The sequence below is a fragment of the Aquarana catesbeiana genome, linkage group LG13, assembly GCF_042186555.1.
Source record: "Aquarana catesbeiana isolate 2022-GZ linkage group LG13, ASM4218655v1, whole genome shotgun sequence".
Lineage (NCBI taxonomy): Eukaryota > Metazoa > Chordata > Amphibia > Anura > Ranidae > Aquarana > Aquarana catesbeiana.
The window spans coordinates 172324294-172396382 of record NC_133336.1 but is presented as its reverse complement, the minus strand read 5'-3'; the positions used below and the strand labels follow the sequence as shown (position 1 = coordinate 172396382).

The 72089-nt window shown below is 43.0% G+C and overlaps 2 protein-coding genes across 4 annotated transcripts in view; one reads left to right on the top strand and one right to left on the bottom strand.

The window, feature by feature from the left end:
• Positions 1-252, bottom strand: part of LOC141117505 (mucosal pentraxin-like) — a 16086-nt gene extending 15834 nt beyond the window's left edge. For 2 of the 3 annotated variants that reach the window (XR_012237166.1, XM_073610404.1), the window contains exon 1: positions 160-252. Coding sequence is in view for 1 of the 3 variants with exons in the window: in XM_073610402.1 (XP_073466503.1) it covers positions 160-210 (51 nt within the window). In the remaining 2 variants the exon portion in view is untranslated. The remainder of the gene's footprint in view (positions 1-159) is intronic. The other variant, XM_073610402.1, reaches the window with a different exon arrangement.
• Positions 253-30212: 29960 nt separating this feature from the next.
• On the top strand, positions 30213-61301 carry LOC141117720 (C-reactive protein-like). Its single transcript, XM_073610726.1, has 3 exons — positions 30213-30333; positions 45392-45452; positions 59335-61301. Exons 2-3 carry the CDS (start codon positions 45395-45397, stop codon positions 59955-59957), a joined length of 681 nt encoding a protein of 226 aa, XP_073466827.1. The 5' UTR covers positions 30213-30333; positions 45392-45394; the 3' UTR covers positions 59958-61301.
• The last annotated feature ends 10788 nt before the right edge of the window (positions 61302-72089 follow it).

The following is a 72089-nucleotide window of genomic DNA, read 5'->3' as shown; positions in this document are numbered from 1 at the left end:
ACAAGTCCCATGAGGCATAGCAAGACTCTGACAGCCACAAGCAGGACACCCAGAGGCAGAGGCATGGTGGAAATTGTAGTTTTGCAACAGCTGGAGGACCGGTAATTGAATATCCCTGCCCTAAACCCTATAACAACTCAACCTCCAACAGCTCCTTACCTCCGTATTCTGTTTCTGCAGTACAGAATGATTTGGATTGCATAACAGCATGTACTTATAGGCGTTGGATACTCCTTATTGGTCAGTCAGTTTGGTTAATTTTCTTTTATTAAATAGGATGCGGTTACTATTTTATCTGATTTCATTCTTCTATAGAAGTTCGCTCACCTTTGTAAGATTGCATTAGATAAACGTCTAACTGTAATTAGTTTCTCAGGAACTGTAATCACAGTTCCTGAGAAAATGCCTTTGTGTTGCTTTGCTCATTACAGTATTTCTGACAATGGACCATTTGTGCATTTCGAGTGCAATTACAAACCCTCAAAATGTACCCTTTTAACTGGTTTTATGAGTTGTACTGATCAAAAAGTAGAACTTGCTGTCAGACGAACAGCTTAGCCCATACAAATGACATTATGAAAGCGTGTCTTCTGGTTGGAACTGGGCTGTTAGTTTTACAGCTGGGCTTAGGGTTGCCACCTGTCTAGGATTCACCCAGACAGTCCAGGTTTTGAATCATGTGTCTAAGTTGGGCTGTGGCTTCCCAAGTAACCAATAAAGTCACACACAAATCTGTTGCCATCCAGGAGCTGCGGGCGGCTTTCTAGCGGAAGGTGTGGCATCACTGGGGGGGGCAGGGCGATGATGTCAGCAAGAGAAATTTGGCCACACTCAGTGTTTGCTGCGGCATGCTTTGCGCACCACAGTACACAAAGGTGTCCCAGGCCCCTTAAGTGTTGAGGTTTGGCTTGAAGAAAAGGTGGCAACCCTAGCTGGGCTCTACTTTGTATATGAGGCACTCAGACAGCCCAGTTGAAGTCCTTTGGGACGAAACACGTCGAACTTGGCTTTCTGCTTCTTAAATTGCCCCTCATCTTTTACTCTGTGATCACAGTTTTTATTTTTATTTATGTATGCCGGTTTTTAGAAATAAAAAACCCACTTTTTTGACCTACACTATATGGAGGCATTTTTTCTTTGCATAAACTTCCAGACGAGAGATCCTCTGTGGTCCAGTCAGACCCTCTACGCCTAAGTTCCAGCCCCAGTGTTCCCATCTTCTGAGGTCTGGTTTGGTGGCTGTCTACAACACCCTTTGGAGTCGTGTTTGGAGGCATCCTTGCCTTTATGACTCATTGTCGCTGACATTCGAGTCCACCTGTTCCGGTATGAGTAGATATACTTTCCCTGTTTTTTGGTTGAAGATGCACCGTTGATGCCCTCACTGCCGGATGGTGCCAGTGTATTTCATCTTTGATTAGCCACCATTTGGTGGTGGACTCATATCTGTCCTTTTTAGGACCTCCACATACATTGGACTTTCTCACACTTCCATTATTTTTGTGTGTTTGTTTCTGTATTATTCACTTATTTACTGATATGTTTATTCGTCAGTGCTACACTTTTCACCATTCACTTAGCAGCAAATAAATCACAGGATGGGGTCCAGCTGTCAAACTCAGCCCCAGTATACAGAAGTGCTATCAGCTCTTCTTGAAAACAGAGCTGTATCAATTGTCAACACCGCAACAACAGATCAAAATAATATTGATTTGATCTTAAAAGAAAATTACAAAGAAGTTTTCTCAAATTGTTTACAAAAGATAGAAAAAATGAATCAGCTCAAATAAATGAAAACTTTATATAGCACCACCCCTCAAGGAGCCGCTTAAGATTTTTAGGTTCTATGTTCTGCTTCTCAACCCCAAGAACAGTCTCAGCCCCTCTGGTACACAAATATCACTACAGACACAATGGTAAGGGACACCACACTGCAGCAGGTCAAAAATACTTTACTGAAAGACTTTGCAATAAACAAGACCAGTGGCTGCTGGTGCTCAATATTTTGGGGGCGGAGGGGCAAACAAACCTGCCCCTCTCACTCGCACCACCACCACCCGACACTGCCAGCCTACCCCCCGTCCCCTCCCTACTCGCACCGCCGCCGACGGACCTACTCGGACAGGCGTTGCTTCTCCCCCCCGTCTGCTTCCTGATTGGCCGGGAGGAGAAGCAGGAAGACATTAGCGAATATTAATATGCTAGTGTCACACAACTGGGTGGGTTTGGGGCGCAGTGCTCTGCGCCCAGAGTCCACCCTTTATTTAAGCCAATTAGAGCCTCAGGCTCTAATCATGTGCTTCAAAAAAAGGCTGCCATATGGCTAGCTGCCATAACCCCAATATTTTCTTATACTGCGGGCAATTCTGCGTCTAATAAAAGTGGTCCCAAAGGCAGATTTGCCACGGGATCACTTTTATAGGAAGCAGAAGGGTGCCCCCCCTCCCTCCCGCTGCTTGCCGGTCATCTCTGGGTTTACCGGACCTGTCGGTTAGCCTGGAGCCAATCTGATCTCTTCTGTGGCTGGGCAGGAAGCCGACTGAGAGCAACATAGCCCCCACTCAGCTATATGCCCAGAGCGACGTCCAACCTCACTTACGCCTTCTAGCCTTAAAGGGATGATTTTTTTCATCTTTTAAGAAGAGAAGTATGTGTTTTTTTTCGTTTTTTTTAATACTTACCTAGGTGGATGCTGCATCTGTCCCCCGGTGCCTTTGCGCTGAGAACCGAACGATCGAACAAGCTGTGGAGGGGGCTCGCTGAGAGGCTGAGCTGGGTGTCGGTCCAGGGACCTAGGCGGATCCCGACGTCCATTGTCGTGATGACGCGGAGCCTGGACTGACTCTGTGACATCAGCAGAGAGCAGACTTCAGCCCGCTCTCTGCTGAAAACGGGTCACAGGAGTGCAAAACGAACTGCACTCCTGTGATCCACAGGAGAAGTACAGCTGAACAAGCTTTGGCTGTACTTCTCCTTTTAAAGGCAAAAAAAACTTTTGTTTGCTTTTAAGTGTAAATGTGAGATCTGAGGTCTTTTTGACCGCAGATATCGCAATAAAGAGGCCTTGTCATCACTGCTGGGACAAGGTCATCTAGAGCCCATGGCGAAGATGCCAAGTTGCACCCCCCCACAAGCCATATGAGCATTATGTGTCAGCAAAAATCCCCCCCCCAAAAAAAAAATTATCGAGCACTAATCTGCATGCTTACCCCTAAGCATAAATTTCTCCTCCTCCCAGTACAAATCTACCCCCCTGCTGAAAGCCCACTCCCAGCACAAATTCCCCCCCCCCAGCTCAAATCCTCTCTTTCTACATATGCTCCCAGCACAATTAGCCCCCCCTTCCAAAAAAAACCTTCCCCTTCCTAGCACAAATTCTGTACTCCTCAAATCCCCCCTCCCAGCACAAATTCCCCTCCCCCAATCCTCCATCCTAGCAACCCCCCCCCTAAAGTTCTCCTCCTAGCACAAATGCCCCCCAAACATCCCTACTAGCACAAACCTCCATCCCAAAAAACATTTCCTCTCCTAGCACAGACCACACGTTCCCTACCATATTAACTTTTTAAGCACAAACCCCCAAATCCCCCCTCCTAGCACAAATCATCTTCCCCCATCCCTCCTCTCAACACAAATCCTCCCCCACCCCCAAATCACCACTACTAGCACCCCCACCACAAATTTCCCTTCCTAGAACAATTCTTACCTCCTGCCGCCCCCCAAATTCCTCCTCTCAACACAAATCCCCTCCCCCCAAATCACCACTCCTCGTACCCCCCCTCCACAAATTTCCCTTCCTAGAACAATTTTTACCTCCTGCTGCCCCCCCAAATTCCTCCTCTCAACACAAATCCCCTCCCCCAATCTTCTTGTGGGGCCCCTGCACCTCAAATGATACCACAGTGCCCAGGACAGCCGTCCCTCCTGCCCACACCTTGTCCCAGCCCTGTCTGTTATGCTTACTTCTATTACAAGGGCTGTTTACATTCCTTGTAATAGGAATAAAGATGATCAAAAAATAAAAAATAAATGAAAGGGACAGTGTAAAAATAAAAAATATAAGGTAAAATATATAAGGAAAAAAAATGTAAAGCACCCCGTCCCTCTGAGCTTGCGCGCAGAAGCAAACGTACACACAAGTCACGCCCACATCTGTGTACAGTGTTCAAACCACACATGTGAGGTATTGCCGCGATCATTAGAGGGAGAGCAATCATTCTAGCACCAGACCTCCTCTGTAACTCTAAACAGGTAACCTGTAAACATTTTTAAAGTGTCACCTATGAAGATTTTTAAGTACCGTCGTTTGTCGCCATTCCACAAGTGTGTGCAATTTTAAAGCATAACATGTTAGGTATATATTTACTCGGCGTAACATAATCTTTCACATTATACAAAAAAAATGGGCTAATTTTACTGTTTTGTTTCAAAAAAGCGTATTTCTTTAAATGCGTTTGTAAGACAGCTGCACAAATACGGTGTGACATAAAATATTGCAATGATCGCCATTTTATTCTCTAGGGTCTCTGCTAAACTATATATATATATATATATATATATATATATATATATATATATATATAGTGGGGCAAAAAAGTATTTAGTCAGCCACCAATTGTGCAAGTTCTCCCACTTAAAAAGATGAGAGAGGCCTGTAATTGTCATCATATGTATACCTCAACTATGAGAGACAAAATGTGGAAACAAATCCAGACAATCACATGTCTGATTTTTCAAAGAATTTATATGCAAATTATGGTGGAAAATAAGTATTTGGTCACCTACAAACAAGCAAGATTTCTGGCTCTCACGGACCTGTATCTTCTTCTTTAAGAGGCTCCTCTGTCCTCCACTCATTACCTGTATTAATAGCACCTGTTTGAACTTGTTATCAGTATAAAAGACACCTGTCCACAACCTCAAACAGTCACACTCCAAACTCCACTATGGTGAAGACCAAAGAGCTGTTGAAGGACACCAGAAACAAAATTGTAGACCTGCCCCAGGCTGGGTGGACTGAATCTGCAATAGGCAAGCAGCTTGGTGTGAAGAAATCAATTGTGGGAGCAATAATTAGAAAATGGAAGACATACAAGACCACTGATGATCTCCCTCGATCTGGGGCTCCATGCAAGATCTCACCCCGTGGGGTCAAAATGATCACAAGAACAGAGAGCAAAAATGCCAGAACCACACGGGGGGCCTAGTGAATGACCTGCAGAGAGCTGTGACCAACGTAACAAAGTCTACCATCAGTAACACACTACGCCGCCAGAGATTCAGATCCTGCAGTGCCAGACGTGTCCCCCTGCTTAAGCCAGTACATGTCTGGGCCCGTCTGAGGTTTGCTAGAGAGCATTTGGATGATCCAGAAGAGGATTGGGAGAATGTCATATGGTCAGATGAAACCAAAGTAGAACTGTTTGGTAGAAATACAACTCGTCATGTTTGGAGGAGAGAGAATGCTGAGTTGCAACCAAAGAACACCATACCTACTGTGAAGCATGGGGGTGGCAACATCATGCTTTGGGGCTGTTTCTCTGCAAAGGCAACAGGACGACTGATCCGTGTACATGAAAGAATGAATGGGGCCATGTATCGTGAGATTTTGAGTCCAAACCTCCTCCCATCAGCAAGGGCATTGAAGATGAAACGTGGCTGGGTCTTTCAGCATGACAATGATCCCAAACACACTGCCCGGGCAAAGAAGGAGTGGCTTCGTAAGAAGCATTTCAAGGTCCTGGAGTGGCCTAGCCAGTCTCCAGATATCAACCCTATAGAAAACCTTTGGAGGGTGTTGAAAGTCCGTGTTGTCCAGCGACACCCCCAAAACATCACTGCTCTAGAGGAGATCTGCATGGAGGAATGGGCCAACATACCAGGAACAGTGTGTGACAACCTTGTGAAGACATACAGAAAACGTTTGACCTCTGTCATTGCCAACAAAGGATATATAACAAAGTATTGAGATGAACTTTTGATATTGACCAAATACTTATTTTCCACCATCATTTGCAAATAAATTCTTTCAAAAATCAGACAATGTGATTGTCTGGATTTGTTTCCACATTTTGTCTCTCATAGTTAAGGGTATACCTATGATAACAATTACAGGCCTCTCTCATCTTTTTAAGTGGGAGAACTTGAACAATTGGTGGCTAACTAAATATTTTTTTGCCCCACTGTATATATATATAAATAATGTTTGGGGGTTCTAAGTAATTTTCTAGCAAAAAATACAACTAAATTTGTAAACAAAAAGTTGCAAAAAGGGCCTAGTCTTAAAATGTTAAACTTTACATTCTGAAAGAAGAGTTCCTCCTTAATGTGTACCAGTATTTTACACTGAGTCCTTAGCGATGTAGCAGAAGAAATGTGGGAGTCTTTATACAGTAGTACAGAATGTATATGATATTTAGTAGTGGATGGTAAAGATAGATTCATGGAAAAGCATATGATTAACTGTACCATTTAATATCACTATACCATTGTGGGAGAGTTTATTTCATGTGTATTTTGACTGTGAGGGTCATGTTTCTTTACTTCTCCAGTGCTTTTGATACTATCGCTTAAAACATAACCTGACACATGGGTCAGATAAAGGGTTATGAACCCAAATAATCACAACACGTGAATGAAAGCAAACAGAAAATCATATGCAAGTGTGATAAACACAAAAACCTATAGTAAATGTCCAAATGAAAACCAAAATGACGGTTTTCAGCATATAGTTCAAAAATTTCTTGTGAATAATTCAAAAATGTCTTGTGAATATCCCAACAGTGAACCAGGATGTATAACTAAAGTGAAAGGTACCATCGCCGAAGATTTGGGAGGCTTACCAGAATGGTTGAGCGCACAAGAACATATGTTCTATGAGTCAAACGGGCTTGTGTTGTATGTACAACCAATGGGAATGGACACTGGAACCTTCAGATGGCTGGAATGGAAACTCCCGGCTATCCTCAAGATGAGAGATGTCTTTATAGGTTTGTCTCATAATAGATGGCCACATAGCGTAATTCCATTGAGTACAAAATAAATTTTAATGAAAGTTAGAAAACTCACATTTAGCAGGTAAAATCAGCGCTTTAAAATCAAATGGCGGCAGTGGAGTCCTTCCCAACGCGTTTCGTCCCCAAGGACATCATCTGGGGTTCACTATTTCACTATTTATCTAATTTGCTGTGTTAGCTGCTATCTTTAAGGGCAGCACTGAATTATTTGTTACACCCTTTTGATACTATCAGGACAGATTGTTTGGGCAAGAAGCTAGCAGCAATATAGGCTGATGTTTCCCTCGTGTCTTGGATTGTAGACTACCTGACAGGAAGACCACAGCATGTGCGTTTGCAAGACTGTGTGTCAGATAGGGTGATCAGTAATATTGGGGTTCCACGGGGGGCAGTTCTCTCTCCCTTTCTTTTTACTGTCTGCACCACTGATTTCAGCTACCAGACAGAGTCTTGCCATCTTCAGAAGTTTTCTGATGACTCTGTGGTAGACGTAGTGGGATGTATCAGGGATGGGGAAGAGACTGAGTATAGGACTGTGGTAGAAAACTTTGTCACATGGTGTGAGGTTAATCATCTGTATCTAAATGAGACAAAGACAAAAGGAGCTGGTTATGGATTTCAGAAAGAGGAAGCCACCAGTGCCCCCAATCTCTATCTGAGGACTGGATGTGGAGGTAGTAGAGAGTTACAAGTATCTGGGGGGTGCATATAGATAGTAAGCTGGACTGGAACAAGAACACTGAGGTGCTCTACAGGAGAGGCAGGAGCCGCCTCTACTTTTTGAGGAGACTGAGGTCCTTTAACATCTGCCAGACAATGCTGAAGATGTTTTATGAGTCTGTGGTGGCCAGTGCTCTCCTGTATGCAGTGGCACGCTGGGGAAACAGGCTTATGGTGTCCAACACCAACAGACTCAACAAACTGATTTGCAAGGCCAGTGATGTTGTTGGGTTGGAATTGGAGTTTTTTACAACAGTGTTGGAGAGGAGAATGTTGTTCAAGTTACGTTCAGTCTTGGACAACTCCTCCCACCCACTCCACAATACGCTGGTCTGTCTGCAGAGTACCATCAGTGACAGAATGTTACACCCAGGATGCACCACAGAGCGACACAGTAAATCATTTTTTTACCTGTGATGATCAAGATATATACAGCAATTCTTTTCTGTGAGGGCTGAAGGTGAAGATTTAATTCTGGTTGTTTATGATCAGGATTTTTGTGTTGTTTTTATAGTATGTTGGTATTGTGTTGGTTATTATCTGGGGTGGAGTTAGAGAAAGTGGTGTATTTGTATTTGGTAGTTTGCCTTTTTTTAATCTGTGTTATTTCTTCTATGTTGTGTTTTAATTGTATGGATGTTTTATTTGTAGTGTAATTTTAATTTTGTTATTTGGTGTTAATGGCTGTTAGTGCTTTTTTTTAATTTTGTTGTGTTTTTGCATCTTGTTCAGTCTATTGTTGTGATCTAGTGTAGTCTTTGTTAAGTGTGTCTGTGTCGTAACAATTTCCCTTTGGGATTAATAAAGTATTCCGTATTCTGTAAAATGAGGTCAAGAATAAAAAAATGTTTTAAATATTTTTGATGTTATGTTTTTGTGAGTACAATCAGCACCATAAAAGTTACTTGGCATTCTAATCTGTTTTCCTGAATTTATTTCTATTTGGGATGTGGGGTCACAATACATTTACCAGTGCAGGGATAAGGTTTATCATCCTAGTGGTTCTAAGTGTTTCTAAAGGCTCATGTTTTTTATACCTTAAAAACCTTAACCTTCTGCAGGAGCCCCCCAGCCCCCCTTATTCTTACTTGAGCCCGATCAGATCCAGTGACGTGCATGAGAACATGAGAAATGGCTTTCCACGGGGGCACTCACCGAAGAGGAAGGACCTGAAACGCTGGCAGGGGACCCCAGAGAAGGAGGATCAGTGCTGCTCTGTGCAAAACTAGACATGTGCAATTTGTTTCGTTCCAAATTAGTTTAACAAATTTTGCCAAATTCATTCATTCGAAAAATTCAGAAATTCAAAAACCTGAAAACCCCAAAATCTGAAGTAATAACTTACTAATAATAACTTAACTATCACTAACTATTAAATTATAGGCATTGGAATTTCCTTTCAAATTTGGCTGTTAGTGAACGTAACTAATACAAATTTATCTGAAGTTACGAATAATCCGAAATAACGAAAGCCGCATCTAAACGAATGGAACCTAACAAATTAATAATAATATATAACAATACTAATAATAAAAACTTTTTATTATTAATTTGTTACCTTCCATTTGTTTAGATGCGGCATTAGTTATTTCGGATAATCCGTAACTTCAGATAAATCCCTATTCGTTACGTTCACTAACAGCCAAATTTGAAAGAAAATTCCGATACCTGTAATTTTATAGTTAATTATTATTAGTTAGTTATTCTTTCTTATTTTCGGATCTTTTAATTTACGAATTTTCGAATTTACGAGTTTATGAATTGCGATCATTGCAGTCGGGCTGGCCAGAAAATGGAAATGCACCTGCACCCTTCCGCTGCCATAGCAGTCCCTGTCTCCACCACCAGGGGTACTTGGACTGGAGTTGTGCAAGAGGCCTCCCTTGTCATCTCAAGTTGCACTTACAGGTATGTGACAGTCTTCCATAGGAGTACCTAGCTTACCATGCCTTTTTTTGCCAAAGACCTGCAAACCGGCCTTATAAAAAAAAGACAAAAGATTTACAAGACTCAGCTTCTATAGACTTCAATGAGCTTCGGGTGCTATGTTCAAAGTTTGCGTATTTGAGCCATGCCTTTGCACTTCCTATTTGCCATATTTGCTGTCTATATTGTCGCTACCACTTGTTACCGACCTTTGGCTTGTTCCTTGACTACGCTTCCGCTTGATCCCAACCTGCAACCACTTTGTACCGACCTTTGGATTGTTCCTCAACTACACTTTTGCTTGATTCCAACCTGCAACCACTTGTTAATGACCTTTGGCTTGTATACCGACTATGCTTCTGTTGAACCCTACCTGCTATATCTGCTACTTGACCCCAGCTTGCTCACCTCCTGGTGGGGCAATCATAAGGACCTCAGCCGGATACTAACACGCAGAAAAAACCATCTCCACCATCAGGCACTCTGGTGAATACTGGTAAGTACTTAGACCCTGCACCTTGGGTGAGCCCGCATCATCCTCCAGGGTGACCTGCTTGTATACCTAGCCAGCTGGTTGGTGGCAGCCTCTCTACTGCTATAGATACTGGTCTCCGAACCTGACCCGTGACCGTGAGACTGAAATCAAGTCAACAAAAATAAATCTGCCTACAACCACTTTTGCAGTGAGCCACAAGGATCAACATATGTTAGCATTTTGATCGGTGTTAGTAATGCTTCTCAGTGCTTGCAACAAAAGGGAAGGAAGATTAAAGCATTCCACTTGCAGTGGGTAAAACAAGCCTGGTGCATATAATTTAAAAAAAGCACTTAAAGTGGATATAAACTCCAGCATGATGCCATTTAATTTGTTAAATCACTTTGTATCAAACACATTTTTTCAAATATAATACAGTAAAACCGTGGATTGCAAACATAATTAGTTCCAGAAACATGCTTGTAATCCAAAGCACTCTTATATCAAAGCGAATTTCCCCATAAGCAATAATGGAAACTCAAATGATTCGTTCCACAACCATTTCTTCATAAATCCTTCAGTTTATAGTCCATAAAAAAAATACCGTATTTATCGGCGTATAACACGCGCCAGCATATAACATGCACCCCAAGTTTAGGAGGGAATTTTAAGGAAAAAAACTTTTAGGAGTAAAGTTTAAGGAAGAAAAACTTACATTAAAATGCCCATCAATGCAGCGTTATCGGTGTCCATCTGCAGCCTTGTCAGTGTCAGTGCAGCCTTGCCCCAGTGTCCTTTGCAGCCTTGTCAGTGCAGCTTTGCCCCAGTGCAGCCATGTCAGTGCAGCTTTGTCAGTGCAGCCTTGTCAGTGCAGCTTTGTCAGTGCAGCTTTGCCCCAGTGCAGCCTTGCCCCAGTGCAGCTTTGCCCCAGTGCAGCCTTGTGTGATCGCCGCGATCCCTGCCGACATACACAGCCGTGTGTAAATTCAAATATGGCGCCGAGACTGCAGGGACTCGTCGGAGCCGAGATACACATACCCGAGTGTCCTCGGCTTGTCGCTCACAGTCCCGCCCAGTCCCGCCCTATGATGGACATTACACAGGTCCAATGGCGGGACTGGGCGGGACTGTGAGCGGCGCCGAGAAAAGCCGAGGACACTCGGGTATGTGTATCTCGGCTCCGCCGAGTCCCTGCAGTCTCGGCGCCATATTTGAATCTACACACGGCTGTGTATGTCGGCGGCGATCGCGGCAATCGCCGCGATCGCTCCGATCACACAAATTTGGCGGGGATCGGCCTATAACACGCACCCACGATTTTCCCCTGATTTTCAGGGGAAAAAAGTGCATGTTATATGCCGATAAATACGGTATTATAGCAATGTGATAGATTGTGTAACCATAAAATGTCCATCCATAAATAGAAGCCTTCACAAGTGGGTTAGAAGCAAAATCCAGCAGGAGCTAAAAGACAAGAGAGGCGCCTCTAAGTGTAGCAACTCATATGGTTGATGATTAAAAGAGGCACATCTAATTATGCAGGCAACCGTGGTAAAGCTGTCCACATAGTCCGTCCTCAGCACTGCCGACTCTCACCGCTGTCAGTCTGCAATCATGACCGGGAAGACTACCCTGCAGTAGAGCAATCTGAAAGCGAGGCTTGAAACGCTCATAGAGCGCAGCATGGAAGGGACGATGTCGATGGCGGTGCGGAGGATGGTCTATGTCAGGGATATGCAATTAGCGGACCTCCAGCTGTTGCAGAACTACAAGTCCCATGAGGCATAGCAAGACTGACAGCCGCAAGCATGGCACCCAGAGGCAGAGGCATGATGGGATTTTGTTTTGCAACAGCTGGAGGTCCACTAATTGCATATCCCTGGTCAATGTGGACAGCTTTACCCCGGATGCCTGCATACTTAGATGTGCCTGTTTTAATCAACCATGTGAGTTGCTAAATGTACCTTGATTAAATGTAACCATATTGCTACACCTAGAGGCGCCTCTCTTCTCTTTTATACTCAGTTGTGACATGACGCTACTTCTATATCAAGACATCGCTTGTATACCAAGTCAAAATTTATTTAAAAATTTTGCTTGTCTTGCAAAACACTCTGAAACCAAGTTACTCTCAAACCAAGGTTTTACTGTACTTGTCTTCACCTTTTTTTTATCCTTTCTTGCATCTCAGTGCTACTGATCTCCTGCTGTCTCTTTGCAGCCATTGCATGTAATTCAGGGATGACTGTATGGCATATCTCAGAGCAGGTTGCCTGATGGTGACATTACTGGACCATGCAGTGGTTGCCTGATGGTGACATTACTGTACCATGCAGTGGTTGCCTTATGGTGACATTACTGGACCATGCAATAGTTGCTTGATGGTGACATTACTGGACCATGCAGTGGTTGCCTGATGGTGACATTACTGGACCATGCAGTGGTTGCCTGATGGTGACATTACTGGACCATGCAGTGGTTGCCTGATGGTGACATTACTGGACCATGCAGTGGTTGCCTGATGGTGACATTACTGGACCATGCAGTGGTTGCCTGATGGTGACTTTACTGGACCATGCAGTGGTTGCCTGATGGTGACATTACTGGATCATGCAGTGGTTGCCTGATGGTGACATTACTGGACCATGCAGTGGTTGCCTGATGGTGACATTACTGGACCATGCAGTGGTTGCCTGATGGTGACATTACTGGACCATGCAGTGGTTGCCTGATGGTGACATTACTGGACCATGCAATGGTTGCCTGATGGTGACATTACTGGACCATGGAGTGTAATTTGTGTGAAAACAGACATTTGTAATGTCCCTTGCAAGCCTATGTGACAGGGTGACAATGCAGAACCACAATTGAAAGGCAAGCAGAGCACTGTTACCCTGAACCTTGGCAGGATCACCAAGAAAAGCTGTGGATTTAAAACTACTTTTTTTTCCCATTGGCATATTAAAGTTTATGCAACATTTTGGCAATTTGGTATACAGTATATTGTAGCTACTTTCATACCCATAGTCTGTGTTTGATGACTAACGTCATGTTCAGTAATAAAGGGTTACAGTTCCAAATCAATCATACAATATTTGCTTTTCGAGTGAACTGTTATATAAGAGTCAACAAACACTTTGTTACATGTTCAGGTTGAAACTGTTTATAGACGCCAATATAATCTTTTGGATAGCTCAGCAGAAAGTAATTAACACAAAATCGGTGTGAGTATAAGGTTCCATGCACACTGGGCTTAAAAAATATCTGTTCTCTTGGGAGTAAAAAACGCTCATATAGAGCATTTTTTGTACAAAGTCTAGATGAGTTCAGGAGAGTTTTACGGGGTTTTTTTTCTGCCAGAAAGCTCCAATACAGCTCCTAGACACATAGGATAACATTGAGCTACTTCTACGGACAGGACACAAAACTCCTCTAGAAGCAATGTTTTTTAAGCCAGTGTGCATGGAGCCTAAAGCCTCGTATACACAACTGGATTTTCCGCCGGGAAATGTGTGATGACAGGCTGTTGGCGGAAAATCCAACCGTTTGTACGCTCCATCGGACAATTGTTGTCGGATTTTCCACGGACAAATGTTGGATGGCAGACTTTAAAATTTTTTGCAGACAAATGTGTGTTGTCGGATTTTGTGTATGTGTACACAAGTCCGTCAGACAAAAGTCCAAAGTACAAACATGCATGCTCAGAAGCAAGGACGAGCCAGAAGCGGTCAATCTTGTAAACTAGTGTTCGTAATGGAGAATTCAAATTCGTGATGCGGCAAATTATGAAATCTTGAAATGCAGCGCACAATTCTCTTCTTTAATGGGATAATAATGACGCTGCTTTGCTAGTGATACTGATGGAGTTATTGCAAACACATTTTCAAAGTGATATCAAGAATAATATTGTTATGCTTTTTTTTTCTTTTTGGGCAAGTTACCACAACACCATTATCCCGTAGTTTTGAAAAAAAAAAATTGACAATTTTTATTGATTTTACAAGGAAATAAGGAATTGACAACATAAGATACAAGGAAATACAGTTTTGTAACAGCAATAGTACTTCTGGCATAAAATCAGCAAACAGATGATTGATGGTGCAGATAAGTACAGACTGGCTAGTTTAACAACCGTGAAGTGGCAACATCGTCGAATTATTATTCAGATAGTACAGCATTTATACCTTGTGGTAACGAAACAAAAATAAATGGATAAAAGGGAAGAGTAAGATAGAGAAAGTGAGAAGGGGAGAAGAGTAGTAGAAAGTGAAGAAGAGGGAAGGGTAGCCATCTGCCTCCAGAGCCCGGAATCTCTTGAAAGAGAAAAGGGAACCAGTCAAATGCAATCAAAGGGTAAGGAGCATTAAGTGTTGGGGTTTTCGAAGAGGACCCAGAGTTCCCATATGCGATTATGCTTCTCAAGAGTATCAGTCAGAGAGGCTGTCAGATATTCTATTCTCTTGACATCTCTGATCCTGGAGTGCAACTCAGATAATGAATCCCGTAGTTTTTAAGATCAAAGATACAACTATGTTGGTGTCCCTTGTCAATTTTACATTGTATTTTTTAAAATGTAACTGCCTACTCCCAAACTGTCATTTGAAGTAAAACACATAGCCAAGTATTATTCTACACATTTTTTTTATTGTGCATTAAAAAAAGAAAACAAATAAAATTAGACATGCTATCTGCCAATAGAACTTAATCAAAAAGTGCATTCTATGCATCCAAAAATATAGAAAATATAACAAATCAAATCATTATTATTCAACCAAAAATAATATAAAAGCCTCATGCATGTGTTCTGCTTCTTAATATAGGGGGTCAGCAATGCCAAGAGTTGGTGAAAGCAGGGGTCCGTCATCCGGTGATAATTCCGAAAATCATCTGGATTATTCTCCTGGAGCTCCCGCAGCAAAGGCATATAACATAATTGGTCACGATTAATAAAGCAACCAATTTTTGAAGAGAAGAAATCCTCCTCCTCCTGTTCCTGGACTGGACTTGGGTCAAAGCAATAACTCCAAGGCCAATAATAAATAACACCTTATCTCCTCTGATTCCGCAACATGTCTGATTGACGAACGGCAGTGCAGAAACGAACTGAAAAGCACAAAATGGAAAGCGCAAACTGAAAAGCACAAAATGAAAAGCACGAACTGAAAAGCACAAAATGAAAAGCGCAAATCAACACTCACCAAACTTCTACTAACACGAAATTAGCAAAAGGAGCCCAAAGGGTGGCGCTAAAGAGCTGAAAAACCATGTAGTACGTCACAACCTTTGTGATTGTTGGCCGACAATTCCTTGCTGTTTGTATGCAAGACAAAATCCAGGCACACGCCTTCGGACAAAAGTCTGAGGTTTTGTCTGCAGAAAATCTGATCGTGTGTACTTTTTTGACACTTTTTTGGTGAATGGGTAGGGGTACAATGTACCTGATACCCAATAATATAGGAGGGGGGCCGGGATCTGGGGGCCCCTTTGTTAAAGGGGGCTTCCCAATTCCGATAAGCCCCCCGCCCGCAGACCTCCACAACCACCTGGAAATGGTTGTGGGGATGAGGCACTTGTTCCCATCAACATGGGGACAAGGTGCTTTGGGGGGGACCCCAAAGCACCCTCCCCATGTTGAGGGCACGTGGCCTGGTATGTTTCAGGAGGGGGGGCGTCCTCTCCCCCCCCTTTCCTGCGGCCTGCCAGGTTGCGTGTTTAGATAAGGAGAAAAAAGGGGGGTTGAATCGCGCTAAAACAGATTGGTGATCATACACATCATCACCAAACCAAATATTTAGAACTAAGTGAAGAGTTCCCCTTTAGTGTATACATAATATACAAAACACATGTCAAATGAATAATCAATTCAAAAATAAAATGTTCAAAGTGATAATAAAAAGTCCATGAATAAAAAATAAATAAATCACCCAAGTGATATAAAAGTATCTTAAAAAAGTTCCAAAAAACATAAATTCTTGCTGTGAGAAGAAAAAAGCGAGCTTGCTCCACCACCGTGAAATCAGACTGGCCGCTTACCAGAAACTCATGATCCCCCGTTACAGAGGATCCGAGAAAGCTGTTTGTTAATACTGCTTCGAACCACGACCAATGGATCAGAGACCTTATACCTAGATGGGACATCAAAGACTGCAGGGTCAGGCTAAAGATGTTCACACTGACAGGCATTCAGACATAAGCCCACAGCATTGCAGATATGGCCATAGAAGGAAAAAAGCTCCATATAGTGTAAAATCATTGACTTTATTGGATAAGTAAAAGGTTAAACTCACATGTTAGTAGACAATAGTAGACATGTAGTGTAGACTGGAGCGCCGGCCGGAAGCTCATAGACAGCCCGTCCTATTGGAAACAACAGCAGCAATGGGAGGTGACGAGAACATGTCGCTCTGCTCTACGTGGCGTTTCGTGATATAAATTACATTGCCTGCATTGACTGAATATAGAGCCTACACTGAATATCTAGTCTATGCTAAATGCAGAGTATATATATATATATATATATATATATATATATATATATATATATATATATATATATTTGGCCAATTATGGCTCTCTCAGCAGAGCACGCTGTGATTGGCCAAAGCATGCAGGTCAGGTGCATGCTTTGGCCAATCATCGTACAGCAATGCACTGCGATCTCGTAGTGCATTATGGGGCGTTTTGCAGCGCTCAAATTTACCGTGAACGCCCCATATGTTCGGTTCGTTTTAGAATAAACTTACGTTCGACTCAAGCTCATCCCTACAGGCCACCAACAGTGGATTTGGAGCACATGTGCCTTCTTCCCACACCAAAATGGCAGGATCTACTGCACCAGGGCTAAATGCCCAATGTGCATAAGTCCTTAATGTATCTAGACAGTGGTAGCTGGTGTATTTTTTTTTGGAGGGGCGGCAAACAACCACTCCCCCTGGTTGACCGGCAGCCCCTCCCCCCGCTGTCGGTCAGGTCACCCCCATCCCCCCCGGGGGGGTCTTGCGGTTGGTCGGTCATCCAGCCCCACACTTACCCCATCTAGGTTGCGGGCGGGCAGCATGGCAACGGGCAGCAGGTTCAATCGCATCTCCTCCTCCTCTGCATCACGGCAGCTTCTGCCGTGCGTCTCCTCCCTCCTCCTTCTAGGCGTCCAATAGGATTGCCTGTTCTTTCAGCCAATCGGGTGACGGGTCTCAGGACCCGCTTCCTGATTGGCCGGGAAGAGGATCAGTGTGACAATAGCGAATATTTGTTCGCTATTGTCACACAACTGGGTGGGCTGGGGGAGCAGTGCTCTTCACCCCCTGCCCACCCTTTTTTGAAGCCTATTAGAGCCTCTGGCTCTAATCACGTGCTTCATAAAAAAAAAACCCTATTGGAATCCATGCGTCCAGCGCCCTGCATGTAGATTAGGAGGCCAGACGCATGGATAGGGGGGTGGAGCCCGTGCGCCCCTAATTGACAAATGTTTTTTGACAATTTGGGGTTTTTAGTGAAACAAGGATTGGTGATAAAGCATCAGTGGAAAAGAGACATGTTTTTCCCATATTAACTCTTACAGGAGAGAATTTCCCTTCCTAGGGGTAGATTTCATCTCACTTCCTGTTGTCTCCTTCCTTTTGCAAGTAGGAGTCGTTTGTAAGTTGGATATTTGAAAGTAGGGGCCTGCCCTATATACTCTGCAGAAATTGGGGCCTTAGGTGTTGGTGTTGCCACAACACTGTAAGCCCTCACAGTTACTTTTGGTGGGCGCAGGAACAGGCTCTGCTGTGAAATATTAGATCAAGAATTGTAATTACATGCCCCTGTTGAACAGGGTCAGAAAAATTGGGCCTTTAGTGGTTGTGATGCTGGTGCCACAACACTGTAAGTCCTCACAGTTACTCTTGGTGGGCGCAGAAACGGGCCCTGCTGTGAAATATTAGATCAAGAATTGTAATTACATGTCCCTGTTGAACAGGGGCAGAAAAATTGGGCCTTAGGCACTGGTGCCACAACACTGCAACCCCTCACAGATACTCTAGTTGGAGCGCAGGAACAAGCCCTGCTGCAAAGTATTGCATCAAAAATTGTAATTACATGCCCCTGTTAAACAGGGGCTGAAAAATTGGGCCTTAGGCACTGGTGCTGGTGCCACAACACTGCAACCCCTCACAAATACTCTAGTTGAGTTCAGCAACGAACCCTCCTTGCAAAATATTGCATCAAAAATTGCAATTACACGCCCCTGTTAAACAGGGGGTGAAAAATTGGGCCTTAGTCACTGGTGGTGGCGCCCAGAACCAAAAATATTCTTACAAGCTATCAGCATGGTCATTGAGGAGGAAGAGGATAGTCACTCAGCATAACAGGATAGTCACTCAGCATCAGCATAGGCATTCTTCAAGGGATCTGACATTTCAAAAAAAATTATTCGGTTACATCAGCATCAGGTGCTTGGTAGCTGGTGGTGATCCAAGACTGATTCATTTTTATGAAGGTCAGTCGATCAACCGAGTCGGTGGACGGCGCACCCTGTGATTGGTTACAAAACCTCCAGCAGCACTGAATGTGCGTTCCGAAAGAACGCTGGATGCAGGACAGGCCAGTAGCTCAATTGCATACTGTGCAAGCTCTGGCCAGTGATCCATCCTCAAGACCCAGTAACCCAGAGGATTTTCGGTAGGAAAGGTGTCCAAGTCAGATCTTGCCCCTAGGTATTCCTGCACCATGTAAAACAGATGCTGGCGATGGTTGCTGGAACCCATCATACCTTGGGGCTGCGGACTAAAAAATTGTCTGAACACATCGGTCAGCAGGCCACCTTCTTCACCGCTCCTTCTTTGACTGACCGATGCCTCAGCAACACGTTGTCCAGGAACAGGAGTTTGTAACCTCCCAGTCTCTGCACAGACCTTTCTGCAAGGCCTCCCGAAGATGTTTCATCCTCTGATAAGGTCCGCAATCTTACCCTTGTAACGTGGATCAAGGAGGGTTGCCAGCCAGTATTGATTCCTCTCCTTGATACCACGAATACGAGGATCCTTCCGCAGGCTTTGCAGGATCAGGGAGGCCATGCAGCATAGGTTTGCTGAGACATTCGGTTCGGAGTCCTCTGGGTCACTAAGGATGACATGATCCGCAGCCACCTCCTCCCAGCCACGTACAAGTCCATGGGTTTCTTGGGACTGTAAATGATCCCTTAAAGACTGCTGCTGATGCTGAGTGCCAGGCTCCAGCTCCATGCTGACACAATCCTCCTCTTTCTCCTCCTCGTCCTCTTCCTGTATGATCGGCGGGCACGCAGGAACACTGTCTGGATAAAGGGGACCTTGAGAGCTAAGGAAGTCGTCCTCTTCCTGCCTCTGTTCTGCCTCAAGTACCCTGTCCATTATTCCACGCAGCGTGTGCTCCAACAGGTGGACAAGGGGGACAGTGTCACTGATGCATGCACTGTCACTGCTCACCATCCTCGTGGCCTCCTCAAATGGTGACAGGACAGTGCATGCATCCCTGATCATGGTCCACTGGCGTGGGGAAGAAAAAACAAGCTCTCCTGACCCTGACCTGGTGCAATAGTCTCACAGGTACTCATTGATGGCCCTCTGCTGTGTGTGCAGCCGCTGCAGCATGGCCAATGTTGAGTTCCACCTGGTGGGCATGTCACAGATTAGGCGGTTCTTGGGCAGGATAAATTCCTTTTGGAGGTCAGCCAGCTGAGCACTGGCATTATATGACCGGTGGAAATGCACACAGACTTTCCTGGCCTGCCTCAGGACATCCTGTAAGCCCGGGTACCTGCCTAAGAACCGCTGCACCACCAAGTTAAGGACGTGAGCCAAACAGGGCACATGAGTCATTTGTCCCTGTCGGAGTGCGGAGAGGAGGTTGGTGCCATTGTCGCAAACCATCATTCCTGCCTTAACCACTTCAGCCCTGGACCATTTGGCTGCCTAAGGACCAGAGGACTTTTTCCAATTTGGCACTGCATCGCTTTAACTGCTAATTGCGCAGTCATGCAATGCTGTATCCAAACGAAATTTGCGTCCTTTTCTTCCCACAAATAGAGCTTTCTTTTGATGGTATTTGATCACCTGTGCCGTTTTTATTTTTTGCGCTATAAACGGAAAAAGACCGAAAATTTTGAAAAAAAATGATATTTTCTACAAACTAGGGTACATTTTCTGGAATTTACACAGCTTTTAGTTTATGACTGCCTATGTCATTTCTTGAGGTGCTAAAATGGCAGGGCAGTACAAAACCCCCCCAAATGATCCCATTTTGGAAAGTAGACACCCCAAGGATATTGCTGAGAGGCATGTTGAACCCATTGAATATTTATTTTTTTTGTCCCAAGTGATTGAATAATGGCAAAAAAAAATAAAAAATATTTACAAAAAGTTGTCACTAAATGATATATTGCTCACACAGGCCATGGGCCTATGTGGAATTGCACCCCAAAATACATTCAGCTGCTTCTCCTGAGTACGGGGATACCACATGTGTGGGACTTTTTGGGAGCCTAGTCGCGTACGGGGCCCCGAAAACCAATCACTGCCTTCAGGATTTCTAAGGGCATAAATTTTTGATTTCACTCCTCACTACCTATCACAGTTTTGAAGGCCATAAAATGCCCAGATGGTACAAACCCCCCCCCCCCCAAATGACCCCATTTTGGAAAGTAGACACCCCAAGCTATTTGCTGAGAGGCATGTTGAGTCCATGGAATATTTTATTTTTTGACACAAGTTGCGGGAAAGTGACACATTTTTTTTTTTTTTGCACAAAGTTGTCACTAAATGATATATTGCTCACACAGGCCATGGGCATATGTGGAACTGCACCCCAAAATACATTTAGCTGCTTCTACTGAGTATGGGGATACCACATGTGTGGGACTTTTTGGGAGCCTAGCCGCGTACAGGGCCCCGAAAACCAAGCCCCGCCTTCATGATTTCTAAGGGCGTAAATTTTTGATTTCACTCCTCACTACCTATCACAGTTTTGAAGGCCATTAAATGCCCAGATGGCACAAAACCCCCCCAAATGATACCATTTTGGAAAGTAGACACCCCAAGCTATTTGCTGAGAGGCATGTTGAGTCCATAGAATATTTTATATTTTGACACAAGTTGCGGGAAAGTGACAATTTTTTTTTTTTTGCACAAAGTTGTCACTAAATGATATATTGCTCAAACATGCCATGGGCATTTGTGGAATTACACCCCAAAATATATTCTGCTGCTTCTCCTGAGTACGGGGATACCACATGTGTGGGACTTTTTGGGAGCCTAGCTTCATACAGGGCCCCGAAATCCAATCACCGCCTTCAGGATTTCCAAGGGCGTAAATTTTTGATTTCACTCCTCACTACCTATCACAGGTTCGAAGGCCATAAAATGCCAAGATAGCACAAAACCCCCCAAAATGACCCCATTTTGGAAAGTAGACACCCCAAGCTATTTGCTGAGAGGCATGGTGAGTATTTTGCAGCTCTCATTTGTTTTTGAAAATGAAGAAAGACAAGAAAAAATTTTTTTTTTCTTTTTTCAATTTTCAAAAGTTTGTGACAAAAAGTGAGGTCTGCAAAATACTCACTATACCTCTCAGCAAATAGCTTGGGGTGTCTAATTTCCAAAATAGGGTCATTTGGGGGGGGGGGGGGGTTGTGCCACCTGGGCATTCCATGGCCTCCGAAACTGTGATAGGCAGTGAAGAGTGAAATCAAAAATTTACACCCTTAGAAAGCCTGAAGGCGGTGCTTGGTTTTTGGGGTCCCGTACGCAGCTAGGCTCCCAAAAAGTCTCACACATGTGGTATCCCCGTACTCAGGAGAAGCAACAGAATTTATTTTGGGGTGTAATTTCACATATTCCCATGGCATGTTTGAGCAATATATCATTTAGTGACAACTTTGTGCATAAAAAAAAAAAAATTGTCTTTTTCGCAACTTGTGTCACAATATAAAATATTCCATGGACTCGACATGCCTCTCAGCAAATAGCTTGGGGTGTCCACTTTCCAAAATGGGGTCATTTGGGGGGGGTTTTGAACTGTCCTGGCATTTTATGCACAACATTTAGAAGCTTATGTCACACATCACCCACTCTTCTAACCACTTGAAGACAAAGCCCTTTCTGACACTTTTTGTTTACATGAAAAAATTATTTTTTTTTGCAAGAAAATTACTTTGAACCCCCAAACATTATATATTTTTTTAAAGCAAATGCCCTACAGATTAAAATGGTGGGTGTGTCATTTTTTTTTCACACAGTAATTACGCAGCGATTTTTCAAACGCATTTTTTGGGGAAAAAACACACTTTTTAAAATTTTAATACACTAAAACATACTATATTGCCCAAATGTTTGATGAAATAAAAAAGATGATCTTAGATCGAGTACATGGATACCAAACATGACATGCTTTAAAATTGCGCACAAACGTGCAGTGGCGACAAGCTAAATACATTTTTTAAAGCTTTTAAAAGCCTTTACAGGTTACCACTTTAGATTTACAGAGGAGGTCTACTGTTAAAATGACTGCCCTCGATCTGACCTTCGCGGTGATACCTCACATGCATGGTGCAATTGCTGTTTACATTTGACGCCAGACCAACACTTGCGTTCGCCTTTGCGCGAGAGCAGGGGGGGACAGGGGTGCTTTTTTTTTTTTTTTCTTTATTATTTTTTTTATTTTTTTATCTTATTTTTAAACTGTTCCTTTCATTTTTATTATTTTTAATCATTTTTATTGTTATCTCAGGGAATGTAAATATCCCCTATGATAGCAATAGGTAGTGACAGTACTCTTTTTTTAAAAAATTGGGGTCTATTAGACCCTAGATCTCTCCTCTGCCCTCAAAGCATCTGACCACACCAAGATCGGTGTGATAAAATGCTTTCCCAATTTCCCAATGGCGCTGTTTCCATCCGGCGAAATCTAAGTCATGAAATGCTCATAGCTTCCGGTTTCTTAGGCCATAGAGATGTTTGAAGCCATTCTGGTCTCTGATCAGCTCTATGGTCAGCTGGCTGAATCACTGGCTGCATTTTCAGGTTCCCTGTTGGGACAGGGGAGCCAGAGAAAAACATGGAAGACAGTGGTGGTGGGGGGGGCATTCCCTCCCACTGCTTGTAAAAGCAGTCTAGAGGCTAACTAGCCGCTAGGATTGCTTTTACATGAAAGTCGACCGCTGGCTGAAAAGAATGCTACCAAGATGATACCTAAACCTGCAGGCATCATTCTGGTATAACCACTCAAAGTCCAGCAACATACCAGTACGTTGCTGGTCCTTGTTGGGCATATATTGTAAACTTTTTTTTCATGCAGCCTGTGGGCTGAACGAAAAAAAGATATTGATCGGTGGGTATGCCCACCATTAGAATACCTCCCTTCATCTACCCACTTCTAATGATGGGCATACATGCACCATTTATATATGCCGAAGCATGGGGGCATCCTCCCGCAAAAGGCAGGAGCAAATTGCTCCTCCACCCACTGCTGCCCCCACGCTTCTCCATATATGCTGAAGTATGTAACTGTGGTGGTGAAATCACCTCCGACAGCACTGGAGTCACGGCTTTATATATCGTGGGAGCAAACGCTGTTGCTGTCAAGATAAATAAATCCGCTCTGCAGCTGAATGGCGTACCTGAAAACAATAAAATGGTTACCAAAAAAACACAGTAAACAGTAAAGTATAAAAAAATTGCATATCTGAAAAGCAAACATGGTAAAACATAATAACAATAAAACATTGCAGAATAGAATACAGTAAAAAAGAGCAGAATAGAGAGAGAATAGAGAGAGAGAGAACAATAAAACGACAACTATTTTTGTTTTTTTATTTTATATTTTTTTTGTGTTTTTATTTTTTTTATTTTTTTATTTTTTTTACACTTTTTTTAGTAACTTTAACTTTTGTAACTGGTACCAGGTTTGGGTCTCTCAAAATGCGATGGCATCTTGGGAGACCCTGTGAAAGTGTGTCCTAGTCTGTGCAGTGCTGTACCCTACGCTAATACTCAACTAGTGTATGGTAGCGTTTAAAACATTCACCCATGCAAAGACCAGGATTGCCAGGACAGGAGGGACAATAACACCGGGTGTCACGCCTAAATCCGCGCTTGCTCCAAACACGACATCTTTTTTGGGGGGCTCGTTGGGTAGGGGTACTCGGGAGGGCATAAGGAAAATGCCTCTCATGCAGCCGGCCTACTGCATTTGGATGGGGATGGTGAGGTGGAGCACCGTCTGGATACAGAAGGGCTCTGACGATCTCTTCCTGGAATTTAAGGAAGGATCCAGTCCGTCCTGAAGCTCTGTATAGCACATGAGCGTTCAGCAAAGCCAATTGAAATAAATACACAGACACTTTTTTGTACCAGCGTCTGGCCTTACGGGCAACTAGGTACGGTGCCAACGTTGAGGTCCACCCCTCTCATATTTTGGTTATATTCGTGGACACAGAGGGGTTTCTCCACAACACCAGTCGCCGTAGTAATTTGGGTCGTCGTGTCTGCATGAAGGGAGGTAAGAACGAAAACATTCTTCTTATCCCTCCACTTCATAGCAAGCAAATTATTACACTTCAACCAGGCTCTCTCCCCCAGCCTAAGACGGGAATCTACAAGCCGCTGGCTGGGGAAAGCCCCGGCGATTAGGTCGCACGGTGCCACATGCTCCAATCTGCTGATCAAACAAGTGACTAAAAAGTGGCATGCTCGTGTAATAATTGTCCACGTACAAGTGGTACCCCTTTCCGAATAAGGGTGACACCAAGTCCCACACAATCTTGCCAGCGCTTCCTATGTAGTCAGGGCAGTTTGTCGGCTCTACGTGACTATCTTTGCCCTCGTAAACCATAAAACTACATGTATAGCCTGTGGCCCTGTCACAGAGCTTATACATCTTGACCCCGTATCTGGCACGCTTGCTGGGAAGGTACTGTTTGAATGACAAGCGGCCAGAAAATGTAATCAGGGACTCATCAACGCAGACAACTTGATGGGGAGTAAACAAGTCTGCAAAACGTTGGTTGAAGTGGTTTACGAGGGGCTGAATTTTGTAGAGCCGATCGTATCCAGGGTCTCCACGAGGACGACAGAGTTCATTGTCATTGAAGTGCATGAACCGCAAAATCTGCTCGTATCCTGCCCTGGCCATGGAAGCAGAGAACACGGGCATATGGTAAATTGGGTCAGTGGACCAATATGACCGCAACTTACCCTTTTTATTTATGCCCATGTTGAGGGAAAGGCCCAGAAAGAGCTTAAATTCGGAGACCATAATTGGTCTCCAATCTCTGGCAAGGGAGGACTGGGGATTAGCGGCGATGTGTTGACCAGCATATAAATTGCTTTGGTCCACAATAGATCTATAGAGATCTTCAGTGAAAAATAGCGAATAAAAATCCAGTGGCGTAAAAACAACTGTTTCCACCTGAATTCCGGGTTGGCCAGTGAATGGGGGAAGTACGGGTGCTGCAGAAGTGGTGGGTTCCCAATTCGGATTGGCGAATGCAGCAGGAAGGGCACTATGGACACGACGGGCCTGTCTTTGTCTTCTTGGTGGCAGCGGGACACTACTTGTGCTTGCCACCTCGCCAGCTTGAACTGCACTTATGGGACTCGCCACGTCACCACGTGATACTGCAGTGCTGAATGTACGACCAGGGTGTACTAGGCCGCTGGTGCTTGCCAGTTCACCAGAAGGAATAGTGGCGCTAGTACTTCTCTGCTCCATACCAGAGCCCTGCGGTTCTTACACTTCAAGGACAGAAGAAGAAGATTGGGGTCTGGTACGTCTGACCTTGGCAGGGACCACAACTCCGTCGTCAGAGCTATCTGTCATGGAGCCGCTGTCCTCTACAGGATTGTATTCTGAGCCTGAATCTGACAGATGAGTGACTTCCTCTTCACTATCTATCATGCTCAGAAACGTGTAGGCCTCTTCACTAGTGTACCTTCAATTTGCCATTTTGGGCTCTAAATTTAGGGGTACACTAGTGAGACTCACAGGCAAAAACGCTCCTGACTGTCAGCGACTGTATCAAAACGCTACCAAAAAACTGTTAGCGATCGCAGGGATCAGGCCTGACTCTGCGAACGCTGCAGTTATGTGTGCTTAGTGTTTTGTAAGTGTCAGTGATCGATCGATACTGCACTTGGGTGGGCTGGGCAGGGCTGGGCCGAGGGACAAAATGCAGGTGCTAGCAGGTATCTGGGCTGATCCCGCTAACACTGTGTTAATGGGAACCCTAAACTGCTGGGGACACTAGTATAGATCTGATCGGATCAGATATCGATCCGCTCAGATACTATAGCATTAAGGGAGGTGTATGCTGCGTGCGTGGGTGTTAGCGGTACTGGCGCTAACCTGGCGCTGCCTGGGGCGACGCAAACCTTATCTGACCCTAAAAACTTAACTTATATCACCGCCGGGCAATTAGGGGGTTAAACCTTTATAAGGTAATAAACGGCGGGTGCCCTAAAATTATAATAAACTATAAAAAAAACTAACTAAACAGCGTCACCCGTAACACTTATACGGTGATCGCTGGTGAAAGGGTTAACTAGGGGGCAATCAGGGGGTTAAAACCTTTAGTAGGTAGTATATGGGGGTCCCTGTCGCTATAAAACACTGACAGCGAACCTATATACTTACCTCCCTAACTAGCGTCACCTGTGTCACTAATACAGCGATCAGAAAAACGATCGCTTAGTGACACTGGTGACGGGGGGTGATCAAGGGGTTAACCTTTATTGGGGGGGTTAGGGGGGTACCCTGGACCTAAAGGGGGCTAATACTAACTGCCCTACTGGTGCCAGTGTGACGGGGGTACAGGGGGGTGATCGGGGGGTGATGGGGGGTGAAAAGTGTGCCTGGCGTGTTCTACTGGAAGTGTACTGTTGGTGCACTTACTTGGATGTCTTCTCTCCTCGGCGCCGGATCGAAAAGACCGGCTCGAGGAGGGATGACATCACTTCCTCTCCCTCTGTTTACATTACAGAGGGAGAGGAAGCGTTTTCATTCGCCGGGAGCGATCGGGAGGGGGTGGCCACGAATGGATGGCCTGCCCCTCACCTCTGATCGCCTGGGAACAATGGCAACTGCCTCGGGCACCGGGGGGGTCCGATCGGACCCCCCGCCCGCGGAAGGCAGATCACGTGTATGTACTTGATTCTGCCTGTCCGTGCCACCTTGCCGACGTACATCAGCGTGAGGCGGTCGTCAAGTGGTTAAGTTGGCGTGGCGTCAACCACCTCTGAACCTGCCCCTGCAGAGCTGACAGAACCTCTGCCCCAGTGTGGCTCCTGTCCCCCAAGCACACCAGCTGAAGCACCGCATGGCATCTTTTGGCCTGCATAGTTGCGTAGCCCCTTGAACACCTACGGAGCACTGCTGGTTCTGAGGACAAAGCACAGGAAGAAGCAGAGGAGGGGGTGGAGGAGAGAGGTGTGTCAGAATCACCAGTAGTAGCATTTTGGAGGTGTGGTGGCGAAACAACCTCCAACACTACTGCAGCTTGTCCTGCATCCTTCCCAGCTGCCAGCAGAGTCACCCAATGCGCCGTGAAACTTAGGTAACATCCCTGTCCATGCCTGCTGGACCATGAGTCAGGTAATATGCACCTTACCGCTGACCGCCTTGTCCAGCGAGGCATGGACATTGCCTTCCACATGCTGGTAGAGAGCCGGAATCGCCTTCCGTGAGAAAAAGTGGCGTTTGGGTACCTGCCACTGAGGAACCGAACATTCCACAAACTCACAGAAGGGGGCAGAGTCTACCAACTGAAAAGGTAGCAGTTGAAGTGCTAGCAATTTTGCCTGGTACAATCTGATGTACCAATAGCAGATTGCCCACAAGTACTTGGCTGTGACACACCTAATTCTGCACATGCTGAGCTTTGTGGTGTGATGCAGTCAGTGTGCTGCCCTTAAGCTGGCCCCTGGAGGGCATCCTGCCTCGTTGGTGATGTGCCTCCTCCTCCTCTCTCCTATCAGGCACCCACGTGGAGTCAGTGACCTCATCATCCCCTCCCTCCTCATCACTGGAGCAAACCTGGCAGTATGCTGCAGCAGGGGCAACATGACTGCCAGATTGCTGTCCTATTGGGGCACCCTTTCTGTCTGGGCTCACGTTACTGCCTTCCTCTAGCTGAGTACCATCATCGGAGCCTTCAAATTGCTGGGCATCCTCCTGGAGCATGTACCCAACACTGTGGTCAAACAGTTCGGGGGACTCCTCAGGAGGACATGGTGGGGCTAGGGAAGGAGTGACTCATTCCATTGAGCCAAGGGAAGAGGCCGGGTTGGCAGCTGCTTTGCCAGACAAATTATCCTGAGCATGGGTGAGAGAGGATGAGGAGGATGAGGACAGCTTGGTCATCCACTCGACCAAGTCTTCCACATGTTGCGGCTCAACACGGCCAGCTGCTGAAAAAAAGGCCGAGCGTGTCCCACGGCCACGTGCTGATGAAGATGCACCGTGTCCACGACCAGCACTGTTTCCTTCCACTTCACAATTATGTGCCTCTTTGTGTTGGTCTATAACATAAAATCCCAATAAAATCCATTTATGTTTTTGGTTGTAACATGACAAAATATCAAAAATGTCAAGTGAATGCCTTTTCAAGACACTGTATGAGCATGAAGTGCTTTCAGAGCCAATACCTGAGAAGTGTGGCAAGAAGAGTGTTATCTTTGCAGACCTGGCTGCAGAGTCCTGGAAACAGGTGCTGGGCTTAGTATGTGATCATCCCTGGAAGTAAGGGAATTAGGCCAGCTCAGTCAGATGGATGGAAGGGTTCAGTCCCAAGCAGGTACAGATGGGCTGGAGCATCAAATGGGCCCTGGAACCTAGGAAGTCTGGGGGTAGACCCACTACTCACAGTGGCCATGTGTGAGGCATGGGGGTTGACCCACTACTCACAGTGGCCACGTGTGAGGCAGCAGGGCTTCCACCTATCCACCAGGATGCATGTGCCTCCACTGTGGGGTCACTAATTGGTTAGTGATAGGGACTACAGATATCAGGGTGCCTTGGCGAGGCTCTGTAGCTTACGCATGCATTTGCAAATGCGTGCAGACTAAACCCCTGTTTTTAACGCATACTGTTAGACAGGTTGATTTGGTTGTCTGTGGGCTGGTCAGTAAGTAAGCTTGGTTTTTTCCTTGGATTTATCCTTGGCCTTGTTTGTATCTTATGTGCCCTCCAATGCTGCTTACTGTAATGGCCAGCTATAGGTGGGGGCAGTGGTCCATTTTTTTATCTTCCACCAACAAAGCCTTTTTCTCCCAATAAAAGGGCTAATGGTATCCCTTCCTCCCATGTCCACCAGGGAGCAGTCCCAACACTCCCCAGAATTTAGAGTGCACAGCCCGGTACCCATGGTATTCACAAATTGGCTTTCTATATGTACTTTGCGTAAGTGGAGCTCCTCCTCATTTTCTTTTCTACACCGAACAGCCAGACTCCACCAATCGGGAAGGCTGACAGGAAACACTGTTCAGCAGCCATCTGGGCAGGAGCCCAGTTAAAGGGCCCTACAAATGCAAATTACTATTGTGGCAATGGGGGTTATTTACTAAAACTGGAGTGCAATGCATGGTGAAGCTCTGCATAGAAACCAATCACCTTCCAGGTTTTATTGCCAAAGCTTAACTGAACAAGGTGAAGTTAAAAGCTGATTAGCTACCATGCAAAAGATTCTGAGTGCTCCAGTTTTATTAAATCTCTCCCAATGTGTAGTTCAATTAAAAAAAAAAAAACTCAACTCTCCTTTCTGAACAGTTTCAACAACCCTGGCAGTCACTTAATGTTAAATTAAGGGATCTCTCCTAAAGTAAAAAATTACCGTAAACTGACGATATTTACTAAGTGACGCTATCGTTGGGCCACTTTATTCTAATGTCTATAGGTCCCTTTATTATTATATGTTTTTTTTTTAAAAGCAAACATTTCTGTCTGTTTGCTGTAGACCAAAGGAGGACAGGAGGAGATCCCTAGTTTCTTTACAGAGGGAGTGAACTTCCATTCTACAATACATGGGGAAGCTAAGCTAAATAATCACCAAATCTTTGTCTACACACTATTTAAATAAAAAATAAAAAAAACATGTTCTAAGAGGTTTTACTGCACTTATTATCTTTCACATCTGCACTTTTCTGAGTGATTCGAGTAAGCATCTGCTTGAAAGCTCTCCTACAAGAAAAGGTAAGTTCTGGCTATCTATCCACTGGGATGTCTCAGTGGATTTATAATCTAAAATTATTTGTAGCCTATTCCAGATATTTAATAATTACCTTTCCTGAAGGGACTATACTTTTGACTCAATCCAGTGCTTGTCCTGTGTCTTCCCTGATTGGCTTATAGTTGGGGAGCACTAGTCACATGATCTCAGCCAGAGTAGATAAGAACCATTCAGGTACAGTCACTAACTTGTTGGCTTTTCTGAAATATCAGAGATCAGTGGTGGTCAACTTACTTGATATACTTCAAGTGGGGCCATTGACATTACCAAAGAGTCATATGTAGTAAATGTATTGCTACTGAAAGTTGTCAGAGTGCAAACACGTAACAGGGACAGGGTTTCCAACCACCAGTAAATTTACTGACAGTTTGTAAAAATTTTTTTTTTACAACTGCCAGTAAAAATCAGGGGCTGATAATTTCATGTTGTGTTGACTTCTTTTTAAGTGTAAATCTCAAGTAAATTACTTTGTTATATGTATTGTCAGTGTTTCCATATCATGTTTATACTGTTTAAATATTCACTGTGTTAGTTTTCAATAGGAGTTCTGTAATTTCTCAGGTTGCCAGTAACAAATGTGCTCTGCCAGTAAATTTTCCATGTTTTGTCAGTAAAAAATGTTCAGGAGGTTGGCAACCCTGAACAGGGAATGATCAAAGATTATGGATATGCTACAGGAGAGGGGTAGAGATTCCAAACATGCTACAGGAGTTTTTTGAGACTGGGGATCAACTTTAGAAAACATGCATTGACTGCAGTTACATTACATGAGACTACTAGAGATCACTGGTATTTCAGCCTCTTTACAAAAGCATTCACATTTGTTCTCCAAACAGCCCCTTAAAATATAAAAGATCAGAGATCTAAAAATAGGGACAGCATTAAAAAAAGTAAGATACTGTGAAAGGGAATGAGAAGCCAGTCCAAAGAATATCTTTTTCTTTCACAAGCTACAAGTAAGCACAAAAGCATAGACTATTGGTGCCCCAAGAGCTGCACAATAAGTGCCCAAGGATCCTTGGGGTGCAGGTTGGGCACCTGGGACATACACTCACCCGATCATTTTATTAAGTGCACCTGTTCAATTGCCTTGTAACACAAATTGCTAATCAGCCAATCACATGGCAGCAGCTCAACGTATTTAGGCATCTAGATGTGGTGAAGATGATTTGCTGAAGTTCAAACCAAGCATCAGAATGGGGAAGAAAGGGGATTTAAATGACTTTGAACGTGAAATGGTTGTTGGTGCCTGACCAAATGGTCTGAGTATTTCAAAAATTGCTGATCTACTGGGATTTTCACAAAAAAACATCTCCAGGGTTTACAGAGAAATGGTTAGAAAAAGAGAAAATATCCAGTGAGCGGAAGTTGTGTGGATGAAAATGCCTGGTTGATGTCAGAAGTCAGAGGTGAATGGGCAGACTGGTTTGAGATGACAGAAAGGCAACAGTAACTCAAATAATCACTCATTACAACCAAGGTATGCAGAATACCATCTCCGAACGCACAACACATTGAACTTTGACGCAGATGGGCTACAGCAGCAGACAACCACACCAGGTGCCACTACTGTCAGCTAAGAACTGAATACTGAGGCTACAATTTGTACATGATCACCAAAATTGGACAATAGAAGATTGGATAACTTTGCCTGGTCTCATAAGTCTCAATTTCATGTGCAACATTCAGATTGTAGGGTCAGAATTTGGCGTGAACAACATGAAAGCATGGATCCATCCTGCCTTGTATCAATGGTTCAGGCTGGTTGTGTAATGGTGTGGGGAATATTTTCTTGGCACACTTTGGGCCCCCTTAGTACCAATTGAGCATCATTTAAACGCCACGGCCTACCTGAGTATTGTTGCTGACCATGTCCATCCCTTTATGACTTCAGTGTACCCATCTTCTGATGGCTCCTTCCAGCAAGATAATACACCATGTCACAAAGCTCCAATCATCTCACCACTGGTTTCTTAAACATGACAATGAGGTCACTGTACTCCAATGGCCTCCACAGTCACCAGATCTCATTCCAATAGAGCACCTTTGGGATGTAGTGAAACAGGAGATTGACATCATGCTGACAAATCTGCAGCAACTGCGTGATACTATCATGTCACTATGGACCAAAATCTTCAAGGAATGTTTCCAACACCTTGTTGAATCTATGCCATGAAGAATTAAATCAGTTCTGAAGGCAAAAGGGGTGCAACCTTAGACAAGTACGGTGTACCTAATAAAGTGGCCAGTGAGTGTAGATACTTGCTGTTATAAAAGGTACATAATACATTTTAGTTGATACACACTATTTTTAGATACATCATACTGCTGCCAGATTACCGAATAAGCAGAGTAAGCACCGACCTATGAACCCCACGCTGTTTAAGGGCCCAGTGACAACAGATCAAAATAATATTGATTTGAGCTTGAAAGAAAATTGCAATGAAGTTTTCCTAAACTGTTTGCAAAAGATAGTAAAAATGAATCAACTCAAAGAAACGAAAACCTTACATGAAAGACTTTTTAGAGAAAAAACCTAATCGATACAACGTACGCAATAAAAACTTAAGTACATAAACCATAGACATCAAGTTCACATTACAGTTTGTCTCTTAAAAGCTCATCTTCTTTAAGCTGTCAGTTAGTAAAAAACTTGGGGGCAACCTACGTACAGTACGTGTAATGTACAGTAGTGATGGTCATCTCCATCTGGTGGCCGACACGCATACTACATAGTTCTGGAGGTTCCTTGTGCGTACGCACAACAAACCTCCAGAAACCTGCCAGGGAGGCCCCAAGGTTTTGACTGCCTAGGAGCCTCCACTGAGTTTAATCTGATACTACATCACACATAGATACTTAGATACATGATACTTTTATTGATACAATTTAACCACTTCCGGACCGCTCCACGCCGATATACATCCTAACTTTGAAGAGGAATATCATTGTTATGGCAGCAGCTAGCTGCCATAAGCCCGGTATCCTCTTCTTCGTCCGGTGGTCTGCTTTCAGATGAAATTGGTCTCTGTGGTGGATTCACCGCAAGATCACTTTTATGGGCGGTGGGAGAGGGCCCCCCCCTCCTGCTGTGCTCCGGTGCCCTCCGTCACTTATCGGAGCCGTCGGCAGCGGCGGAGGCGATCGGATGTTGCTCCTTCCTTGGCATGGAGACGAGTGAGGGGAAGATGGCCCCCACCCGCCTCCATACCATTGCAGGGTTGATTGCATTTTAATGTAAATATGAGATCGGAGGTCTTTTTGACCCCAGATCTCATATTTAAGAGGTCCTGTCATGCTTTTGTTCTATTACAAGGGATGTTTACATCCCTTGTAATAGGAATAAAAAAGTTACAGAATTTTTTTTACACACCTAGTGTAAAAATAAAAAATAAAAAGGTAAAATAAACAAAAAAAAAAATCATTTTTAAACGTGCCCCGTCCCGCCGAGCTCGCGTGCAGAAGCGAACGCATACGTGAGTAGCACCCGCATATGAAAACAGTGTTCAAACCACACATGTGAGGTATAGCCGCGATCAGTATAGCGAGAGCAATAATTCTAGCCCTAGACCGCCTCTGTAACTCAAAACATGCAACCTGTAGAATTTTTTAAATGTCGCCTATGGAGATTTTTAAGGGTAAACATTTGTCGCCATTCCACGAGCGGGCGCAATTTTGAAGTATGACATGTTGGGTATCAATTTACTCGGAGTAACATTATCTTTCACAATCTAAAAAAAATTGGGCTAACTTTACTGTTGTCTTATTTTTTTATTCAAAAAAGTGTATTTTTTCAAAAAAAAGTTTGCTTGTAAGACCGCTGTGCAAATATGGTGAGACGGAAAGTATTGCAACAACCACCATTTTATTCTCTAGGTATTAGAAAAAAAATGTATAATGTTTGGGGGTTCTAAGTAATTATCTAGTAAACAAAACTCAAAAAGAGGCTCGGTCCTTAAGTGGTTAAGGAAAGGAAACAAGCAACCGTATGGATCATTTGCACCAGCCCCATTTGGCTGCATCAAGCAGCATTGGCCAACGCAGTTTCGAAACAGACAAGGCAATTTGCATTATGCTCTATTGCTCCAGTTCACACCAACACAGCATGTTTGCTTTGCGCTGAAAAAAATAGGACATGTTGCATTTTTGCACAGCACATTCTGACGCACTATAATGCATTTGAACCTGCTGCCACACATATAGTTAAATGAAATGTAAGTTAAGTTAGAAAAGCGAGCACTGCGATGTGTTTTTAACGAGTCACAGCACCTGTGCACACCAGCTTGTGTGAACTATTTCTAAAACTGGCATAAGAGAAATGGCAAGCTGTGAACCTTTCCTGATTTATTAGAAAATGTCTATCTCCCTCAGTCAGGGCCGGGACAAGGGTTGGGCGGGAGGGGAGCTGCCCTGGGTGCATTGGTTTACTGGGGGTGCCTTCTGTTGAAAGGCTGACAGGAGTAGTGACAGCAGCAGTAATTTTAACAAGTGAGTGACTGTGCATCATGAACGGGGGGGGGGGGTGAAATTTGGCATCTTTGCCTGGGTGCTGACCTTGTCCAGGCACTGCCCTCAATGCATGTACTATTATGATGAAAGCATGGGGGGGGGGGGCGGTGTTGTGCTGTCAATCCTCAACCCCAATATTAAATCTGAAGCACTACTAAAGGATTAATTTGAAAATACTACAACATGTTACTAGTTGAGTTCTTAAAGGATCACCCCGTCCAGGTGGCGAGACGATGGGGATCTGTTCTAGGTCCTTTTTTAGGAAGACTAGTGGGAGGAAACCCTCCAAGTGTTACAACTATGCTCTCTTATCATAACCCAAAAGCCCATGCAGCTATTTATACTCCTATGGGTTCACTGTACCCCACTGAAACTTTTTAGGATGGGCATTTTTGAGGACCCCATATGTAGTAAATGTAGCCGGGACCATGGGGACTTGATTCATTTATCATGGAGGTGTCCCAAACTGCATACATACTGGGAAGGAATTGTACGTCCATTGAATGCAAATGAGTATTTCAGGCCCCAACCGGACCCTGAGCACTGTACACTGAGAATACTTGTCACTCTTCAACTACACACAAGTGGGAGGGAACCAATAGCGAGGGTATTGTTCCAGGCATGCAGGGTTATCCTATGGCATTGGAACATCATCAGATTCCTCTACCCATACGGAACGGCTGCAATGCATTGGTGACACTCTTAGACTGGAGAAATATATCTAGCAACACAGGAGTTTGCCCAATAAATTTGAAAAGCTCTGGAGTCTATGCTTGATCGATCTAATGATGGATAGGATCTTCTGTCACTACGTAGCACTACCCCCGTAGTGGCTGCAAGTGACAGGGTTCTGCAATGCTGCACAGCCAGGCACATAACAATTTCAGCATTCATCCACACGCAGGGATCAGTCCTTGAGCTTTGTTTTTGTTGTTTTATTGAGGGATAATAACATGGATGGGGATAGGAATTATGGGACGACGAACTTGAAAGTGACAAGACCAGGGAAAACTTCCTCCCCATGTACAGCTCTGATTGATGCTTCTGCACAACTTCAATTGATTCCTCTCTTTAGCTCCAATTGATTCCTCTGCCCAGGCTAACAGTCTCTGTTAGATTAGCAACAGCCCCTTACAGGCTAGAAACTCTCAGTCCCCTTATGCCCTGTACACACGATCGGAAATTCCCCCAGCAAAAGTCTGATGTGAGCTTTTGGTCGGAAATTCCGACTGTGTGTATGCTCCATTGGACTTTTGCTGGCGGAATTCCTGCCAGCAAAAGACTGAGAGCAGGTTCTCTATTTTTCAGTCGGAAAAAGTTCAGATCGGAAATTCCGATCATCTGTACAAATTCCGATGTGCAAAAATCCTACGCATTCTTGGAAACAATTCGACGCATGCTCGGAAGCATTGAAATTCATTTTCTCGGCTCGTCGTAGTGTTGTGCGTCACCACGTTCTTGATGGTCGAAAGTTCAGAGAACTTGTGTGACCGTGTGTATGCAAGGCAAGCTTGAGCGGAATTCCGTCTGAAAAACCATCCAAGTTTTTTCCGACTGAAAATCCGCTCGTGTGTACGGGGCATTAGTAAGTAGTGCAATGTGGTGTGAACTGCATTCTGGAGCACCTCAACTCCCTTGTAGACACTGGTCCCAGCTCTACCTCTGCATGAAATGCTAGCCCACCTGGCTGCTTCTTCACCAGTCTACCCGACTGACTCTCCAGAGATTTCCCACAGTAAGGAAGAGAAATGTAAGCGCACCGCAATCTTCCAGGGAGACCTGCTACACATGGCAGTCTCCCCTTTGTAAGTCCCTGCACCGTGCTGCTGTACTCACACTGTCCTCCTTGCTCCCACTGCCTCTTAGGAAAGCCTCTTTCCAACTTCTCCTGTGGTAGGATCCTTCCAGGCCAGTCACCTGAGCCCCGGCCTGAGGTAGAGCCCCTAACAGGTAGGGGTTCCTCGAGAGCCACTGACAGTCTCCCTTAGCAGGGGTTCCCCGAGGGCCACTGACAGACTCCCTGCCTCTTAGGAAATTCTCTTAAAACTTCTCCTGTGGTAGGATCCTTCCAGGCCAGTCACCTGAGCCCCGGCCTGAGGTAGAGCCCCTAACAGGTAGGGGTTCCTCGAGAGCCACTGACAGTCTCCCTTAGCAGGGGTTCCCCGAGGGCAACTGACAGACTCCCTGCCTCTTAGGAAATTCTCTTAAAACTTCTCCTGTAGTAGGATCCTTCCAGGTCAGTCACCTGCATCTCCATATTCCACTCAACTCCCCTGCTGGAATGTAGACATGTGCATTCGTTTTCGTCCAAATGCATTTTCGTCCGAATTTCAGGTATTTTCGTTATCGTTTTAACAAACGATAACGAAAGTGCAGAGTCCGAAAAACGAAAGATCCGACATAAACAAATGCTTTATTTTCGTTTTCGTTGCTACAACAGTTCGATATAGATAGGAGATTCGACATGATGATGACAATAACAATCTGTGTCCATCAAACCTGTGGTCGAATGTGCCTAACCTTAGCTCTATTAGTCCAAGATTATTCTACATAGAAAGAAAAGATTCGACATATAGAGAAAAGATTTGACGTAGGGGAGGAAAGATTCGACGTAGGGGAGAAAAGATAAATAAAAATAATGATGATGATGAATGTTATTGGCTGATTGTAACCAAAGAGGAGGAGCAGTAAAATAGCTAGAACTAAGTACACACGTACTTTGGCTTATGGTGTCTGTTGAAAGTTCTAAGAAGATTCGACGGAGCAGGTAAACTATACGGCGTCATACAGTTTAGCTGCTCCGTCTAATCTTCTTTGAACATTCGACAGACACCATAAGCCTTCAATGACAGATTCGACCTTAATTTGGATTTTCGGACGAATGCAATTTTTAACGAAAAACGAAATAAATAAAAACGAATTTCGGGAGTAACTAAATAAATTTATTTTTCAGACGAAAACGAAATTCCGAAACGAAATATTTCAGTGTGCACATGTCTACTGGAATGACTCATCCATATTTAAGGGTTGGCTTAGTCCCCTGCCAGGCCCACCGCCCGGGGATTGGCCAAGCTCCCTTAAAAATGCAGGAAAGCCCTCCTTGCCTCTGTCCACTAACTTCTAGATGTTTCCCCAAACTTCCAGATCCAGAGGGAGGCACCATAGAGCTGCCTGTATGTGTATGTCTCACCCAGCCCTGAACCTTAGTAAACCCTGATCCAGATTCCATGGCTCAGGCTTAGCCCTGAGTCAGACTATAGTTTACCTGCTCCCACACAAGTAGCACACAAGAGGGTGCTACAAATGTATACCCAGGGTTGTTATTTAGTTGTTATACATATGTTTGCCTAGCCCACCAGTTGGAGGATGTCACTTCTCTTGCTGTCTCAATAACGGTGCTCAGTGTTAATTATGCCTAATCTTTATATCACCGAATTGTACATTACTATGGAGTAACAATAGACATACTTGCTTTACTTATGTTCTTTTGAACTATGTTATTGTTCTGGAACTGTCTGTTCTATGTTTTACCTAATTTCTAATAAATTCTCTCTGATTTAAGAAAAAAAAATGGCATAAGACCTGGGCTCTCTAGATTTAGGGCTCATGTAGACTAGTGTTCTTGGAATATGCAGCCTACTTCATTTGAATGCACTGCTGCTTAAACACACATCTTTTTGAATGCAGAACACAGCGTTGGACAAAAAGAAAGACTGTGTTTGACCTGCTTTGACTGGAATTTAGACACGCCTCAAAAGGACATGATGCGTCTGAACAAAAGCATCAGAAAACAGGTCAAATGCACCCTCTAAATTGTCCTCCATACTACTCTATTGTACCCAGTGAGGGGGGATGCTGACACATAAACATTTTTTACCTTAATGCAAGGAAAGGGCTGCATCAGCAATATGGTTGTCCTCAAGGGCCAGTTGTAGAGAAAAGATCAGAGGAGGTACCCCAGGGATTTTATGGGCAAAGGGTGAAAACCAGATAAGAGAGTAGAGGACATATATAAAAAAGTATTACAAAGTTTATTGTTTACAAAACGCATTAAAATACAAAAAATAAATGATTATAAAAGCAAAATGGATAGTCATGCTATGATAGTACATACAATACAGCTATGTTCTGGGGCACATGATTGGTCTAATAGTAGGAGGCCAACCAGAGTGCATGGGTTCAGGAATCCCAACAAGTTTCGAAATATATGATTAAATGTTTAATTCCTTCTTCAGGAGATGATTTGGAGCAAGCTGTATTATCTGGTAACACAAAAGCAAAAAAAGGGGCTAGTTTTATATCTAAGACTACGTATCTGCTTTTTATCATATCAAATAATTGTCTCTCATTTAATTAATCCTGCTTTTTAATTTAAGTAATAATTAGCTTAAGGGATGTGCTGTGTACAGACTGCAGGGTTGCGCTATGTGCAGGATTGCGCTACATGCAGAGTGCAGGTGTCAGAGTTGCACTACGTGCAGAGCTCAGGGGTGTGCTATGTACAGAGTTCAGGGGTGCGCTACGTACAGAGTTCAGGGGCGCACTACTTACAGAGTTCAGGGTTGCACTATGCTCAGGGTGTAGGGGTGTGCGCTACGTGCAGAGTTGCGCTATGCACAGGGTGCAGGGGTGCGCTACGTGCAGAGTGCAGGGGTCAGAGTTGCACTACATGCAGAGTGCAGGGGTCAGAGTTGTGCTACGTACAGAGTGCAGGGTTCAGCGATGTGTTGTGTACAGACTGCAGGGTTGCATTATGTGCAGAGTGAAGGGTTGCGGTACATGCAGAGTGCAGGGGTCAGAGTTGCACTACGTACAGAGTGCAGGGTTGCGCTACATACAGAATGCAGGGTTGCGCTATGTACAGAGTTCAGGGTTGCTCTACGCACAGAGTTCAGGGTTGCACAATGCACAGGGTGCAGGGGTGCGTTACGCACAGAGTGCAGGGGTGCACTACGCACAGAGTGCAGGGTTTAGGGGTGCACTATGCACAGAGTGCAGGGTTTAGGGGTGCACTATGCACAGAGTGCAGGGTTCAGGGGTGCGCTATGCACAGAGTGCAGGGTTCAGGGGTGCACTACCCACAAAGTGCAGGGTTCAGAGGTGCACTACCCACAGAGTGCAGGGTTCTGGGGTGCGCTACGCACAGAGTGCAGGGTTTAGGGGTGAGCTATGCACAGTGTGCAACATCTCATTTCCACCCCTCCTCCTTGGTTCTGACCTCTGCACCCACCACTTTCCACCCACCTCTGCACAGATCTGCCCCCACACCTCGACAGCCCACATTCCCCCCATCCACTCTTCCCAAAGCTTCCTTGCATCTCTACCTGGCAGTCACCTCCCTGTGTGTTGAGCTCTAGTACCTGTGTAGGTGGACATATGTATTCGCCCCCAGTAACAGTTCACTTCTGCCGCCCTGCAGGGAGATGCTTCAGTCTGACCTGGCCCTGCCCTACCCCTCCGTGCCCCACTGTGAGCGACATTGCCGGTGTCTGCACGGATCGGGGAGTTGCCGAGATCTTAGCTGTCACTGTAAACACAGAAGTTCTGTTGTTTACAGGTGACGGCAGGAAGAGCGGGTAAGAGCTGGAGGTAGCGGCTGGGGGCTGCTGCGGTCCACATGACAAATCCCGGCGGGCCGAATTCGGCCTGCGGGCCTTGTGTTTGCCACCTGTGCATTAAGGTGTTTAGGCTTTACAACCACTTTAAGCTGGGTATAAACTAGTAGATTATCCAACAAATTGTCAATACATTGGTCGTCTTGACCAATGTCATTCAAAAGTAGTTCAAAATTTCATTTGCTTTTAACATTCGATTTTGAAGTCAGTGAACTTTACTGAACAAATAATACATACACTGTTCGAAATTTGTTGGTTCGAGGGAAAATTTCCATCCTGCTCCTTTGAAGTTTCTCATCACTGGGGTCGAAAACAAACATCAATTTTTTTTTTTGTAAACAATAAGCTTTTATTGATGTTAAAATATAATTTGACCCCCACTAGTAATTCGAACATCAAACAAACATTCCTAAAACAAAAAATATTGAACACAAATCTACTAGTGTAGGGATTTTTCTTCCTAAGCACCAAGAGATAATAATATTAAACTCTAGAAAAAGAATCAGCATTTTATAGCAGAGCACTTGGATGAAGTGGTTACCCAACTGTTTACAGGTTTTTGGGCTTAGAGGGAACAATGATTATGCAATTGGTAGAGGCTGCTAAATTCTATACCCTTGTTGCTAAATTGCTTCTATACAGTAGGGCTGCCAATACACAAAAGGCCTTATGTGTATACAAAATATCTGTGTATTGGAAGTGGACAGGGCACATTACCTTATTAAAAGTCTTTATTACACTAATGGGTCCTTTTCTAAATCATTTGTTGCATGAATTTCAGAAATATTAGTGCAAGCTGAATGAAACTTCACTGTATGTTTTCTAATAGTATAATTCCTGTTTCAATAGCGCCTTCTAGCCATCAAAATGTATATTGTCTCATTGAGGTATTTTAGAAAATGATACCGCATTTTAGCCACTAGATGGAGCTGATGATACAGGAATTAATCTATTAGAAAACATACAATTTAATTCAGCTTGCACAAAGGTTTCTGACATTCATGCAATGAATGTTTTATAAATGGACCCCTTAAAGTACATCTAAACCCAAGAATAAAAATGTAATATAATGCAGCTTACCTGTTTGCAAGAGGTGCTCTGCAAGTTGCTTTTAATGATGCCAGGAACACAAGTCTCTACCCCCTCTCCTGCCCAAACCCTCCAGCATATTGTGCCACACTCCATGCCATATGCCTCCACATGACAATCCCAGCCGTTGACCTTTATATCCCAAGAAAGGAATGTCCACAAACAAGTAGAATCGCTGAATTGTACTGATGGAATTCAGGGAATGGCATGACTGAGGGACCTGCAGAATGCAAGGCTCCTATTATCTATAAAACATTAAACACTTGACCAATCTCCCCTTCCAAAATGACCAGGCGACACATTTTATTTGGCGTTGAATGGCCATTCATAGCAGCCTTTTATAACAAACCATTAAATACAACATTCACAAGAAAACAAGTTCATTGCATATAATACAGTCAATGCATAACAAATAAACCAACCTCAGCTTATGCGCGGTCTAAAGTCCTTGAAGGCCTATATACTCGTTTTATCTAGTGATCCTTCCAGTAACACACTTCATGTCCTTGGGTGACAATGCTCACTCATTGTACTAGATCTAGGGAAGAGCTGCATTATTTATTTGATTACTTTCAAAGGGGACTTAAAGCGTTTCTTATCACAACACTTCATATTCTTGATATGTTCCTGCTGTATTTGTACTTGTATGAGAAAGTAAAGTATCCTGTTCTCTTTGTATTGCTTCCTTTTAGTGATGAGCACGATGTTCGAGTCAACATTGGGTGTTCGCCCGTTCGCCGAACAGCGAACAATATGCAGGGTTTGCGGCAAATTAGAAAGCTGCGGAACGCAGTTAAAGTCTGGGACACTAACACTAACATGAAAAACCAAATGTGTTCATTTTAAAGGCTTATATGCAAGTTATTGCCAAAAAAAGTGTTTGGGGACCCGGGTCCTGCCCCAGGGGACATGTATCAATGCAAAAAATAGTTTTAAAAATGGATGCTTTTTCAAGAACAGTGATTTTAATAATGCTTAAAGTGAAACAATAAGAATGAAATATTCCTTTAAATATCGTGCCTGGGGGGTGTCCTTAGTATGCCTGTAAAGTAGAGCATCTTTCCCGTGTTTAGAGCAGTACCACAGCAAAATTACATTTCTAAAGGAAAAAAAAGTAATTTAAAACTGCTTGCGGCTGTAATGTATTTTCAGGTCCCGGCAATATACATAAAAATCATTGAAAAAATGGGTGGCTCCCCCCAGTCCATTACTAGGCCCTCTGGGTCTGGTATGAATATTAAGGGAAACCCTGCACCAAAATAAAAAAAAATTGCGTAGGGTGTCCCCCCCAAATCCATACCAGGCCCTTTGAGTCTGGTATGGATATTAGGAGCTCCCTGTGCCAATTCTTTTTCTAAATGGCGTAGGGCCCCCCAAAATCCATACTAGGCCCTTCAGGTCTGGTATGGATTGTAAGGGGAATCCCATGCCAAAATCCATACCGGACCCTTATCCGAGCACGCAACCTGGCAGATCGCAGGACGAGAGAGCGCCCTCCTGAACCATACCAGGCCACATGCCCTCAACATGGGGAGGGTGCTTTGGGGTCCCCCCAAAGCACCTTGTCCCCATGTTGATGGGGACAAGGGCCTCATCCCCACAGACCTTGCCCCAAGGTTGTGGGGGTCTGTGGGTGGGGGGCTTATCGGAATTTGGAAGCCCCCTTTAACAAGGGGACTCCCAGATCCCAGCCCTCCCTATGTGAATGGGTATCGGGTACATTGTACCTCTACACATTCACCAAAAAAAGTGTCAAAATGGTAAAAATGAAAGTAGACAATTTGGGACAAGTTCTTTATTAAAAAAATGAATAAATGTCCCGCGATGTCCATTCATCTTCAATCAGTGTCTGACGAATTGAAAAAAAAAAAAAAAACGGAAAAAACTCCTGCTGACTGTAGGCTTTCTGCATTGACAGCTGTTATATAGCTGAGGGCAGGGCAACCCGGTGACGTAAACGGGGGACCCCACCCCCTTCTGACATCATGTAATGTCAGAGGGGGGCGGGGTCACCGTTTACATCACCGGGGGGCCCCCACCCTCAGCTATATAACAGCTGTCAATGCAGAAAGCCTGCAGTAAGAGATCTGTCGGACGCTGTGATCGAAGATGAATGGACATCACGGGATTTTTTTTTTTTAAGGTCCCAAATTGTCTACTGTCATTTTTACCATTTTGACACATTTTTTGGTGAATGTGTAGGGGTACAATGTACCCGATACCATTCACATAGGGGGGCCAGGATCTGGGGTTCCCCTTGTTAAAGGTCCCCTTGTTCCAATAAGCCCCCTGCCCACAGACCCCCACAACCACCGGGCAAGGGTTGTGGGGATGAGGCCCTTGTCCCCATCAACATAGGGACAAGGTGCTTTGGGGAGACCCCAAAGCACCCTCCCCATGTTGAGGGCATGTGGCCTGGCCTGTGGCCTGGTACGGTTCAGGAGGGCACTCTCTCGGCCTGCCAGGTTGCGTGCTCGGATAAGGACCTGGTATGGATTTTGGGGGACCCCATGCCATTTTGTTTTTAAACTTTGGCACAGGGTTCCCTTTAATATCTATACCAGACCTGAAGGGCCTGGTATGGATTTTGGGGGGACCCCCACGTAATTTTTAAAAAAAATTTTGGTGCATGGTTCCCCTTAATATTCATACCAGACCCAAGGGGGCCTGGTAATGGCCTGGGGGGAACCCATGCCATTTTTTTCAATGATTTTTATGTATATTGCCGGGAACCGACAATTCATTACGGCCTCAAGCAGTTTTAAATGCATTTTTTTCCTTTAGAAATGTCATTTTGCTGTGGTACTGTTCTAAACACGGGAAAAATTCGCTACTTTACAGGCATACTATATACGCCCTCCAGGCACAATATTTAAAGGAATATTTAATTTTTATTGTTTCACTTTAAGTATTATTAAAATCACTGCTCCTGAAAAAACGGCCGTTTTTAAAACTTGTTTTGCATTGATACATGTCCCTTGGGTCAGGACACTTTTATGGCAATAACCCTGAACAATTTTTATGGCAATAACTTGCATACAAGCCTTTAAAATTATCACTTTTGATTTTTCATGTTCATGTCCCATAGACTTTAACGGTGTTCGCACAAATTTTTTGCCTGTTCGCAAGTTCTGGTGCGAACCGAACCGGGTGTGTTAGGCTCATCCCTACTTCCTTTATGTGAAATCCCTGGTGCTCCTGCTCTGCTTTCCTATTAAAAACTGATCACACTAAGCAGGAGAGAACAGTATGTCCAGTTCTCTAGCTATGCTATGTGCTCTCCTCCAATGATCAGACTTGTCCAGACATGCCCAGCCATTCACTGGGAAGCTCAGTGTGCTGCTGCTTCTCCTCCCCCCAGCTCTTTTGCAGCTGAGAACAGGGGGAATGTGATCACTTATAAAAAGGGGGGAAAAAAGGGGGTATTTATCATTTTTTTTATATCTATACAAAAATGTTCATTTAATTTCTTTTTTAAACTGAATGTGTTGTTTTACACGGTGATCGTTTACAATCAATTTAATATTGGTGTACATTCATTAAATCCCCATTGCTGACTCCATAGGTATCTGTGAGGCTGATTGTACTATCAACTTGATTATTATACACATATCACACTGTTCCCATAAAGATCCATTGGATGGGGTTTTAAATAACAGCCAGAGTGTGATCACTGGACAGTGAATTGACTGAATGGTTACCACAGTGGGGAGCTATCAACTGTAATATCCAAAAGTCTATTGAGGTGTGTCTATTATTTATTCTATTTATTCTAATGACACTTTTTTTAAATTAATGTAATTCACAGAAAATGGAGAAGATCATTCTGCTGATCCTTGCAAGTGTCACTGGAGTTTCGAGTCAGACTGGTAAGTATAAACCTCAATGTCTCCACCCTAAAGGACAACTCTATAAGACAACACAAACATAATACATGGGAAAAAACATTGACTGTGAACTTTGGAAGGAAAATGCTATAAGGGAATGCAACAATACATTAGTGCAACTTTTCTGGCAGTATGGTCCCTTAAAAGGCTCCACGTCAGATTCAAAAAGCACTGCCACCAGTTTCGATAGCTTTGCTGAAATGTTCAGCAGATTCAACTAGTTCATAAGTTGTAACTCCTGTGACCCAGAGTCAGCTTATAATAGGATATTACCTTGTATCAGCCGCTTCAGGCTGATCCCAACCTTTTTGTTAGATCCACCCAGCTGCCCCAGGAAGACGTCATTTTGTGACAAAACGTGTAGGGGGAGCGACATGCAGACATCACCATGGTTACGCAGGTCCCGGAAGGACGGGCTGCCATTCTTGAGCCTACTGGCTTATTAACAAATGTTTTAACTTATTTTCTATAAGTGCTATTATTTTAAAATAAACCATATGTTGGAGATTTTACACTATGGAAGCCTTATCTCTTTCTTGGGAATTTCATCTGATGGAGTCCTTCCATGAGTGGCGGGCGATCAACAACTTGATTTCATTGGAGGATTGAATTGATTTCATTGGAGGATTGATTTCATTGGAGGATTGGATAAAATAGCCACAAGCGAGGTAGACCTTCTGTAATAAGAGGTCTAAGGAGCTTGTAAGCGGCAAATTTATTAGGTGGAGGTTTTTCCTTTAGAACTCACACTTCACTTTGGAGATTAGCAGTGCACAGTGGTATTGTTTTTTACATCACTGTAGGACTTTCTGTTTGCACTATTGCTGTTCCATTTATCTGTCACAGTTTTTAGCGCAACTTTATTTAATGATTATAACAGGATAATTACCTCGTATCAGCCGCTTTAGGCTCTATAAGGATCCCGACCTTATTGTTAGGATCTAATTTCTCCCTTACATAGTTACATAGTTAGTCAGGTTGAAAAAAAGACAAGTCCATCTAGTTCAAGCAAATAAAAAAAACAAACAAAAATCATACAATCCCATATACACACACAGTTGATCCAGAGGAAGGCAAAAAACCCCAGCAAAGCATGATCCAATTTGCTCCAGCAGGGGAAAGAAAATTCCTTCCTGATCCCAGAGAGGCAATCGGATATTCCCTGGATCAACTTTACCTATAAAATGTTAGTACCCAATTATATTATGTACATTTAGGAAAGAATCCAGGCCTTTTTTAAAGCAGTCTACTGAGCTGGCCAGAACCACCTCTGGAGGAAGTCTGTTCCACATTTTTACAGCTCTTAGGCCCCATTCACACCTGAGCATTTTGTAGCTTGAAGCCTGAAGCTACAAAACGCTGAAGGGGAAACAATCAATTATTATCTATGGAGATGGTTTACATCTCCACTCCAAAATGAGTGAAGCCAGAAGCCCCAAAACGCCTGAAGCTCAAACAAGTTCTGGAACTTTTTTTTTAGGCAGATTTGGGTGTTTTTCTGCTTTTTATATTGGTGACCTTTTGACCTGTACAAAATCGCAGCAAAACACTGTAAAAACTTAGTAAAAAACGCAGTGAAAATTGTGGCAAAACACAGTAAAATCATGCAACTTTTTGTCTGAAAATGCTACACTCAGGTGTGAATAGGGCCTTACTGTAAAGAAACCTTTTATTCAGACACGGAGCTGCCATTCGGCCCGCCCTCTCTCCCTCCCGATCGGCGAACTGACTTTGATTGACAGCCATGGGAGCCAATGGCGCTGCTGCTGAGTCTCAGCCAATCAGGAAGGAGAGTCTCAGACAGCTGAGGGCTAGACATGTGCAGGATGAAAAAATTCGTTTCGTTTAGTTTCGTTTCGATTTGTTATTTAACTTAATTCGTTTCGTTAAATTCGTTGCATTCATTACATTCGTTTTCGGAATTCGTTTAGTTTCGTATTCGAATTCGAAAAAATTCGACCGCATTCGAAAAAATTCGACCGTATTCGAAAAAAACTATCAAATTCGAAAAAATTCTAACACATTCGAAAAAAACTGTCAAATTCGAAAAAATTCTACCACATTCGAAAAAAACTATCAAATTCGAAAAAATTCGACCACATTCGAAAAAAACTATCAAATTCGAAAAAATTCGACCACATTCGAAAAAAACTGTCAAATTCGAAAAAATTCTACCACATTCGAAAAAAACTATCAAATTCGAAAAAATTCTACCACATTCGAAAAAAACTGTCAAATTCGAAAAAATTCTACCACATTCGAAAAAAACTATCAAATTCGAAAAAATTCTACCACATTCGAAAAAAACTGTCAAATTCGAAAAAATTCTACCACATTCGAAAAAACTATCAAATTCAAAAAAAAGTTACTACATTTGAAAAAAATATTAAATTCGAAAAAATTCTACCACATTTGAAAAAAACTGTCAAATTCGAAAAATTTCTACCACATTCGAAAAAAACTATAAAATTCGAAAAAAACAATAACTGAATTTGAAAAAGTAAACTATATATAACCATTTTGCGAAATTTGAAATTCGTATAGAATGAAATCGAATTCCAATAGAAAAGATTAGGATAGAATAGAAAGTATAAAAGAATAGCATAGAAAAACAATAGATCAGAATAGAAAAAAATATAATATATTGTATTCTAAGCTTTTCTATTTGAATTCGAATTCATTCTGTACCAAATTCCAATTTTGGAAGATGGTTAAATATATATATTATATTTTTTTTCTATTCTGTTCCATTGTTTTTCTATGCTATTCTTTTCTATTCTATTCTAAACTTTTCTATTCGAATTTGAATTAATTCTATGCGAAATTCGAATTTCGGAAGATGGCTTCTAAAATTAGAATTTCGTATAGAATGAATTCGAATTTGAATAGAAAAGATTAGAATAGAAATAGAATAGACTAGAAAAACAATAGAACAGAAGAGAATAAAATATAATATATATATTTTTTTCTATTCTGTTTCATTGTTTTTCTATGCTATTCTTTTTTATTCTATTCTAAACATTTCTATTCGAATTTGAATTCATTCCATACGAAATTCGAATTTCGGAAGATGGCTTCTGAAATTCGAATTTCGTATAGAATGAATTTGAATTTGAATAGAAAAGAATAGACTAGAAAAACAATAGAACAGAACAGAATAAAATATAATATATATATTATACCTTATTCTATTCTGTTCTATTGTTTTTCTAGTCTATTCTTTCTACTCTATTTTAATCTTTTCTATTCAAATTAATTTTATACGAAATTCGAATTTTGGAAGATGGTTTTATATATATATATATGTATATATATATATATATATATATATATATATATATATATATATATATATATATATATATAATATATTTTTTCTATTCTGTTCTATTGTTTTTCTATTATTTTCTATTATATTCTGATCTTTTCTATTTGAATTCAAATTCATTCTATACAAAATTCGAATTTCAGAAAATAGTTATATAGAAATAGAATGAAATCAAATTCTAATAGAAAAGAATAGAATAGAAAAACAATAGAACAGAATAGAAAGAAATATTTTATATATATATAAAAATAAATAAAACCATCTTCCGAAATTGAAATTTGGTACAGAATGAATTCGAATAGAAAAGATTAGAATAGAATATTTTATATTTTTTTCTATTCTGTTCTATTGTTTTTATATGCTATTCTTTTATATTATTTTCTGTTCTATTCTAATCTTTTCTATTTGAATTCATTCTGTACCAAATTCCAATTTCGGAAGATGTGTGTGTATATATATATATATATTTTTTTCTATTCTGTTCTATTGTTTTTCTGTTCTAGTCTTTTCTATTAGAATTCGATTTCATTCTATTTCATTCTGTTTCTGTATAACCATTTTCGGAAATTCAAATTTCGTATAGAATGATTTCGCATTCAAATAGAAAAGATTAGAATAAAATAGAAAAGAATAGAAAAGAATAGAAAAACAATAGACCAGCATAGAAAAAAAATAAAAATAAAAAAAATATATATAAATATATATACCGTATTTATCGGCATATAACACGCACTTTTTTCCCCTTAAAATCAGGGGAAAATCATGGGTGCGTGTTATACGCCGATCCCTTGCGATCCTGAGCTGACAGATCTTCAAAATCGCCGACCACGATTTGAAAATGGCGCCGAAATACACAGAGCCGGTCCTCGGCTCTTCTCGGCCACTTTCGGCTTCACTCGAGTGCCGCCCGAACCTAGCCGAGTGTACTCGGCTAGGTTCGGATAGCTCCGCTCACAGTCACGCCCATCCCGGGCGGGACTACGAGTGGAGCCGAAAGTGAACGAGAGCCGCCGAGAAGAGCTGAGGACCGGCTCTGTGTATTTTGGCGCCGGCGGCACCATTTTCAAATCGCGGTCGGCGATTTTGAAGCTCAGGATCGCAGGGGATCACAGGATTTTCGAACTGCGAGCTGCAAGGCTGCACTGGGGCAAGGCTGCACTGGGGCAAGGCTGCACTGGGATAAGGCTGCAATGGACACTGGGAAGGCTGCACTGACAAGGCTGCACTGACAAGGCTGCACTGACATGGCTGCACTGGGGCAAGGCTGCACTGGGGCAAGGCTGCACTGAGAAGGCTGCAATGATGGGCATTTAAATGTAAGTTTTTTTCCCTTAAGCTTCCCTCCTAAAAGTTTTTTTTTCCTTAAAATTCCCTCCTAAACTTGGGGTGCGTGTTATACGCCAGTGCGTGTTATACGCCGATAAATACGGTAATTTTTTTGTATTATTCTCTTCTATTGTTTTTTTATGCTTTTCTTTTCTATTATTTTATATTCTATAATAGTCTTTTCAATTCAAATTCATTCTATACGAAATTCGAATTTCGGAACATGGCTTCTGAAGTTTGAATTTCTTATAGAATGAATTCGAATTAGAACAGAAAATAATAGAAAAGAATAGACTAGAAAAACAATAGAACAGAATAGAAGAAAATATAATATATATATATATTTATTATATATTATATTTTCTTCTATTCTGTTCTATTGTTTTTCTAGTCTATTCTTTTCTATTATTTTCTATTCTATTCTAATCTTTTATATTCAAATTTGATTTCGGTCTATATGAAATTCGAATTTTGGAAGATGTTTTATATATATATATATATATATATATATATATATATATATATATATATATATAAAATTTTCTATTCTGTTTCATTGTTTTTCTATGCTATTCTTTTTTATTCTATTCTAAACTTTTCTATTCGAATTTGAATTCATTCTATACGAAATTCGAATTTCGGAAGATGGCTTCTGAAAGTGGAATTTCGTATAGAATGAATTCGAATTTGAATAGAAAAGATTAGAATAGAAAATAATAGACTAGACAAACAATAGAACAGAATAAAATATAATATATATAATTTTTTGTATTCTGTTCTATTGTTTTTCTAGTCTTTTCTCTTCTACTCTGTTCTAATCTTTTCTATTCAAATTCGAATTCATTTTATAAGAAATTCAAATTTCGGAAGGTGGTTTTATATATATATATATATATATATATATATATATATATATATATATATATATATATCTTATACATATACATATATATATATTATACATATACACACACACACATATATATATATATATATATATATATATATATATATATATATATATATATATATATATATATATATATATATATATATATCTTATACATATACATATATATATATTATACATATACACACACACACATATATATATATATATATATATATATATATATAAAACCATCTTCCGAAATTTGAATTTCTTATAATATGAATTCGAATTTGAATAGAAAAGATTAGAATAGAGTAGAAGAGAAAAGACTAGAAAAACAATAGAACAGAATAGAATAAATTATATATATTATATTTTATTCTGTTCTGTTCTATTGTTTGTCTAGTCTATTATTTTCTATTCTAATCTTTTCTATTCAAATTCGAATTCATTCTATACGAAATTCCACTTTCAGAAGCCATCTTCCGAAATTCGAATTTCGTATAGAATGAATTCAAATTCGAATAGAAAAGTTTAGAATAGAATAGAAAAGAATAGCATAGAAAAACAATGAAACAGAATAGAAAATATATATATATATATATATATATATATATATATATATATATATATATATATATATATATATATATATATATATAAATAACATCTTCCAAAATTCGAATTTCATATAGACCGAAATCAAATTTGAATGTAAAAGATTAGAATAGAATAGAAAATAATAGAATAGAATAGACTAGAAAAACAATAGAACAGAAGAAAATATAATATATATATTATATTTTCTTCTATTCTGTTCTATTGTTTTTATAGTCTATACTTTTCTATTATTTTCTGTTCTAATCTTTTCTATTCAAATTCGAATTCATTCTATACGAAATTCAAACTTCAGAAGCCATGTTCCGAAATTCGAATTTCGTATAGAATGAATTTGAATTTGAATTGAAAATACTATTATAGAATATAAAATAATAGAAAAGAAAAGCATAAAAAAAAAAATATATATATATAATTCGATTCGAATTCGTTCGTTTTTTTTCGGATTCGTTTAAATTCTTTACTTTTGTCATTCGGAAATTCGGATGCATCCGAATTTCCGAATAATGAAAAATTCGTCCGAATTTCGATTCGGAACGCAACGAAATGCACATGCCTATGAGGGACTCGTGGACATCGCTGGACAGAGATGGGGCTCAAGTAAGTATTAGGGGGTGCTGGGGTGGCTGCTACACTGCCTTTACAACTCCTTTAAAGTGAATAACTCAACACCAAGTTCGCTATATCGACCCTTTATATATTTGTACATGTTGATCATATTCCCCCTTTAACCTCCTCTTCTCAAGAGAGAATAAATTCAGTTCCTCTAATTTTTCCTCATAGCTGAGCTCCTCCATGCCTCTTATCAGTTTGGTTGCCCTTCTCTGCACTTTCTCCAGTTCCCCGATATCCTTTTTGAGAACTGGTGCCCAAAACTGAACTGCATATTCCAGATGAGGTCTTACTAATGATTTGTACAGGAGCAAAATGATATCTCTCGCTTTGCAGTCCATACCTCTCTTAATACAAGAAAGGATTTTGCTTGCTTTGAAAACTGCAGCTTGGCATTGCATGCTATTATTGAGCTTATGATCTACCAAAACCCGCAGATCCTTCTCCACCATTGATTCTCCCAGTCGTACGGCACCTAGTATGTATGATGCATGCATATTCTTAGCCCCCAAGTGCATAACTTTACATTTATCAACATTAAACCTCATCTGCCACATAGTCGCCCAATAAAACAGTGCATTGAGGTTTGCTTTAAAGTGTAAGTTCACCTTTACAGAAGATCTGTAAGGTCTTACACTGGACCCCTCCCCATCCTCTCCCCAGGTTCTGCTGTACTGTAGTCCCGCGATCCTGCTCTGTCAAGGACCTGAACGCCGCTTCAATTTGAAATCCCCGCAGCTCAATCATCTTTTCGTACCTCTCAGCATCACAACGTGTAGGTACAGGTGGCATTTTATTGGTCAGCTCTGTCACATGGACAGCGTTGACCATTCGAAGTTCATCTAGCCCATTCTGTCAGCATTGCAAGAAGAGGAGAGAAAGCCAGGAGTATTTCAAATCCCCAGACTGGTGTAGCGACATTCTGGTCCCTTTGTGCTGGTCTAGGCAAGACTAAAATCGGGCGCCCCCCCCATCTAAATTTGTCCAGCCCCAGCAACGTTATAATGTTATTGTCTTAGGGTTTGATGAGGAAGCTGCAGCCATTTACAGTGAACAGCTGTGGCTTCCTCATCAGACCCTGAGGCATGATTCGTCCAAGTGCCACATATGTGGTCAATGGGGCAGTGGATGGGGTCAGCAGGACATAAGACATAGGACAGGGTCAGCAGGGCGGAGGATGAGGTGGCACTGGTGGGCACTGAGGAGGAGGCAGGCACTGATGAAGCTGCACTAATGGGCACTGATAGGCGGCACTGATGGGCACTGATATGCAGCACTGATAAGCAGCACTGATGAGCACTGATAGATGGCACTGATGGAAACTGATAGATGGCACTGATTGACAGCATTGATTAGCACTGATGGGCAGCACTGTTGGGGCTGCACTGATGATCAGGGCACTGATTATCAGTGTAGATGTCCCTCTTCACACAGGCTGATTACTGGCTCTCTCCTCTCTTCACACTGTAAGCACGAGGAAAGGAATGCCAATAACTGGCAAGTGTGTTTACATTGTGATCAGCTCAGCTGTGATTGGCTCTTTACACCCGCCCGAGTGCATGCCGCAGTGGGTGCGAGGGGAGGAGGGGTGCGGTAGTGGGAGGATATCAGTAGATTCCCTTCCAGAATTATAGCGCGGCTATAGTGCAATCGCCTGGGGGGGGGGGGTGCTGCCCCCCTGAAAAATGCCACCCAAGGCAAGTGCCTTGTTCGCAGGAGATACTCCCCTGTGTGTAAGGAGCATTCTTCTCACTGACCATCACACTAATGTCTCATGAGTTGTAGATATAGTAAGTTTTAGCAGGGGTTCCCTGAGACCGGAATGTTTCAAGGGTTCCCCTGTGTTGAAAAGGTTGAGAAAGCCTGGCTTAGAGGGCGGTAACATTTTTAGGAAAGTTGAATTGTTACATGTTTTGGCATGGAAAGCCCCACTTTAGAACTAATGCACCACCGGAGAAAACCGGTACAGGTCACATTTTAATTGATCTGCCAAAAAAATCATCCAGTTTAATACTTTAATGATCTTTTTTGATCTTTGAGCACTGTAGGAATTTGAGTGTCAGCACTATTCACAATAGAAAACAGATGGCTTTCTTCTTAAAAGCCTGCTTCACATTGCAATCCCTTTTAACTGCTATAAGCTGATATAGAAAGAAAATAAACAAATCTTATCTTACTTTGTTTTGATTAGATATGGAAATGAAACATTACTTTGCACATATGACACAGGGACATTTAAACTGAACAATGGATTTACATTTATTAGAATGGAGACATGAGAACAATCAATAAACTGGACTTATGCTAATGTTACCTAACAAAACCTGGTTGTAGCAGTGGCAAGCCTCCATCCCTCACAGTCCCATTTCCTTCTCCTTTCTGTTGTTCAATAAACTGGACTATCATGTGAAGTTCTTGTATTTACCCTGCATTGTAAAGTTAGCCAGAATATAATTCACACAACTACTGGCTTGCTGTGTCGTATTTTGAAGATCACATTTTTATATACAGATTTGCAAGTTCTTTCCCCAGTGCAACAATGCAGTCAGTATCTTAGCTGAACATTGGCTGTAACATGATTAAAGAGGAGCTCCAGTCTCCCCACAAAAATGTAAAAGTCTGTAATACTGTAGCTGTTGACTTTTAATATAAGGACACTTACCTGTTCAGGGATCCAGCGATGATCGGCTTTGGGTGCAGGCGCAGGCATCTTAGGTAAAGGAAACCGGCAGTGAATCCTTCCGGCTTCACAGCCGGTTTCCTACTGTGTGTCAAAAACCATGAAATCAGACAGAGACAGAAGTACAGTTAAATCACACTTGTTTAATAACAAAAGTAAAAAGAACAAACGTAGTCAAAATATAGCCAAAGTTCAGTAACCGGAACGAATAGTCAGCCAAGCCAGAAGTCAGGGATCAAAGTAGTGGAACAGCAAGCAGGATCCGGAGCCAGAAGGGATGTCAACAAAGCCAGTCTTTAAAGAGGAACACAGGAAATGTTTCTTGTGAGGTTGACCAAGACGAAGGCAGAGCTCCTCTGGACTGGACTGCTTAAGAAGGCAGGGCTGACGAGCAGGATATCAACAACAGCTGAGTAACTGTGGAGAGAGATGGGAGCTGGCAATTAGCCGACAGCTGAGCAGCCAGTTCAGAGAAGGAAGGGCTGAGCCCAGCCCTGACACTGTGCATGCGTGAGCTGCGCTGCGTTTTGTGAATGGTCCTGGATTTTTCTGGGACCTGTGTGTGTCCCAGAAAACTATGGGGGGAAGGAGGAGGGGCTGAACATCCTTGAAGATCTGACCCGGAAGTGGGAGTAGGTACCTGTCAAAGGCAGGTACCCCCTCTCCTCTCCCCCCCAAAAAAAGTGCCAAATGTGGCAGTGGAGGAGGGAGGGGGGAAGCAAACAAGAGGACCTTCCCCTTTTGGGTGAAGTTCTGCTTTAAGTGCACTATTTTTGGTAAAATGCCTGAGTTCATAATTTTTACATCTTTATGCATCACTGCTGTCCAAGTAGCTACAACAGCTGCAAAGGGAGACAGCGCTTAAAGGCAGGGCCTTGGTATAGGTACCCACTTGGGAGTTCTTGCCAACTGGAACTTTATAGGTACGGTATGGTAATGAAGTATTTACATACAGTTCAAGACACTTGAGGTGTCACAATTCAGCCCATGGAGTAGGATTGAGATGGACACTATCGGGAGGACAGCTTCTGCTGGAGGGGTGGTAGAACAAGACAACTCCCATTGCGCTCACCATGGAAGGAATCTCAGAAGTCTCTTATCACTGTACAGTATCCCTACTTGTCAGGAACCTTTCCCTATGCTAAGCACTTATCCAGCGGGTTCCTCTCCGTAACCTACCACTCGCTTGAAGCAAGCCCAAATGACGTGGGATCCCCTATTTAAAGGCTCCCATGTCAAGTTGGCTGACTCAACTCTCAAGGGAACTCAGCATCCAATCAGATTCCCACCTTCCCAGAGAGCCTTAACAGAGTCTTAAGACAGTTTTGGTCAACTTCTTTGATATGGAAGACCTCAACTGTGATCCCCGACATCAAAGGGCCACACATGAAATTCAGTGTATGTTCAGTGCCAGAGACAGCAGACACACAACAGAATATAGTCAAAGACTATGGGCATGATACCGTTCAGAGATTGCAGTGGGCACCAGCTAAGCGGGCACCAACAATTTGCCCTCTTTGAAGCTCAGTAAGCTCTGACATGACTTTATTACTAGCAGGACACGCAATGAATGACGAAAGTGGGGCTTCCCACCTGTTAGCTAGGTGTCTCATCACGCATCAAAAGCAAAAGAATGTTACATTACTTCTGCTTTCAACGGGAAACATGTCATCATTTTCACACCTGCAGATCATTTAGTGTTTCCATTTTTTTGTTTAACCCCTTTAGATCTCTGTGGCTTAAGTTCCACTTTTATAATTTTTGCTTTTTTTTCCAAAAAATACACAGCTTACTTAAAGTTGTACTTCAAACAGATATAAAAATACATACAGTGACTTGAAAAAGTATTCATACCCCTTGAAATTTTCCACATTTTGTCATGTTACAACCAAAAAGATAAATGTATTTTATTAGGATTTTATGCAATAGACCAACACAAAGTGGCACATAATTGTGAGGTGGAAGGAAAATGATAAATGGTTTTCAATTCTTTTTACAAATAAATATCTGAAAAGTGTGGCGTTCATGTGTATTCAGCCCCCTTTACTCTGATACCCCTAACTAAAATCTAGTGGAACCAAATGCCTTCAGAAGTCAATTAATTAGTAAAAAGAGTCCACCTGTGTGTAATTTAACCTTAGTATAAATACAGCTGTTCTGTGAAGTCCTCAGAGGTTTGTTAGATAACCTTAGTGAACAAACAGCATCATGAAGGCCAAGGAATACACCAGACAGGTCAGGCATAAAGTTGTAGAGAAGTTTAAAGCAGGGTTAGGTTATAAAAAAATATTACAAGCTTTGAACATCTCACACAGCACTGTTCAATCCATCATCCAAAATTGGAAAGAGTATGGCACAACTGCAAACCTACCAAGACATGGCCGTCCACCTAAACTGACAGGCTAGTCAAGGAGAGCATTAATCAGAGAAACAGCCAAGAGGCCCATGGTAACTCTGTGGGAGCTGCAGAGATCCACAGCTCAGGTGGGAGAATCTGTCCACAGGACAAATATTAGTACTCCACAAATCTAGCCTTTCTAGAAGAGTGGCAAGAAGAAAGCCATTGTTGAAAGCCATAAGAAGTCCTGTTTGCTGTGTCCCCCACATGGCTTCTCGCAAACAGCAAACATGTGGAAGAAGGTACTATGGTCAGATGTGACCAAAATTGAACTTTTTGGTCTAAAAGCAAAACACTGTGTGTGGCAGAAAATGAACACTGCACATCCCCCCCGAACACACCATCCCTACCGTGAAACATGGTGGTGACAGCATCATGTTGTGGGGATGCTTTTCTTCAGCAGGGACAGGGAAGCTGGTCAGAGTTGATGGGAAGATGGATGGAGCCAAGTACAGGGCAATCTTAGAAGAAAACCTGTTGGAGTCTGCAAAAGACTTGAGACTGGGGTGGAGGTTCACCTTCCAGCAGGACAATGACCCTAAACATACAGCCAGAGCTACAATGGAATGGTTTAGATTAAAGCATATTCATGTGTTAGAATGGCCCAGTCAAAGTCCAGACCTAAATCCAGCTGACAATCTGTGGCAAGAATTGAAAATTGCTGTTCACAGACGCTCTCCATGCAATCTGACAGAGTTTGAGCTATTTTGCAAAGAAGAATGGGTAAAAATGTCACTCTCTAGAAGTGCAAAGCTGGTAGAGACATCCCCAAAAAGACTTGCAGCTGTAATTTCAGTGAAAGGTGATTCTACAAAGTATTTACTCAGGGGGGCTGAATACAAATGCACACCACACTTTTCACATATTTATTTGTAAAAAAAAATGTAAAACCATTTATCATTTTCCTTCCACTTTACAATTATGTGCCACTTTGTGTTGGTCTATCACATAAAATCCAAATAAACAATGTTTACGTTTTCTGTTGTAACATGACAAAATGTGGAAAATTTCAAGGGGTATAAATACCTTTTCGAGGCACTGTAGATCCATTTCATTGTGTATCCATTAAAAATGATAAAATGTGTTTTTAAAGTGACACAACAAACAATAGTCGTATTCTCCAACATTAATCTATACACATCTACTACTTAAAGTGGTTGTAAACCCTTACATATATCCAGTGAAGTGACTAGCCTCAGGTGATACACAGAGATGAAACAAATCATCCTACATAAGCTGTACCTGGTTATCTGCAGTCCTCTCTTTTCTACAGTCATTCAAAGTCCATAATATATAAAGCTTGTCTGAGCATAGAGAAAAAAGGGGTCGAGGAGTTGAAGTTACACTCTGCAGATCTCAGTGAGGAGAGCACTGAGAGCTGATTGGAGGGAAGGGACACCCCCCTCTCCCCTTCACACAGGAACAGAGCTGAGGCTGTCAATCTGCTTGAGCTCCCTCCCCTGTCACCATTTTTCTCTTGGTGTCAGGAAAAATTGTCAGAAGTGATTCATGCTGATAGCAGAGGAACAAAGCAGTAGACAGAAATGCAATTTAGTGCTCTGGATTGAGACACACTATAGAGGGATATGCTTTGTTCATATTTCATGTCTGAGGATTACAACCACTTTAATTTCTCTGTAATCTATTCTTCATTAAATAGTTTCTTCCAGTGTTTTTCTGCATCTTTGTATTTTGCATTTTGCATCCTCCATGAGCTAATGACCCCCCCACCCCTTCACTTTAATTTGTTTGGAACAAGCAGTGCACGTTAGTTGTGGTCATGTGCACTGCTTTATGCACACTACAAATCCCATAGTCCATCTCAGGAGTGAGCAAGAGAGGGCGCAGAGGTTGGCAGCTAAAACAGCTCCCATACAGTATATGGAGCTACCTACTTTCATATGGTCACAGAGCTTTCAGGGACTTTTAATCTTTATACAGTACATACCACCTTTAACCCACGAGTACTATCTCACATACAACTCACCATAATCAATTTTTCCTTTACAGATATGGCTCACAAGTCTTTCATTTTTGCAAAGAATTTCAGCTTGCCTGTACAACTCTTATATGATGGAGATGGTCCTAGCTTCCAGCTCTCTGTTTGCCTGAGATCCTGCTCAAACCTGACGGAGAGCGTTATGTTAAGCCTTATGAGTGGTTTGCAGTTTAACTTTCTATTCCTCATTCTTGGAAGCGGTTCTGACTCCAACGCTGGTCTGGTCTGGGTTCAAGGACAAAAGGTGGACGTCTACTTCCCCACCGATGACAAAAGAAAACAACGAAACATCTGCTTGAGTTGGGACTCCCAGAATGGCGAGATGAGTCTGTGGGTCAACGGAAAGATCTCTGAGAGAAGAAAATACCCAGAATTAGTCATATCCTATAGGAATCCAAATATTTTTTTAGGCCCTGGTCAGATTTTCTTAGGTGGTAAACCAAAGTTAGAGGTGGGGGAAGTGACAGATGTCCATGTTTGGGATAGAGTGCTGACCTCACAAGAAATTGTAGACTTTCATGATAAGAAAGGGATAGCTGGAAATGTCCTTAATTGGGGAGCTTTAAGTTATAAGAGATCTGATGGTGACTTTACTGTGGGCAAATTTAAATGTAAAGCTCAATGTCACCAATAGCTTGGCCACATATATAGCCACAAAATCTGAATATTTGTTAGCCCAAACTCTATAGTAAGCCTCCAACATGCTATAAAGTAGGGGTCTCCAAACCTTTCAGTATGAGGGCCACATTGAATATTTTTGCAAATATTTAAGGGTCACATTTAAAAAAAAAATTATTATATAACATTTTAGTGAATGAAAAAACTTGCTCCAAGAAAAAACTTCAGGAGTCCACCCATCACATCAGAAGTCTTCCCTTCACACCAGAAGCTTCTCCGTAATACCAAAAGATAAAAAGACAGGAGCGCAATCCCAATAAGAAACACTGTAGCCTTTATTGATGCAATAAAAACAAAGCACACCTACATCAAAGACTTCCGGATGACAGCAGAGAACACAGTGGTGGCTGTACAGGATCCTTCAGCCGGCACAGGGAACCCGCACAGTGACAAGTAGTGTCCGCCAATGACCGCAGCAAACCCCACCACGGTGAAGCCTCGTGGCATTACCTACATAGGAGTAACGGGGCGCTAACACGTTTGGAAGGAAAAAACCTCCTTTGTCAAACCTGCCCCACTTGGGGCTGACTGGACAAAGACTGCTAATCTCCTCCCATTCTGATCCATAAATGTCATCTGTTTCCAAGTGGGGCTGCTGAAAGATCCTGTACAGTCGCTGCTGTCTACTATCCCGGTCTCGGCTGTCATTTGGAAGCCTTTGATACTTACGGTATAAGTTATGTGGTCAGCAATATGGTTATGGGGTTATTGGGATCATGCTCCTGTCTTTTTATCTTTTGAGCCTCTAATGGATCTACCTGGGATCTGAATGGGAAGCTACAGGCCATTGGAAACATAGACTAATTGGATTGTACATGTTCCTATGTCCTTGGGATAGCGCCCTGACCAACCATATATATTGGACTCTGTGAAATTGAAATTTGTTGTGCGCTTGTTGTGGTTTGTCATGTTTTTTATTTCTCCATAACATCAGAACCCCCCCATCATTTCAGACCCCCCCCCCTTGCATATCAGAGTCCCCCTTTACATCAGGTTGCCATTCAGAGTTCTCCCCTTTACATCAGTGTCCCCATCAGAAGTGGAGCCCAACTGATTTGAGCCCTCAATCTGTGCTTAGGGTCTGAGTATATGCCATTCACTCTAACTGTGGGCCAGATTAAATCTCGTAGCGGGTCGAATGTGGACCATGGCATGTAATTTGGAGACTCCTGCTCTATAGCAAGAAGGAATAAAGTAGACATTATCCTTGGTTTCCCAGTTTAAAGGATATAATGTATTTTTCAAAGGTCACGATAAACCCTGTCTCCAACAACAATAAAGTATAAGTAAACCTTAACAATGGTGTTCTTTTATTTTCTCCCTATTGGTCTGTTAAAAATATAATCAAATTTGTTTTGTTATAAATATTAACCACTTGCCCTCCGGAAGATTTAACCCCCCCCCCCCTTCATGACCAGGATATTTTTTGCTATGCGGCATTGCGCTACTTTAATTGCCAATTGCGTGATCATGCAACACTACCCAATTTAAATTTTTATACAATTTTTTTTCCACACAAATAGAGCTTTCTTTTGGTAGTATTTGATCACCTCTGGGTTTTTTATTTTTTATTATATAAATGAATAAAGACTGAAAATTTTGAAAGAAAAAAAACCCCATTATTTTTACTTTTTCTTATAAAACATATCCAATAAAAAAAATAAAATAAAATGTCTTTATAAATTTGAGCCAAATTGTATTCTGCTCCATGTCTTTGTCAAAAAATCCCAATAAGTGTATATTATTTGGTTTGCGTGAATGTTATATCGTTTACAAATGACAGTAAATATATTGGAATTTTTATTTATTTATTTATTTATTTATTTATTTATTTATACTAGTGGTGGCGATCAGCGACTTATAGTGGCACTGTGGCAGTATGACACTAACTGACACTGAGTGGAAACTGACTAACTGCCACTGACATCACCAGTGACACTAATACAGTGATCAGTGCTAATAATATACACTGTCACTGTACTGGGTAGGAAGGGGTTAACACCTGGGGCAATTAAAGCGTTACCTATGTGCCTAGGAAGTGTTAATGTGTGTAATATGTGCTGATTTTACTAAGGGATCTTGTTGTTTTTTCCCCTGCTTAGCAAGGGATGAAAAAAACAACAAGGTGGCCTGTCACTATACAGAGCTCTGTGATGTGTACCATCACAGAGCTCTGTTTGTGAATCAATGAGCCAATCAGGGGGGCCCACCGGTCAATTGGCCAGGACCTGTTGATTGGCTTGTGCTGTAACATATCACTGCACAGCCGGGTGGGCAGACACACTCGCCCCCTACCTGGAAGTGCTGATCACATACTAAGTATGTGATCTAGTGCAAAAGAGTCGATTTGCCACCGTATAAGTAAGTTATGTGGTCAGTAAGTGGTTATGAACCAAAAAACTGTTGATTCTGCCAGAAGACCACTGAGCTTACAAGTTCCTGTGCACTCTTCAGTGGTATCTCAAGCATTGTCAGCCTTGCCCAGCTCTCCTCTATGAAAGACGTTTTTATGGAGACGTCCTGTAGTCCTAACACATTTCATGCCCTAGGGCAGGGATGGCGAACCTTGGCACCCCAGATGTTTTGGAACTACATTTCCCATGATGCTCCACTACACTGCACAGTGCCAGAGCATCATGGGAAATGTAGTTCCAAAACATCTGGGGTGCCAAGGTTCGCCATCACTGCCCTAGGGTGACCACTGCTTCTGAGTGTACCTCGTCATTCAAGGACAGGAAGTTTCTTACTAACAGAGGTAATAGTGGAGCTCTGAACTGTAGTTGAGGGAGTCCCTCTCAAGACTGAGAGGAGTAGTTTTCAAAATTTTAGAGAAAGTCAGATACCTAGATGTCGCCAGGCTTGGTTGGAACAGCATAATGTCAGTAGTAAGTAAAGTGAAAGAACAAGAATGCTACACAGGTTCCAAGTCCAATAGGTCTTTTCTGAAGCGGTACTCAACTATCCCCAAGTTGTGTTTTTTTCCACCTTTTACCTGTAGTGCTGCGTCCACTTAAAAACACATATTCACCCGCACAGGGAATCCAGTGTTGTCCCACAGCAATATGCTGTTTGGGTGACCTACAACAGGTCCCATGCTGCCATCTTGGTCCTTTTCAGCTGGCTGCCTTTTCTGGGAGCAGGCATTCATCTACCAATGAAGTGCCAGGCCTGACCATGCAGTTTCTGGGAAAATGTGATGAAATAAATAAAAAATAAAGACAAAAATTAAAAACCCCACAATTCTGCTTGGGGAAGGGTTGAGGGCATGTTTAAATTGAACTAACTCTAATTTCTAAAGGTTGTAATTAAAAAAAACAAATAACAAACATATAATATTTATCTGCTACGTGCAATAGTTTTGCACAGAGCAGTTCCGATCCTCTTCTTTTTGGGTCCCCCCGCTGGCGGTCCTGGCTCCTCCCCCCGTAGCATTCTGGTGTTTAGGCAGGGTTGCTAGTAAATTTAGTTTGCCAGGTGGTAGTTTCCCTGGTTAATTGTTAGTAGATCCACTGATTCCTCTCCAGTTCTGGACTTGCTGCACCTTCTCTCTTCTGTCGCTAGGTGGCGTTATGCGGCTGACATTAGATAGACAAGGGCTTAGCAAGGTCAGGTTATGAATGGATGGGGTGTCTCAGCCAATTGGCGGGGGTTTCTTTAGCCCCTTGGCCTGCTGGGAGAGCCTATTTTGGGTGGAGTCAGGTGATTGGGGTTCTGTGCCACCTGGACGGCTGCCTGGGTGGACGTGTGTTATGCTGCACCGGGATGCTAGGCCGGAAGCCTGAGGCCTATCCTGGGGACATCTGGCTGCTAGGCTGTCTGAGGGACTATCCAAAAGCAGGAGAAGCAGCGCAGGATTGGGACTGCAGGATTGGAGTCCAACCGAGAGTAACGGTTCAGCTGGATGGGGAACCAGTTGTGGTCAGAGGTAGGGGGAAGCTGTCGCCACTAAGGAACCATCCACCTTCTTACCAGAGACCAGTGAGTAAGCTGGAGCCAGTACCAGGGCAGTCTTCTCACCAGCTGGGGACGGTGAAGAAGTGGGAAAGCTTCAGCAAGTGCCAAGCAGGGACCCAGTGGGACAGCAGAGGTGACTCTTAAGGAGCATCAATGAGTGCCAAGCCAGAGGCCCAGTGGGACAGCAGAGGTGACGCTTAAGGAGCATCAATGAGTGCCAAGCCAGGAACCTAGCGGGTCAGCAGGGGTGATGCTTGAGGAGTATCTGTGAGTGCCAAGCCAGGGACCCAGCAGGGAAGTGGGGGTGATGCTTGAGGAAGATACCGAGTTATGGAAGTAGAAGAGCTCCGAGGATCCAGTGGCGATTGGGTCTAAGAGTCTAGTGAAAGACTGGGAGCTCGGTGAGTGAAGACCTACAGTGAGAGACTATAGAGTGCGAGGAGAACTATTTGTGTTACCAATAGATAACTACAACTACCATTAGTGACTGTTACAAGATTTGTTGTCATAGGAGACAGCGGTCCTACCTATACAGAAGTGGTGTCCGGCTGGAGGCCTTCCACTGTATAGCTGTCTACCTATAGACGTCTCGGAGTCTGCCAATTGTCCTTGCATCTACTTAAGGGTATCCTGGCCCTAACCCTCTCTCCCACAGTTCTTGTTCAAGAGACAATAAATCTCTTTGCATTCAAAAAGTGTCTGGCGCCCATCACATCAGCTTTTATTACACCCACCATGCTGTGTAACCCACTCTACACAGAAGGCCTTTGGAGGTCTGGGACCTTGCTACATAAAATATAAAGAAATCCTGCGCCTATCCCACCACCTCTCTATTTAAAGTGGTTGTATACCCCTTTAGTACATTTTTACCTATAGGTAAACCTACAATAACGCTTACCTGTAGGTAAAATGAATATCTCCTAAACCTGTACGGTTTAGGAGATATTCACCTTGCATGCAGCCACTGACATCAGCGGCGCATGCGCAGTGAAGGTTCGGCAAAGGACTGGTGTAAAGTGCTGGAACGGAGGGCTCCCGCGTGCATGCATGGGAGTGACGTTATTGCGGTCCCGACCACTCACAGCGCCGGAACCGCAAACCAGGAAGAATCAGCAAGGCAAAATGTCAGCTCCCTCGGCGGTGAGCGGGAGACTGTGCGAGGACTTCGTTATAAGGTAAGTATTTCATAATGAGCTAGTATGCGCTGCATACTAGCTCATTATGCCTTAGCCTTATAGTTTTTTTTTCTGGATATACAACCACTTTAAAGGCTTCCCGACCACCGCACGCCAATGTACATTGGCAGAATGGCACGGGTGCGCAAAAGGGCATACCCATACGTCCCTTCGTAATCCCGGAATAGCGGGTCCCGCGGACACGATGTCCGCCAGTGGCCTGCGATCGCGGCGAGGAGAGGCAGAACGAGGAAATGCCTAAGTAAACAAGGCATTTCCCTGTTTTGCCTAGTGACATGACAGGGATCTTCTGTTCCCTGTCATCGGGAACAGTGATTTCTCTCATGTCCTAGGTAGCCCATCCCCACAGTTAGAACACGCTGAGGGAACACATTTAACCCCTTGATTGCCCCCTAGTGTTTGACCCCATTCCCTGCCAGTGACATTTATACAGTAATCAGTGGCTATTTTTAGCACCGATTGCTGTATAAATGTTAATGGTCCCAAAATAGTGTCAAAAGTGTCCGATCTGTCCGCCACAATGTTGCAGTCCTGATAAAAATTGCAGATCACCGCCATTACTAAAATAAATTTAAAAAAATTATAATAAAAATGCCATAAATCTATCCCCTATTTTATAGACGCTATAACTTTTGTGCAAACCAATCAATATACACTTATTGTGATTTTTTTTACCAAAAATATGTAGAAGAATACATATCGGCCTAAACTGATGAAGAAATTTGTTTTTTTTATATTTTTTGGGGGGATGTTTACTATAGCAAAAAGTAAAAAATATTGCTTCTTTTTTCAAAATTGTCAGTATTTTTTTGTTTATAGCGGAAAAAATAAAAACTGCAAAGGTGATCAAATACCACCAAAAGAAAGCTCTATTTGTGGGAAAAAAAGGACGTTAATTTTGTTTGGGTACAACGTCGCACGACCGCGCAATTGTCAGTTAAAGCGACCCAGTGCCAAATCGCAAAAAATGCTGGTCATTAAGGGGGTAAACCTTCCAGGGCTGAAGTGGTTAAAACATTGTGATCAATTAGGACAATTCATGCCTCTTACTATGGGAGCACTTAAACAGGCCTGCTCCTTGCCCTTGGGTGCCAGAGGACTTTGTCCTGGCACTGACATCAGTATTGCACACATCCCTCTCCACGTTATTCACTTTGGTACCTTTCTTGGCTTCTCTAAGCTTGCCTGTACACTCTTAAAGCGGAATTTTACCTAAAAATTGAAGTCCCGCTGGTTTGATCCCTCCCCCCAGGCTGTAACTAAGTTACAGTTTTTGGGGGGTTTTTTTTGAAGGGGGGGAATTGCTGATTTTTATTGGTATCTGCTCTAATTCCGGACCAACACACATGGGTTCACGCTGCTCACAGGTGAGCCAGCTCCAACAGCATGATCTCCTTAGAGCCCATTCACACAGGGGCAACTTTGGATCCGACTTCAAGTTGCCCCAAGTCGCCCCTAGTCGCTTCAAGATGCGCTACATGAAAAAATCAATGTGAGTGAATGGATCCGTCTTAATGCACACTACTGCAGTCGCTCTGACTTCAGAAAAGGTTCCTGTACTACTTCAATCCGACTAGAAGGCGACTTGTACTCATTGATTTCAATGGAAGTTGCCTCCAAGTCTGATCACTGTTCATACTGAGGCAACTTTACAGGAAGCAGAAAGGAAACAGAAAGTAATTTACTCCACTAAACAGCCAGCCCCCTCCTTCTCACACACAGCTGATAAGCTCTGATTGGCCACTTGTAAAGCTCCCTGTCCTGGAGGCGACTTCAAGTTGTGTTGTAAGTTGCCCCAAGTCGTGCTGTGATTCATACTCAAGTTATGTCCAAGTTGTCTCCCAAAGTCACGCTGGAAGTCGTGTTGCCCCTGTGTGAATAGGCTCTTAATGCAGGGTGCTTGTCCAGTCACAGCTGTGATAATCAGAAAAAAGAAAATCTGGATGGCTGCACACCAATGCTGAGATCCAAATGCCTTTATTTGTGTAAAATCAAACACAGTTCCTGTGTGAAATGCGTTAGTCACTCCTCCCTTGTACATGTTGTGCTCCTTTTGGACTACACTTGATTTTATATGAATAAAGGCGTTTGGATCCAGCATTGGTGTGTAGCTATCCAGGTTTTCTTTTCTCTGCTCTAATTCTGCATGTCCCTTGCCCCACTCCTCCCCTCTCACAGCCTCCTAGGACATGTCACAGGTCCCAGGAGGCTGCAGCACCATTCACAAAGTGCTGCGAAAGTGCTGTGGGGAGCCAGCTGTGGTTCCTCAGGGAGCCACGGCCTGCTCCTATATCCATGATGGCAGTGCCGGGACCCGTAGTGGTAAGAAATACTGGCTGCAGGAAGACACCTCAAAGACACCAGTCGCAGGAAGACAGCCAAAAGACACTGGCTACAGTAAGATATTCCAAAGTCACCGGCTGCAGGAAGACAGTCCAAAGACACCGACTGTAGGAAGACAGTCCAAAGAGACCGGCTGCAGGAAGACAGTCCAAAGACACCGGCTGTAGGAAGACAGTCCAACAACACCGGCTGCAAGAAGACAGTCCAAAGACACTGGCTGCAGCAAGACAGCCCAAAGACATCAGCTGCAGGAAAACAGTCCAACGGCACTGGCTGCAGGAAGACAGTCCAAAGACACCGGCTGTAGGAAGATAGTCCAATAACACCAGCTGCAGGAAGACAGTCCAAAGACACTGGCTGCAGGAAGACAGCCCAAAGACATCAGCTGCAGGAAGACAGTCCAAAGACACCGGCTGCAGGAAGACAGTCCAAAGACACTGACTGCAGAAAGACAGTCCAACGACACTGGCTGCGGGAAGACAGTCCAAAGAGACCGGCTGCAGGAAGACAGTCCAACGACACCGGCTGCAGGAAGACAGTCCAATGGCACCAGCTGCAGGAAGACAGGCCAAAGACACCGGCTGCAGGAAGACAGTCCAAAGACACTGACTACAGGAAGACAGTCCAAAAACACCGGCTACAGGAAGACAGCCCAAAGACACTGACTGCAGGAAGACAGCCCAAAGACATCAGCTGCAGGAAGACAGCCCAAAGACACCGTCTGTAGGAAGACAGACCAAAGACACTGACTGCAGGAAGACAATCCAAAGACACCGGCTGCAGGAAGACAGTCCAAAGACACTGACTGCAGGAAGACAGTCCAACGACACTGACTGCAGGAAGATAGTCCAAAGACACTGACTGCAGGAAGACAGTCCAAAGACACCGACTGCAGGAAGACAGTCCAACGACACCGGCTGCAGGAAGACAGTCCAACGACACCGGCTGCAGGAAGACAATCCAAAGACACCAGCTGCAGGAAGACAATCCAAAGACACCGGCTGCAGGAAGACAGTCCAAAGACACCGGCTGCAGGAAGACAGTCCAACGACACCGGCTGCAGGAAGACAGTCCAAAGACACTGACTGCAGGAAGACAGTCCAAAGACACTGACTACAGGAAGACAGTCCAACGACACCGGCTGCAGGAAGACAGTCCAACGGCACCGGCCGCAGGAAGACAATCCAAAGATACCAGCTGCAGGAAGACAATCCAAAGACACCGGCTGCAGGAAGACAGTCCAAAGACACTGGCTGCAGGAAGACAGTCCAACGACACCGGCTGCAGGAAGACAGTCCAACGACACCGGCTGCAGGAAGACAGTCCAAAGACACCAACTGCAGGAAGACAATCCAACGACACTGGCTGCAGGAAGACAGTCCAAAAACACCAACTGCAGGAAGACCATTCAACGACACCGGCTGCAGGAAGACAGTCCAAAGACACCAGCTGCAGGAAGACAGTCCAAAGACACCGGCTGCAGGAAGACAGTCCAATGACACCGGCTGCAGGAAGACAGTCCAAATACACTGGCTTCAGGAAGACAGCCCATAGACACAGGCTGCAGGAAGACAGTCCAAAGACACCGGCTGCAGGAAGACACAGTCCAAATACACTGGCTTCAGGAAGACAGCCCATAGACACAGGCTGCAGGAAGACAGTCCAAAGACACCGGCTGCAGGAAGACACAGTCCAAATACACTGGCTTCAGGAAGACAGCCCATAGACACAGGCTGCAGGAAGACAGTCCAAAGACACCGGCTGCAGGAAGACACAGTCCAAATACACTGGCTTCAGGATGACAGCCCAATGACACTGGCTGCAGGAAGACAGCCCATAGACATCGGCTGCAGGAAGGCAGTCCAATGACACCGGATGCAGGAAGAGAGCAGCTGGATACACTATGCACATTTCAGCCAGTTCCTGACCCGGATCCATTTTGCTCACATTTATTGACTGAAAAAATGAAGGGGCCAGAGAAAAAAAAATCAGCTCATTTCTTAAAACAGGACCCAGAGACGTTAGTCCAGAACCACCAGCAGATGGCAGCATGACATGCTGTTTAAGTACTAATGTATAGTCACATTTTTTTTTTTGAGTGTTTACATGGATTTGTGTTGCAGTACATTTTTAGCCTGGAGTCATACTATTCAGTGTGCATTGCTGCATTAACACACATGCAGAGGTGTGAATGAGCTCATAGAGTTTTTCTTTTACACTAAACTGCTGTACTTATACCATATACCGTATACCATCCCACATAGGAATCCCTACTTTTCATGCAGTAAAGTGCTGTTAATAAAAGGAAGACTGGGCAGGAGGGCAATACTGATACAAGGCCAGGATTAATATCACATGCTGGGCTTTTGGCCTTGTGGAGTAACCTCACCATTTAGACATCAATTGTGTCCAGTTAGTGACACATCATTGATTATATACAGCTATCTCCTTTAAGGTAACCATACACTGTACAATCCGATTGTATAATCTCCTTTAGATCTATCATCACCTATCATCTACTAACAATGTACATGTAATGTAAGAACATGTACAATTGGATAGAAATTAATTGGAATGTAAAGGTTTTCCCCATATGACATCATTTTGATAAATGTAACTGATATTGCACAGTGATTGTGCAATCAGATTGCAGTGTGTATGGCCAACTTTAGACCTGTGATCACAACTTCTGACAGAGGAAAGTCTTCAGGCCTAAACTTTCTTTGTGGCTCTGAGACTGGCTTCCAAAGGAAGTTGATGTTGGAAATGTGAATAGGCTTCTGACTAAAAAAATGTCCTTTACTGTATAAACACACATATTTCCCCATGCCCGGTCAGTGTGGCACCATGGTACACTTTCCGTAGTCCATAGAAATCTGTCCCTATGATGAAAGTTCCAAAATAGTCATCTCAAGAGTCCATAATCCTTTATTGTTGATAAAGAAGTTTTTTTTAGCTCTTTGCGTTTCTAATGTGTGTTCTAAGGGCAAGCAAAGGATGAGAAGACCAGAACGAATGCCTGGTTGATAAGGACTGTATGCTGTATGCTGCTCCAGGTATTGACACTTGTTCGTTACATAGTTAGCCCAGTCTTTCTTAAGCAGAATTCCATGGGAGTTCCTCCAGAGGTTGCTAAAGGTTCTTTGAACAATGAGCACCTTCTGCCTCTGAGATAGGCAACCAATGAAATCAATATTTTTAGCTACAATGTGTATTTGTAAGGCCGGGTCCTTCCAATGACCAAATTACCAAAATGACCCAATGACCAAAAAGACCAATGACAAAAAAATACCAAGATGTAAGCAGCATTCTTCCCACTGACCACCAATGTAAGGGACATTACTGACCACCAGTGTAAGAAGCATTCTCCTCACTGTTCCCCAAAGTAAAGAGCATTATTCCCACTGACCACCAATGTAAGGGACAGTCTTCCCACCGACCACCAGCATAAGAGACATTCTTCTCACTGACCACCGATGTAAGGAGCATTCCTCCCACTGATCCCCAATGTAAGGAGCATTCTTCCCACTGACTGTCAAAGTAAGAAGCATTCTTTTCACTGCCCACCAATGTAGGGACATTCTACCCACTGATCACCAATGGAAGGGGCATTCTTTCGACCAACAACCAATGTAAGAGCATTTTTCCGACCAACCACAAATGTAAAAAGCATTCTTCCCATTGATCACCAATGTAAGGGGGGGATTTTTTCCAATGTAAGAAGCATTCCACTCGCTAATCCCCACGCAAGGGGCATTCTTCCCACTGATCACCAATGTAAGAAGCATTCTTCTCACTGATCACCAATGTAAGGAGCATTCTTCCCACTGATCACCAATGTAAGGAGCATTCTTCTCACTGATCAAAAAATGTAAGGAGCATTCTTCTCACTGATCACCAATGTAAGAAGCATTCTTCTCACTGATCACCAATGTAAGAAGCATTCTTCTCACTGATCACCAATGTAAGGAGCATTCTTCTCACTGACCACCAATGTAAGGAGCATTTTTCCCACTGACCACCAATGTAAGAAGCATTCTTCTCACTGACCACCAATGTAAGAAGCATTCTTCTCACTGATCACCAATGTAAGGAGCATTTTTCCCACTGACCACCAATGTAAGAAGCATTCTTCTCACTGACCACCAATGTAAGAAGCATTCTTCTCACTGATCACCAATGTAAGGAACATTCTTCTCACTGATCACCAATGTAAGGAGCATTCTTCTCACTGACCACCAATGTAAGAAGCATTCTTCTCACTGACCACCAATGTTAGAAGCATTCTTCTCAATGATCACCAATGTAAGGAACATTCTTCTCACTGATCACCAATGTAAGGAACATTCTTCCCACTGACCACCAATGTAAGGAGCATTCTTCCCACTGACCACCAATGTAAGAAGCATTCTTCTCAATGATCACCAATGTAAGGAACATTCTTCTCACTGATCACCAATGTAAGGAACATTCTTACCACTGATCACCAATGTAAGAAACATCCTTCTCACTGACCACCAATGTAAGGAGCATTCTTCCCACATGTCATACTTAACTCCTCTGTGCAGTTGGTTTTGCACAGAGCAGCCTGGATT

What these genes read in the sequence shown, in the direction of transcription:
- LOC141117720 (XM_073610726.1), top strand. Translation starts at nt 45,395, where the DNA reads ATGGAGAAGATCATTCTGCTGATCCTTGCAAGTGTCACTGGAGTTTCG. An exon ending in TGGAGTTTCGAGTCAGACTG is followed by an intron (nt 45,453 to 59,334) that starts GTAAGTATAAAC and finishes TTTCCTTTACAG; the next exon opens with ATATGGCTCACAAGTCTTTC.